Source organism: Equus caballus, chromosome 6 (genome assembly GCF_041296265.1).
Source record: "Equus caballus isolate H_3958 breed thoroughbred chromosome 6, TB-T2T, whole genome shotgun sequence".
Taxonomy (NCBI): Eukaryota; Metazoa; Chordata; class Mammalia; order Perissodactyla; family Equidae; genus Equus; species Equus caballus.
The window spans coordinates 66176256-66248344 of NC_091689.1; the positions used below are offsets into that span (position 1 = coordinate 66176256).

General features: G+C 39.6%; 1 protein-coding gene across 3 annotated transcripts; it reads right to left on the reverse strand.

Moving 5' to 3' along the window:
- Positions 1-16888: 16888 nt before the first annotated feature.
- Positions 16889-30232, reverse strand: PTHLH (parathyroid hormone like hormone). Of its 3 annotated transcripts, none has more exons than NM_001163981.1 (5): positions 30177-30232; positions 28315-28573; positions 27671-27793; positions 21638-22060; positions 16889-17377 (listed from the first exon to the last, which is right to left on the reverse strand). In NM_001163981.1, the coding sequence occupies exons 3-5, from the start codon at positions 27769-27771 to the stop codon at positions 17368-17370; spliced, it is 534 nt and encodes a 177-aa protein (NP_001157453.1). In that variant the 5' UTR covers positions 27772-27793; positions 28315-28573; positions 30177-30232; the 3' UTR covers positions 16889-17367. The 3 variants fall into 3 exon arrangements, with proteins under 3 accessions (NP_001157453.1, XP_014595947.1, XP_005610867.1); XM_014740461.3 differs by lacking the exon at positions 30177-30232 and adding an exon at positions 29435-29725 and having other exon boundaries at positions 16895-17377; XM_005610810.4 differs by lacking the exon at positions 30177-30232 and having other exon boundaries at positions 16895-17377; positions 27967-28586.
- Between the last annotated feature and the right edge of the window lie 41857 nt (positions 30233-72089).

The window sequence follows — 72089 nt, forward strand, 5'->3', positions numbered from 1 at the left end:
TGTCTTTGCCCCTATCTAATTGGGGAGGGTAGTGTTAACAAAATGTGGAAAAATATTCACCCATGCATGTAATCAAAGATGTGTCCTTTAAAATAATAATTACACTTTTCCCTCTACCAAATTAGCAGACATTATAATTCTCAAAGATAGTGTGACGGAAAGGTGAAAGTGATATATTCTCAAACATAGACAATCAATGTAGTGTCATGAGCAGATCACTCCTGGTTTTGGAGTCAGGTAGAATTAACAGCAAATGATAATTCTGTCACTTACAAGCTGTGTGATCTTGGGTGACTTATACAGTGTCTGAATCTATATTACTCACCATAAAATGGTGATAATTCCTACTGTGCAGCATTGATATAAGGACTAATGATATTATGTGCAAAGAATCTAGCTGACTGCTTGGCGCATAGTAACTGTTCAATAAACAGTAACTATTGTAATATTATAGTTGGTCATGTAAATTAATAAGAAGAAATTTAACAAAAAGTATCAAGAACCATAAAATGTTCATATTAATTGATTTAGTAATTTGACTTCCGACAACATAAATTCTAAGAAAATAATTACTCAGCAGAAGGGGGGAAACTATATGCACAAAACTATTTTCATGGCATTATCTAGAATAGGAAATAATGTCCTATATTAAAGGAATGGTTATGTAAATTATGATGCTACCGCTTACTGAGTGGAAAGATGATGTGGCTGTCACAAAGAATGATAATTGTGAAGACTATGTAGCTTACTTTTTAAAAAATTTATACTTCTGTGCATCAAAAGACACAATCAACAGAGTGAAAAGGCAACTTATGGAATGGGAGAAAATATTTGCAAATCATATATCTGATAAAGGATTAATATCCAGAATATATCAAGAACTTTTACAACTCAACAATGACAATAGAAAAACAACTCGATTAAAAAATGGGCAAAGGATTTGAACAGACATTTCTTCAAAGACGATATACACGTGGCCAACAAACATATGAAAGGTTGCTCAGCATCACTAATCATTAGAGAAATGCAAATCAAAGCCACAGTGGGATACTGCCTCACACACATTAGGATAGCTACTATAAAAAAAAGAATCCCCCAAATAGAAAATAACAAGTGTTGGTGAGGATGTAGAGAAATTAGAAGCCTTGTGCACTGTCAGTGGGAAAGTGAAATCGTGCAGTTGCTATGGAAAACAGGATGGAGGTTCTCCAAAAAATTAAAATAGAACTGCCATATGATCCAGCAATCCCACTTCTGGGTATATTTCCAGAGGAATTGAAAGTAGGACCTGGAAGAGATATTTGCCCCCCATCCCCGTATTTGTTGCAGCGTTATTCACAATAGCCAAGACACGGAAACAACTCAAGTGATCATCAGCAGAAGAATGGATAAAGAAAATGTGGTATATATGTATATGCACAATGGACTACTACTGAGCTTTAAAAAGAAAGAAAGTCCTGTCACTTACTACAACATGGGTGACCTGTGGGGATGTTATCTTAAGTGCAATAAGCCAGTCACGAAAAGGCAAATACTGTGTTTCTACTTATATGAGGTCTCTAAAGTAGTCAAATTTACAGAAACAGAAAGTAAATGGTGGTTGCCAGGGGCTGGGGGAAGGGAGAGATGGGAGTTGTTTAATGGGTCTAGTTTCAGTTTTGCAAGATGACAAGGTTCTGAAAATCTGTTGCACAACAATGTGAATATACTTAAAAATGGTTAAGATGGTAAATTTTATGCTATGTGTTTTTTTATCACAATTAAAAAAACTTTTCTGAAAGACTCAATAAATATGAATTGAGTACTTTTCACTGTGCTGGATGCTGCAGCCTGAGGGGAGGTGACTCTGGAGAGAGAAAGGCCAGGTGGACCATCCAGGGCTGTTTGGAAGGAGCAAGTTGAAAATTTTAGAGCAGAGATATAGAAGGATGCCATTTACATTTTGAAAACATCGGTCTGACTACAGTGTGGAAAATGGATTAGATGAATATAAAATTGTGTTCACTACAGCTGTGCAAAAACATGCCTATGAAGGAAAAAACTAAAGAGAATAAGTTTTTGGGTGACTGTTTATCCTTCATTAAAAGTAAATTCTTCTTCTTGTCTTCTCTAACCCATAAAGGGGGTGGCCAGCAAAGCCACACAATTTGAAATTTATAACGGAAGGCGAGGCTTGTTTATTTCCCTTCCATACCTTTCTCTGGGCTGGCTTACCCCTCCAGTTGTGCCAATGAATGTTCTCTTCAAGGGCTGAGTGTCTCCTGTGCTGCCACCTAGTGGTCACTCCCAGGCTGTCCGCAGAATTTAAGATTATGCCAGGAACGTTTTGTTTCATGTCAAACAATCACAAGGCGATCTAGGAATATGGTTGAAATCATTGCAGTAAATAACCTTAAAATATGTCTCTTCAATACTAGTCTTGATTGCAAGTGGTTGGAGGATGAACTTTATGACCTCTTTAAATCTCTTCCAGCTCTCTTTTGTGTGGTTTAAATGAGAAAAAAAAACCACTTTTGAAACTCTGGAAATTTTATACTAATGTGGCATAATTCACAATAAGAAACACTGTTGGTTTGGGTTTTTTAAAATTTCAATATTTAATATTGATGAAAAGACACTAGAGGTTTTATAAGAGAGTGATGGTCTTCAGACAGAGATATGACTAAAATTTTTAAGTTGGAAAATTCAATATTTTCTTTGCCAAATTATTGTTTTGCAATGAGAAACTTCCTAAATTAGATGATCAGGGAGAAAAAGTGGTATATTTTGAGATTCAAAAAAATATAATAATAGAAGAGAATCTGTGGTGCTTGCTAATTAACAACTTTTAAATAAATATGGCATAAAATAAGGATTTTATCCCATAATTTAAAACTATTTTGTAATTAATGGGAAATGTTAATTTTTTTCAGGAGAAAAAATAGACCATATACATCAAGTCAATGTAAGATATTTTAAAATTTTGCCTATGCATCTGGGTTTTTTCCTTTCTTTTTCCTGTTTGTTTATCAATTGTGAAGACTATATAGCAAACTTTTCTACTTTTAAATTCCCAAATGATGTCTCAACTTATGAAGGAATTAGCATTTTATGGAAAACAGAGAGCGGCTTTGGACTCGGATTGCCTGCTTCCACTTCTCACTATGACCTTTCTAGGTGCATGTCCCTTGGACCTTTGAATCTAATGGTCCTCATCTGCAAAATGAGATAAAAATGCTACCAACTCAGAGGCATTTTGAAGGGGGATTAAATGAAATAATGCGTACAAGGCACTTACATAAAAGAAATGCTCAAATAATCTTAGCTAGCATTATTATAAAGAAAGAGAATCTGTGCTAATGAAATAGGTCTATAATTATCAAAGCATCATTACTCAAATATCTCCCACTAGATCAATGGTGTGATTTCTTTAAAACTTTGTGCGCGTGTGTGTGTTGCATGATTGACATCTACCTCCAGTAACTTTTATTTAGGAGTTGTTATTTTGATGATGATGATCATGTATGGATGTCAGAGTCTGTTCTTGCTTAGATATCGATCCTGTACAGAGTATTCAGAACAGAAACAAGAAAATGAGCTTGACCCAGAGTAAGACCTGTAATAAAGTTTTAATTAAAAAAATGAGTAATTCAAATATTGCATAAAGTTTATTCCTACTCCAAAATATTTAAAACCACTTCCTGTACATCAGTGCCTGTTGAGTAAAGCTGTAATACCTCTTGATTTAAGCATTTTTGGTTAAAATTTAAAAATCATTTTAATAAACAAGCCTCCTAAACACCCTATAATGTTTCTGAAAGCATTGATTGTTGCCCACCGTGTTGTTTAGCTGGGGAACAGAACAACAGAAGAATCTTTTATGATATGATGTGTCAGAAGTAAAAATACATATAGAAGTTCTAGATTTTTGGAGAGACTGTCGTGGACTGTCATGTCCTGCATGACACTCTGACCAAGGATCAGGCTGGTCAGAGTAGGTTTGATGGCCAGAAAAGATGGCATCTCTGCTGGACCCTGAGAAATAGGGGAGGGGGGACAAGGTATCGAAGCAGGGGAGATGGAGTGGGAAGAAATGCAGGATCTGAAACGTACGTGGTGTGTTTTGGCTGAAGAAAGAGTGCCCAGATGGCGCCTCTGCTAGACATCAGAATTAAGTCTCAGATCCAAGAGTTCTGACCTGAACTCAATGCTGCTGAAGTCAGGGACCCGCTGCTTATGGAGAGAGCTGCTATGTTTCACTCATCTTGTCAACATGTGTTCATTTATCTTATTATGTAGCAGAAACTATTCCACACGCTAAGGAACAGGACATGGTCCTTGCCTCGAGGAGGTTGGTGGGTCACAGCTCTGTGAACTTGCAGTTACAGAAAAGTATGATATGTGCTAGATAGACAATATAGCAGAATGCTTAGAGCAAGGGTTTTGGATTATCTGAACCCAGGTTCTCGCTGTGTAACCTTGAGAGAGTTGCTTGATCTTTCTAAGCCTCAGCTCTCCCACTCATAAAATGGAGGCACTAAACAGAGCTTTTTTCATTTGGGTTGTTATGGGATTCACGTGATATGGTGCCAGCCAATTTCTTAGCATAATCCTGGCTCTTGGAAAGCACCTAATAAATGTTAGCTACTAGAAGGAAAAGCACAGAGGTATGGGATATGTGGGAAACAGTTAGCCCAATTTTGGGAAAACCAAAGAAGATGTAATGAAGATGCGTCATAAGGCAAGACCCAAAGAAGTTAGCCTGATAAAGGTAGGGACATAAGGAATGGGCGAGAAGGAGTGGTTCCAGAGAAGAATTCTAAAAGTGAGAGTATAAAAGACATGTTGAGGGAACTAAAAATAATGGATAAATGAACATAAAATGGAGTCTGGGTAGATGAACAGGGCTTTGATTATATGGGGTCATATATGTTACATAAGGTTCTTCAGACTCACCAAGCGCACCTGCCTCACGGACCTTGGCTTGGTGTTCCCTCCGGCTAGAATGCTGTTCCTCCAGATACGCACACACCTCTCTCCCTTACCTCCCTCAGGCCTTTGCTTAAATGTCTCCATATCGGAAGTCTTCCTTGGCCACCCTGTATAAAATAGAGTTTACACAGTACAGGGCACTGGGGAAATGTGTAGATTCAGAAGTCAGACTCCTGTGACTGGCATCCCAGCTCTGTCTTTCTCTGCAGCAAGTTACTTAACCTCGTCATACTTCAGTTTCCTTAGGTGTAAAGTGTGAATAATAATAGTACTGAGGCAGAATGGTTATATAAGGATTAAATGAACTAATAGGAGTAAAGCCCTGAAAAGTCAGTGCTCCTTTCACTCTGCTCACTGCTTTGGGGAAGCTGATGGAACCTAGAGTTCCATGAGGGAAATGGGGTTTGTTTGTTTTTGTTTTTGTTTTTTTTGGGAGGAAGACTTGCCCTGAGCTAACATTTGTGCCAATCTCCCTCTGTTTTATGTGGGACACCACCACAGTGTGGCTTGATGAGCAGTGTGAGGTCCATGCCCAGGATGTGAACCTGTGAACCCTGGGTTGCTGAAGCAGAACACGCGAACTTGACTGCTATGCCACCAGGCCGGCCCCTGGAAATGGTTTTTTATTTTTGTTTTTGTAATTAGAAAGTATATCAAGCACATCAAAAAGTATATAGAATTATATAATGAGTAGCTGCACACCTGCCACCCAGCTTAAGAACTAAAACATTACAAATACAATGGAAGCATCTTAAAGTGTTTTGATTCTGATTTCTTTGTTATTGTCTTACGCCAGCCTTTTCCAAGTGAGCCCCTTGGAAGCTACTTCTGTGGGGTGGTAGGTGGGGAAAGGTATTATGTGGGCAAAAGTTTGAGGGATTGGGCTCAGATTCGCTTGGGAAGCGTTGGGTTTTAATGAAATAAAATGAGAGTTATTTTCTGCAGGATTGCTCAAAGCTTCCCAGGCTGAATACAGGACCCCCTTTTTATGCCATGTCTTTTGGGACGATGTTTCATGAAAACATTTCTGGAAACACTAAGTTATACTGCAGCATCAACTCCAAAAAGTACTAGCAACCTGATCATTTTCACATCACTCAGAGAGGATGGATTAATTTTAAATATTAAATTAAAAAACAGGGCTTAACGATTAATAAGCTTAGTGTCGAGATCAGAGCTAAATGGACAAGTCAACTTTAATAACCATGCAGGAGTCTATGGCCTGATTATTTACATTCCAGTTTTCTCCATAACCTTGGTATTTTATTCTATCCACACTTTTCCTGATCTTGATATTTATCTATTTTTAATTGTCATTGTATACCGTGTGTTATTGTAATCTCAATTCCCTTGTGGAACAAGGCAGGGAATAATTCTCTAAACTCAAACGCATTATACCTAATTGTCTTCACCCCAAACTGCTAAATTTTACAATGCTGATTTAATGACTATTGAACATTTCTTTCGGTTCTTTCCAAATTTAACATTGATTAATACTGAGATTAGGCCATTAGTATTGACGTAAGCCAGAAGTTGGACTACAGCCACATCATACTTATAAATTCAGTCATTTCAAGGTTATGTTGTGGTGGAAGTTGGGGTCAGTGATGATCTGATGGATTGGAAGATGAGTGGGAAAAAAAATTTCTTGAAGCAGCTGGTCCTTGAGCTGTGATTTGAAGAGGAGAAACTTGTGGTTTGGTTGTTGTTCCATAGATATGGAAAAAATTGAGAAAAGCCAGGAGAGGAAGAACCAGTGGAAGGAACCACATGACAATAAATTTAGTTGGTCTGGAAGGTGAAAGCTAGGTTAGAGTAGGAGATGAAAACAGTCAGAAAGGGTGGGTCAAACTGGGAGAAGCCTTTGAAAAAAATACTCGGAAATTTGTGTTTGACTCAAAGTGTAGTAGGAAATCAATGTAAGGCCACAGTTCATTAGAGGATATGGTCAAATTGATGAACAAGGGAAACAAAAAGAGAAAAGGAACGACTTTAGAAATTGTAACTCTGGCAATATTTATTATATAATCTATTTGAAAACAAGTACACCTTTTTGTAGAATGGTGAGTAAATGAATGGTTATGCCAAAGGGGGAGGGAAATTCTGTTTACAGAACTTAAGTAATAAGATAAATACCCACAATCAGGAGAGTGGTTTGTCAGAGGCTTCCTGTGAGAGAGCCAAGTGAAATAATAATAATATATACAATATATATACACACACATACATTTCTGTGTGTCAGGCACTGCTCTGACAAATCTACAGTAAAAGAGGTGAGGTAGGTAAGAATCTTGCCTTTAGGAAGCTCAAAATCTGGAGATAAAACAGTCATACTTGTTCAACAAATTCTTACCGAACACCTAATACTGGCCAAGCTATGCCGTGTGCTAGTAATGGAACAAAAGATACAGTTCTCACGGAATTTACAGTCTATCAAGATATAGAGAAGTAGGCAGGCAATTAAAATACAAGGTAAAAAGAATGTCAGAGGGAAAATACAAGAGCCAGAGCTAGAGTGAAGGGATAGACAGCTGTGCAGGGTGTTAAAACATCACTGAACGTGTGCAGAATGTAACAAGTTGTGTTTCTAAGACTTGGGGGAGTATGATTGTTACTGAAGTGCTATTTTGATAAGCATCTTGGAGTCAGGCAGGTGTCACCTCCAAGGGATGTGCTTGAGTAACAATAATGGATCATTAAATTGTGTTCACAGGATGCTGAGGCTGGTTATCTTCAGGGCTTTCCTTTTGCTAAACTGGGAATGCAAATCTTATGCTATGGGGGATCTGTTCATGGGCAACAGAAGAGAAGCTAATTGCTGGCTACCTCAAGAGCTTTTCCCTTTCTACTCTTCCCTCACATAGCATATGGCTTCTCTCTATAAATATTTATTGTTTGAGGAGGTACCCATTGTTGGCTTATTTTTCTTGGTCTTGATCCCATTCTGCAGTGTGAGTGGGGCACTGTGATGGTTAATTTTATGTGTCAATTCGACTGGGCTATGGGATGCCCATATGTTGGTTAAACATTATTTCTGAGTGTGTCTGTCAGAGAGTTTCTGGATGAGATTCACATTTGAATCAGCAGACGGAGTAAAGCAGATTTCCCTCCCCAATGTGGGCGAGCCTCATCCAGTCTGTTGAAGGCCTGAATAGAATGAAAGGCTGAATTAGAAAGAATTCCTTCTCTGCCTGACTGTCTTCAACCTGGGACAGCAGTCTGCTCCTGCCTTGGACTCAAACTGAAACTACAGCATCAGTTTTCTTGGGTTTCTAGCTTGCCAACTGCAGATCTTGGACTTGGCCTCCGTAATCTCTTGAGCCCGTTGCTTATAATCAATCTCTCTCTCTCTCTCTAGAGATAGATATATATATATATATATATGTATGTATATCTCCTATCGGTTCCACGGAGAACCAAGACTAATACATGTACTCCACATTGTTGGGTTAGGGAGAGGAGTGGGCAGTGCTTGAAGATGTAGCAGAGAAGTCTGTCTAGGATGATGAAAAGATCTATGAACTCAGGGGTCAGGTTCCAGAGTAAGTTATTGCAGGCTTGAAAGGGGTGTGGTGACAAGAAAGCCCAGAAGAACTGCCTACTGCTTTGTACCTGTCTTTACATAAGTGAACAGTGTGTTACTCCTTCTTTATCCTGCTTATCTCCGTGGTCTTAAAATGATCTGTTATTGCAGCTTAGCTGCTCACAGACATTCTCTGAAGTAGATATACAGCTGTTGGAGAAGAAGGGAAAATCAGGAAAAGTCAGAAGTCAGGCTCATTTTTCAGAACGCTTTTGATCCAAATAGCATAACCTAACCAAAACTAGTTGAAGAAAAAGGAGATTGCTTCTCCTTCCCCAACACTTTGTCAGGTAACTAAAAACTTTAGGAATGAGTGGATCCAAGATACAAACCATGGTGTTGGGGTTATCTTTTTTTTTTTTTTTAATCTCTTCTCTCTGCTTTTCTTTATAAGTTGGCTTCTTTTCCTCCTACACTAGACAGCTTCTTTCAGGCAGCTGGGGGAGATTACGAACACAAGAAAAATGTAGGCATTTTTCTTACAACCCAAGAATGCAAAGGAAGCAGAACATCATTTCCATAATGCTCAGCAGAAAATTTCAGGGAGCACTCTGGCCATTTTTATCATGTGCCCGTCCTTAAACCAATCACTATGGTCAGGGATAATGGAGTCCTCCGTTTGACCAGATTTGGGTCATTTGCGCTCTCTGTACACTAGAAGCTTGTGTTAACCCTCCTCTCACCCCAAAACACATGGAATGGAGAAAGAGTGGATCCCTCAGGTGGAAGACACTGATGTTACAAGATAATTTCAAAAAAACTATAAGTCTGATATAGTTATATAAATGAACATGTGTTAAAGTTTGATTCCACACACTAATCAATGAAGGGACCAGACCGATGCTATAACAGTTCAAAAACGATTGAAATGAATGCACAAACGGGGGCAAAACGATTTTTTTTTCCAAGTAGGGGGGAGAAGTCATTTGAACCTCTACCAGACAAGACAAAATTATAGACAAGAATTATTTTGCATTGCTGTTTATTACCCACAATTCACAGAATTATAAAATAATTCCCTTGGAATCAGAATCTGATAACCCCGAGGAGTTTCCTCGAGGATCTAGTTGCATAGCTTTCAGCTGGAAGCGCAAATATTTTCCCTACAGTGTACAGACAAACAACATGTGTTCACTAAAGAAAAGAGGCAGTATTTGTTCATTTCTCCTTCTAATTCCAGGCACTACTAGTAAAAAGCTTCCTTAAGTTCAATTACAGTAGGTAACCTATTGGTTCCTTGAACAGGGACTGTGCCTCAGTTGTCTCTGTGTCCTCTGGGCCTAACACATGAGAAATGTTTAAGGGTGTGGAATGAATTTTGAATAGGGCACCTACTGTGTGCACTTCCTCTGGAACAGTGGAAGGCATCCCTACCTTTATGTAACCTAGAACCATTTCTGGAGCTCTTAATTCTGAGCTAGCAGAAAAGCCCTGTGATCTTATTACTTAAAAATCCATTTCATGTACTTAAAACATTAGAAGTTTGAATTTTTATTATAGATTACCCAAGGTTGACTTTGGTTCTATGTACCTATTATTTCCGTGGTGGTTGGCTACAGTAACACCTAACAAGCATGAGGGATTATTTTTATTGTTGCCGTTATAACTTCAGTCAAAGATGATAGAAACTCTCTGGGATTTGCATTAAGCTACAGTCTATGTTGAATACAAGAAACGCAACTCCCAACTCCGATGAATAAGGTGTTTCCAGGGGATCTAGTCACTCCCAGATAACAAGATATGTATTTACTAGCCAGTCGACTGCTGCTAGGCCAACCTCAAAGAAAAACATAAACAGAATAGAAAATAATGCTAAAAACATACAGGGAATGAGAAAAAATCAAATAAGCAATTGTAGATTTAGCACAGCATTCAGAAAGACCAAGTAGTATATGAACGGCAGGCCCAACAACCAAATCAATTTAACATAGTCTGTTATGGCATCTACTTTTCAAGCCAGTTGTCTCTTGATCATGACATCAAAGAAGCAGGTGACGTCAGGACAGTCAGGCAATCAGCATAATAGTTATCCACAAGAGAAGACAGAATTCAATCTGCCTTTAGGTTCACAGGGGAGCCTTCGTTGCTTGAGCATATGCATCTACGTGATCCTTGGAAAATGTGGGACAAGGAGAACTGAAACGAGAGCTATTGCCAATTGGATGGGCATAGTCTAATAGTCTAGCATATGAAGAGGTAAATATATGTTTTTTCCCCCATTCGATGAGTCAATGAAGTATGTGCAGCTATTACCATAAGACTTGTGTGTTCCTTTGGGCAATAAAATACATATTTAGCTGTATATCTCTTTTAAATATTCACTTAGTGTAAAACAGAAAGACAGCTTTGAGCAGGGCGAGCTTCTTCACAATTAGATTGACAGCTATAAAAATGGAAGAATGTGTAATCGACGAAAGAAGGTAGAGAGTTTCAGATCCTCTGAGGGAAACGTGGGGAGACTTCAAGAGGCTTTTGTAGTTGGTGCTCTCAAAGCCAAGTCAAGCCAGCACCCCCAGGAGCTGGTGTGGTGTCTTCACCTTCGGCCCCAGGCTGATTTCCAGAAGGAAAAAAGCTGAAACTAAACTCAGGTCTGGCTTCTTCTCTCTGGTAATGAACGGCATTTTTCTTCCCGAAATCAAGTTGATCCCAATGGAAACCTTTTCCTTCTTCTTTTCCACTTAATTTAAAAACAAACAAATAAGTAACCCAAAGCCAACCCTGAGATGAAACCTGTAGAAAAGCAGCGATGATGGCACGCTCATTGTTCACCCTGTGTGGGCAGTGTGTGGAGGAGCACGCAGAGTGGGCACACACATCTGTTAGCTGGGGAAATAATTAACTGCTGAAATTATTTCTGACTGCTAAATGAAGGAGTCAAACGGCTCTGCAGTGTGCCAAGTGTTCACAGAGAAAATCAGCATTCTCCAGGGAAGTGGGGAAAGGAGAGGGAGAATTGGAAAAACTGAATCTTGGAGTTTTGGAGCAGGTTGAGAGGTAACAGGAGGGGAAAGATTTCATCTCTGAGGTGGTCCCATTTTAAATATGTTTTAGCCTTCTTACAGAAAGTGGCTCTCTGTATACGTTTACACACCCGCCTGCCAGCCAGCGCTCCCTCGCCCTCCACCGCCGCCCTCCTTTTAAAGGAACAGCTGCTTATTCATGGGACTGTGCAAACACCTGGGCTTCTCCACCGTGTGTGTATGTTTGTGTGCGCGCACGCACGTGCGTGTCAGTCTGAAAGAGAGAGGGCACACTTTAATGAGCTTTGTGGAGTATAAAGCTGTACTCAGCCTTAGAAGATGCTACGAAGGACAGAAGCTGGCAAAATAAGGCCCTCAGAGGAGAGGAGAGAGTAGAGCAAAATAGGATTGTCTCAGACCTATGATTTCACTGAATTCGCTGAAAGCGAGACAAAAATAGTGTTGTCTAAAAGATGTTTATTCTGAACCAAGCTTTACTGCCGCCGTTGTAGCTATGGCACACCGAGTACAGACTCGGGAGGCAGAGGAGGACCGCTTTGAGTCATGTCTCGGCTATGTGAGCAGCTGTGTGATCTGGGGCAAGCTGTCTAATCTGCCCAAGCCAAAGCTGCATCATCTCTAAAATGGAGACAAATAATATCTACCCCATGGGATGCTTGGAAGGATGAAATGAGATAGATTGTAAATTAGGTTAGTGCAGTGTGCATAATAAGCTCATAGAAAACAATAAAAGCTCTAGTATACGTTGGCTTGGTGTTATGCTAACTTATTCTTTCTGACATACTAGTTGCTATGATGTTATAAAATGTTATTATGGAATAAAATTTCCAATTCTTGAGGAAGAAGGCAATTAAGAATCTCTCGCTGAGGGCCCGGCCCCGTGGCCTAGTGGTTAAGTTGAGTATGTTACTCTACTTTGCGAGCTCCGCTTCGCCAGCTGAGGGTTTTGCCAGTTTGGATCCTGGGTGTGGACCTAGTATCGCTCATCAGGCCATGCTGAGGCGGCGTCCCACATAGCAGAGCCAGAAGGACCCAAAACTAGAATATACAACTATGTGCTAGGGGGCTTTGGGGAGAAGAGGAAGGAGAAGGAGAAAAAGCAGATTGACGACAGATGCTAGCTCAGGTGCCAATCTTTAAAAAAAAGAAAAAGAATCTCTTGCTGTGTCATCTGAAGAGAAAAAAACTCTCCTAAGAAAACATACCTGCTTGCTAGCTACTTTCACCTATAGATAGCCATGACAGAACTCTTGAATATACTGTTTTGTATGCTACATTGACTCAAGGGTTCTGCTAAAACTCACGATGAATGAAAGAGTAATGTGAACATGGGGTTACTATATCCAAAGTGGCACGATTTGTTATTGTTCTGCGTTTATTTTGTAGAACATGGAATTCAACAGAGCCACTTCCCAGCAGCTTTTCTACAACAACCCAGTGAGCAGTGACCATCAATTACCTGCCTCAAACGGGAGATTGATGAATGATTTTGCTTTTCAGACCCCAAAGCAATGTAGATTTGGCAAGAAAAAGGAGTCTTCATTAAAAGAAGCCATTTTTCAGGGGTGACACATTTCATATTTATTCCAATTTGTAAATGTCTTCCAGTTTCGAGAAAAATGTGAGGAAATTCTCTGGAAGATGTTTAGAAGTTTAATTAAAATGCAGTTTGAAAACATTGCACTTGTGAACACAAGCATGTTGGAAACTTACATAGAGATGTGAATGTTCTCATCCTGATGTTCGGTCGCTCTGGTTGGGAACTGTGTACATTAATCTTCTGACAAAATAGCAGTGTGCCTCTTTTGCACAACTGGGCCCTGTGGGTAACTTCTGTGCAGTGTATTCATAGGAAGAAAACCTGATATTTTAAATTCTCCCTTCCTCTGGGAGGTTGCTGTATACTCAACACAAACCCTTGCTTCTTATACCTATGGGGTTGGAAAAGTTCCTCTGAAACCAGAGGCTGAGAAACAAAGGATGCTGGTGAACAGGTGATACCTTGGGACAGTTCCTCTTTAAGTTTCTTGTTATTGGAAGGAGATAATAGCATGACACGGGAGTCTGCAGTACTCAAAACTCAGACCGGATCCATCTCCTACTTCCAGCAGACTTTTTGCTTAAGTCTGCTTTTCGGTTGATTTACCCAGAAACTGAAAGAACTTTTCAGTTCTGTTCAATGCATGTTTATCAAGCACCTGCTATGTACTAATGCTATCTAGTGTTGGATGGTACCTATTGAATAAGACAAAGTTCCTGCCCCTAAGAAGTTCACAAAATAATTAGGGAAGTAATGTTGGCAACTTGGAAGGAACAGTACTTCTCTTAAGGAGTTAACTCCAGGACCCACGATAATATGATCTGTTGATGTAATACCTTTAGTCTTTGGAATCTTAATAGGTACTAATGTTTAATCTCCTCTGAAGTGTTTAATGGAGTCCAAAAGAGTAACTTACCATATGGAAGTGTTTTGCTCACTATATAATAGAATCTTTGATAATAGTCTTGTTCTTAGCACCTTCTAGGTTATTAAATAAAGGGAAAAGACAAACATTTGTATTTGGAATGTCCTCTAACTGTTATTTGAAGAAGGAATGATGGCTCTGCTGGGAGCTCTTAGAACTCTCAATGAAAGCTCACACTGTTTACAGAAGATGAACCCTCTCAACTTCAGCATATTATTCAGTCCACAGCTGGTTCTATTTTTCCATGGACTTTGTGACCAAAGGAAAAGATAGCAGTTAAACTATGAGATACTCTAGAATTAAACTCTAGATCACTCTAAATTTAATACCCTGTGATGGTGTAAGCATTTCAGAATTTCTTGCAGAAGGCATTAACCTGTATTCTTTAAGCACTTGTGGGCATCTGTTAAACAATATTTTAGTATTTATCTAATAAATTGACTATAAGTATGACTGAAGTAATTCTTGACTTTGTTCTTCTTGTTGGGTTTATTACATAGTGTATTAGAAAGAGCTTGTTGAATTTTAAAAAGATTGACTTTTGTCCTTGGATGGTACATACAGAAAGTTAAATAGCTGCTTTGCTCAACTAGCTCTCAGAATAGGTAATGGAAAATTAAAACTGAATTCTTAACCATCAAAGTGTATAATTATGCTTTATCCCAAGAAAAGCTTCAGTTTCTCCATATTTCTCTGTTGTTGCCTGCATTCCAAACTAATTTTGTAACAAGGAAGGGAGATACCAATATTGACTTTAAATATTTTCAAGACCAATAATGTCAACACTGATCTTGGTTCATAACTTAACGTAGCTCTGACTATGTTAGTTGCGTTATGAGCACAATGCGTTACAACGGTGGCTACAGAGGAAAGGAATAGGGTCTTCACACTTAAAGAGCACTACTTGTCCTGGAGTGGGACTCGGCAATGCCCATAAATATATGTTATGTGTCTAATTAAATATCAAATTTCTGTCTGAAGAAAATCTGAGAAAGGTAATGGCAAGTTAGCAAATTAGGTTTTATTTTCTTAATTCCAGAATTCTTAGTCCAAGTTGCCTTTATTTAAATTGTTATTGCTTTATAAATATTAAGTCAAAGATGAACTATATTCATTTAGACTGAAATTTGCTAAGAGTGTGTTTACATTTAAACACATCTTAAATTATGTATTTCAGCTTTTGTTTCATAGAAAATGACTATGTCATAAAAGATCATATTTTCTGAAGGTTTTTTGTTTCCTTCATTTTCGCACTCCATCCTTTGTCCTATGATTTGACTTCCGATAACCCAGACCAGGAAGACGCAAGGCATGCCACATGCAATAATTGCATTAATAATGCTCGGGTATGAATAGATAACTATAAATCCTCTCCTCCTATTCTTTTCAGGAACGAAGTACTCGTGAAAAAAAAACTTAAAGATGACTTGAATCTGATGCTTCCTTGCCCTGATGTTCAAGTATTTACCAAGTTAGTGTTTAAGAAACATATTTTCCATCTGAATAACTTTTCAAGATTGGGTGCAATCTTAAGGCAAAGAGTTTTAGATGCAATTTTGCAAAATGTGGCTGTATCTGTTTTTAAGACACTCAAATCACTTGCTTTATACAGGTTTAGTGCATTGGTCCTAAATTTTTGAATGTTTCTTAGGTGTAAAAATCATCTCTTACAAATTCATAAGTGAAGCTAAGCATAAATTCTCATATTTGCTTACTAACATAGGTTCAAAATTCTTAACAAAAAATAGTAAGATGGATCCTGTTTTCAAGGCTTTGGGACGCAAGTGAAAATACGAATAAGTTCAATCTTAGAATGTTCCTCCTAGAAACATTATTCTACTCACATGCAGCTCAGACTAATCTCTCCCTATGTGTTTTTCCCCCCTCTTTTTAGATGTTCATAGAATTTTGGATCATTTCATAGTTTCCTGAATAGAGCATTTAGTCGTTTCACGTATATGTATGTATAAACTGGAACAAGAGAGTTCTGAGGGCAGTTATCACATTTTACTTCTTGTGCATCCTCCAAACATCTAACAATTATGTAACGGGGTATTGGGCATAAAGAGAATACTTCCCAAATGTGTGCTTACTTGATTCATAGACTTTTTGTTTCATTGTGTTGTGTTTTTACTGATGTGTTCTAAGCTGCAGAGAGTTAAACACAAAAATTCTGTAGAAGGAAAGATGTTTTTGTTTTCATTTGAACACAGAGGTAGAAATAACTAGGATGATACTCAAAATGGAAAGAGAACGTTCCATTTTGGAATTCCATATGGCATTACACCCAGGCTGTTTGCAACCATAGTCCCTGGAACTGTGGAACTGTGATATCACAGAAAAGCACTCTTCACCTGTGAAGTCTTTTTGAGTTGTCACATATCTCCCAAACCTGAATCTTTCTCCTTTCTCTGGTAGGAAACGTTAACAGCTGGAATTCTCAAGTAGCTCTTTTATGTTTATTATTGTTGCAAGTAAGAGAAAGCTCTCTCCAATTAAACTTTGCATTGGTTAAAATTACCCCTGGCCTTAAAGTTCCTGATCGACCTCTCTCCCTTTTTTCCAGCTCTGATTGACTCTCTGGACAAAGTTTCTTTACTCTTTTCTCTTGACTTCCATCTGCTTTTTTCCTGCTTTCTCCCATCTTCACCTCAAATTGGACATACTTGATAAAGTGATATCTAGGTAGTTCTGCCATTCTATTAAACTTTAATATTAGACAAAATACATTTTAAGTGGTTTTAAACTAAAAGCTAATGTGAAAATGTTGAAATATGTACCAATATAAACATATTAAACTTACGACCATATTCAAATATAGTTTAAAAAATTACATCATGTTCCTTCTACCAGAAATCTTACAGGATATATATAATTCACCATCTGAGTCCTGATGTAATTTAGATTATATTTTATTAGACATTCTTTACAAATTTAAAATACTGCTATTTTTACATGCACAGAGGAAAATCAGTTTGGATAATTATATTTAGGCATTCATTAAAATCAACCACAAAATAGAGACACTTTATTGTGTCATTTATCAACATACTTGATATGTATATCTAAAGTGCATTATGTTACAAAAAATATAGAAATTCAGCAGCACCAAGATACATTTACAAAATAAATACATCAGTTGACAAAATAAATTATGGTAAATGTGATAATAATAATTGGATTAGCCTTTAGCAAAAAAAAAAACTATTCACAATGACCAATGTGCAGTTTCATAGCGCAATGGGGGAGACAGTTTTATTTCAATGCATTTACAGTATTTACAGATAATAAATATTTCTAATAATTTCCATATGTTCAGTATTACAGAATTCTGCAATATGTCCTCAGAAGGTCTCTGCTGAAAATTTCAATGCCTCCTGCAAAGAGAAGAGAAGGAAAGAAGAAGAGAAAATACGTTAATTACAAATGAATACGTCCTTACAAATGAAGAGACATAAAGGATATAAATTAAGGAACATCGAATCACAGTGGAAAGAGATTCAGAGGACTTCTTGTAAATATATCCTATGGGAGGTGCCTGTGGGAATCCACCTGACTTTCCAGAACTTCTGCTAGAGGCAGAGTCTTTAATCTGATTAAATGATCAGTGAGGTGCAGAGAGAGAAAGGGCCTACATTTCTAATTATATTCTGTCAGAAAAAGAAGACCCCGTGAGAACTTTCCGAAGCTGCCAATTGGCAAGTTTGAGAAGAGAAGGAACAAATTGGAGAATTTGGAAGTAAGGCTGGGTTGTGCAATCCATCATCAAGGACACTTTACTTAGGAGTTTATTCCCCAGTGATGCCCGACATAGGTGATCCAGTTTGCTTATTCTCTTCAGGTTCTCATTTGGCCAATCTCTAAGATAATGGCCTGTTGTGAGGGAAAAGTGTGTGATTTTGGGTAAATGTTGGAAGGATGCATAATTAAACAAAGTATGTTTGGTTGATGAATTGATATCTGTCATTTCTTTAGCTGTCTTTAAACACTAACGAATGAAACTCTTATTAGATTGTAGTCTTTGAGGCCAAAACTAAGATCGAATTGGTTTTTTTCTCACTGCTGGTTTTTTGAATGATCTTGCATTAGAAATTGGGAAAGCCTATCTTAAATTGGAGAATAAGAGTCAACTGATTTAAATGTATAAAATAGCAGTGTTTCATATCAACGTGTTCGTTTTATTGCTCAGAATAAGTTACCACTTGGGATCGACACTTTTTCTAACCCGTCTAAACACTGTAACGACAGTATTTTAAGACGGGCTAGGAACATTTACTCTGCTTCTCTTTCTTTTTCTTTTCTCTTTGTACAGTCTATTTCAGTGAATATGTATTGGTTTCTAAGGAAACAACTATAGGATGGAATTCGATTGGCTGTGTCATTGCATTAACAGTCAGAGTTGTGGGCAGAGTTTTACACGGCAACCTGTATGGGTGTGAGACCTACAAAAGAACAAACTCTAGGCAATTTAGGAACTTTATGTGCAGCTTGAAGAAAGAAAAGCAAGTTGAGCATTTAGGATGTTTTAATGTCTTAAAGAATTGACCACTCCACCAATAGTTTTGGTTGGAATGGTAAAATAGTTTCTAATTGCAGAGAACAGAAGAATTTAAGATGAAAATTTTAAATGGTGAGCGGATATGGATGGATGTGAGAATAAAACCCAAAAGATAATTGTAAAACTCAGTAATATGTGTACTCCACCGATTTTAAAATAAGTCTGTACTAAATGGTATTTAGTGAATTGAATTTAAGAATAACACAAGAAGGAGGGAGTGAATAGTCTTTTGAACAATTATTTCCTCAGAAGGAAAGAGAAAAAAGGACTAAATTAAAGGACCAAGGAAAAGATCTATTAATTATATTTCACCCTGCCCAGCCAGTTTGCTTTTTATCGTTCCTTCTGATTTCCCTTTAACAAAGGCATGTATTGGAATAGCCAAGTAAAACATATAACAACCTAAAAGTATGTGTATGTTTATTATACATGTGTGGATGACAATGCTGTAGCGTCCTAGCTGTTTTGAATACCAAAAAGCTTTTATATTAGTTCTAAATCAATATTTACCAAGGCAAAATATATGGTCTCAATTAAATGAATCCTACTATATCTGGACATCTCATTTGCAACATCAAAAATTCCAAAATGTAATTTCCAAAATTTAAAGCTGTATATTTCCCACTGAATAGTTCATGTGAGAGAAGCCAGATAGTTTTAGCTCAGTAGTTTCTTTTAGGAAATAATCAAGTTCATGCTTGCTATATCATCAGACCTCTCTGATCATCATATAATAACGCAAAGGGACTAAAAAGAGGACGTTAATAAGAGGCTGGTTACTTATAAAACTTTAAAATAGTTATTCTGAAAAGATTCTATTTGGACTACAAAATTTGCATGGCCCCATATGTTCTCATCAACACACCCCTGAATTTCCCCACTCCTGCATGCACCTCTGTTGGGTTGTATTGGGAGAGTGCCAACATCTGGCTGCCGAACAAACAGTGCTTTCCATGAACGTCCCTCACAACGAGGGAACAGAAAGGAGAAGCAGAAACGTTCTCTTTCTTTCAGTCCTAAGTCTGGATTTGATTAGGCCACTGCTTAATTTCACTAGATCTATTTTAACTCAGGGATAGCTTTGGGATAAGAATTGACAAGTACTGATTTTCATCAATTCTTCAGACACTTAAGAGCAGTGCAAATTTTCAATGAGTAAAATTCATAAAAATGTATTTATACTTCTGTTTTTATAACTTATATATATATAACTTTATAACTTGTATATATCATTATAACATATAAATATACATACAGTAAGATAGATTAAAAATAGGTTCTGGCATTAGTTATAAATATGTACAGTTAGAACCTTATGTGAAAATACACTGAATATGTGCATTGAGCCAAGATTTATAGAGTTTGTTACCTATTATAGATCCATTAGATATTTGCAGAATAGGTCATTCACTGTGTTAAAGATTCCTCTAGTGCCACCGTTCATTGATTTTTGAAGCTGCATTACTTATCCAATACAATTATCATCTTATATGCTATTTAAGGATGGGTTTTGTCAACTTAACTCAAAGAGAAGTGATGGCAAATAGGTTCAAACTCCCCTTTGAAACATCACTCTGTAATCCTATCTCTACTAGTCAGGAGAAAGGACTAGAGAAGTAACAGGAGACTCTTTAACTAATGAGATCCTTAGCTGCATATGACACATTCTTGTGTTGTTTTCCTCCTTTTTTCAAACCCCAGAAGGGCTGTACTGAAAAGTCAAAAACAAAAAAGATCCTATCAGTGGAAACGCATGGATCAGGAGGCAGCACTAACATAGCGCTGGCCTAAGTGTCAGGAAATGAGAAAATAAATCGAGTTCTGAGGACTGCCTATCCCAGGTCCCAGGTCTGCTCAGGCCCTTTAACTGTGGAAGGCCTTGGTTTTCGATTTTATAAAATGAGATTAATATTTGCCCCTTTTTTTTTGCCTCACAGAAACACACACACCCAGACAGACAGATAGATAAATAGATAGATAGATAGGTAGGTGGTACAACCAGAATGAGATCTAAAAGCGCTAAAATGACAAGCTGCAATTTACTGTTTACCATGTGACAGGCATTTAACCCATGTAATCTCATTTAGTCTTCACCCAATCCAGTGAGGTTGGTACAATTCTTATCTTCATTTCACAGAATTGGAAAATGAGTCTAAGAAAGACCAAGTAATTTGTCCAAGGTTGTGACCTTTCAGAAGTTCAGACTCAAGAAGGGAACCTAAGGTATTAGCCACCAAAGTCTGTGAGTGTCATTATTACCTGCATCAGTGAGGTAAGGATAACCAAGCCACACAGATGTGAAGTTTTACTATCCCCACGGCAATACCCGAGAAAAATTATTTCAACTTGCCAGTGGACAAATAGATACGTGAGAAAAACTTACATTCTTCCCAAGGCAGTAGTTAAAAATTTTCAGAAACCATGATTTTTTTTTTTGCACGAGCTGGTAGAAACCACAGTTAAATTTAATCAAATAAATTTAAAATGTGTGTTTAAAAAAATTTATTTCATTTAAATGAAAATAACTTTAAAATTTAATTAAATAAATTTAATTAAATAAAAAATGCGAATGGCTCAGAGTTGTTTATGTTAAGATATTGTTCTGTAGTGTTTGTAGAGCATATCAAAGACTTCTGTGTTCTCCCAAGAAGTGAAAGAAAAGCAAGGAATGAAAAACAAGCAAGAAAGTTTGCCAAGGTGTGTCTGTGGGGGAATAAATGCACTTCTCTAGCAAATGTTGAAGGTGGTCACTAGCGTCTGAAACTCGAATAAGAAATGAAATTATTTCGTAGAGTACTAGAGGATTGGTGTTGGGGGGTGTGATAGTGGAGAAAGAGAAATGGCTTACAAAACCTGTGTGTGTCTGTGTGTCTGTGTGTTGGGGGTAGAGGGTAGGACACTGCTTTAAGGCAGACAATATTCTGGGTTCTCCTGGTTTTGTAAGCTTTTAAATTGTGGAGCGACTCATAGAGGTACAGAAAGGGAGAACACGCTGGGTTTCTCCAAGCCAAGGAGAAGGGAGGCCACACACCCCAGCCGAGCACCAACCAAGGGCTCTCGGGCCAGAGAAGCCAGTTACCGTAAATAGAGCTCCGGCGACGTCGTGGAGAAGTCAGACAGGTGGTCCCCATCCAGCCCACTCTCAGCCACTTCGGAGTTCAGCCAGGCCGACCGAGTTCGCCGTTTCTTCTTCTCCTGCTCCTTGCGCTTCCCAGGCTTGCCTTTCTTCTTCTTGCCCGGCGTCTTCAGGGGCTGCTCTTTGTACGGCTCCAGCTTGTTGGTTTCCTGAGTGAGGTATCTGCCCTCATCGTCAGACCCAAATCGGACGGGGTGGTTCTTGGTGTTGGGAGCAGGCTTGGAGTTGGGGGAGACCTCCGAGGTAGCTCTGATTTCCGCTGTGTGGATTTCGGCGATCAGGTGGTGAAGGAAGAACCGTCTTCGTAAATCTTGGATGGACTTTCCCTTGTCATGGAGCAGCTGATGTTCAGACACAGCCCTTTTGCTTTAAGGGAAAAACAGCAGGAAGGGGAAGAAAACAATGAAATTTTAGTTGTTGGTGGAAACCACAAAGACATGCGTAAAGCTCTTCAGTTTTCTAGTTGGTCCGGTACAGGGCACAAGCTGGAGGAGCAGCAAGCTCACTGAGCAGGGAAGGGGCCAGAGTAGGAAGGGAAGAGCGGGCCGTTAGGAGGCTCCACCCTGAGTCCCAGTCCTCTCTCTCACCAGGCCCGTGACCTTGGTGAGAATACAAATATTCTTGTGCCTTGTGGGCCTCATCTGTTTAAAAGGAAAGGGTCAGATTCAGAGATTTCTGTGCTCCCTTCTCAGTTTAAAATATTATGATTCAGTTATTCTCAGAAATGGACAGAAACCACTGAGCTTCTTTTCATGTTGTTCAGAGTTGTGTTGGGGAAATAAGTCCAGAAGTCCTAGCCTGGGAAATAAAAAAGGAGGCTGATTTTACCCGAGTCCTCGCCCCAGGAGCCACACACACACCCCCTCCCACCCACACACTGTTCCCCTTTAGGAAAATAATAATACTGAATCTCAAAGAACAGCGTACAAACAGAGGCTGAAGGCTGAAGTGAGCAGGGAAGTTCGTCTATGAACCGTGAGACTAACAGACTGAATTTTAACATTTAGACTACTCGCTACCAAGAACCTACATCTGAATGCCAACTGTCAGAGAGAGAGAAAGAGCATGTATTTTTCTGTAAAGTAGTGGGTGGTCTCTTGAAAATGGGTTTCTTTGTGTGTTTAAGTGAGATCACTCTATTTCTTCTATGCGTCATTTTTTTTTTAAATTTAGAATTTCAGAGGGTATTCACCTTAGTACTTAATTGACAAATTAACTTTTCTACTTGTTCTCTTTGTCTTAAAAATCTCTAGGAACAAATATGAGGTGATTTTTCTATTTAAACAACACTCTACTGAAAATATAATGAAAAAGAATAATTCTCTATCAGTCCTTTTAGATGGCACCCTGACTCTTGCTTAAATATCCACCTGTGTATTGTTTCATTATTCTGTGGTTATATTATCAACCATATTTAAGGATCACATGCATTAATCAGACATATCATGCCTGCTTCAACTCTGCCTCACCTAACTCCAATTTGTACCATTGAAAAAACTGTCCAAAGTGGTTCATTTTCAAAAGTATCTGACGGTACTTCACATGTATTCTTACCTTCCTGACACAACAGTATCTGGGGCCCTTAATGTCTTCGTTAGTACAACTTCTTTAACTCCTCAGAGAAATATGGCAATAATAAATAGCAGTATCCTCATTTTACAGATGGGGAAGGTGAAGTTCAGAGAGATTAAATGACTCGCCCTTGCCCATGTGTTCAGAACAGGCAGAGCCAGGGCTCCAAGAACCAGGTCTTCTGATTCCAAAACCAAGATAGCTTTTCAGCTTCCTCAACCCTTTGTCCTGCCAAAGCAGAAGGGTATGTTGAAGAAACAAGAAGGGCACAGAGTGAAAAGCCTGTAGTGGGAACCATGACAATGGGCAAATAGACAGCAATTTATCAATTTCCTTGAAGATCAAACATATTGACCCAAGAAGATCATTTTCATCACCAAAATCAGGAACTAGGATTTCCAGAGTTTGGATTATCACTGGGGGAATGAGAGATTGTCTAATTATACTGTGAGTCAAAGAAGAGTAAGACATGAACAGACAGTCCTTATGTCTGGGGACCTTATAGCCAGAATGCCAGCTTCCTATAGTATTTTAGTGTGTGGACTGACTTTAAGCCATGTAGCTGGTTCAAAAAAGACATGACTTAATGCAAAGGAATTTAAAAGGAGCCTGGTTTAAATGAGGCACGAAAGAGTCTGTCTTCCTTTTTAAAGGTGCCACATGTAACTAGATAAAATTCACTTACTTTGTGGCAATAGTTAGTATTCTGGAAACTTTTAAGAATCTACAAATTTGAGGCTTTGATACACTATATTTATATCCTCTAATAACATTTTTAAAGAATAGGACTGATATAATTGCATATTTCATAAGTATTGCAGTTTAATCAGTATCTTTTAGCAAAATGTCACATTCAAAAGAAGTTCGTAACCAGTGATCATTTATAGTATTTGGGGCTTTTATTTCTTTCTCAATTCCTGGCAGATGTCCACCCCATCTGTACTGCTCTCCAAATGTATAATACAGCCCATTCGAGCTTAACTCGAAGCCAAAAATTAATGGTTGGTCTGTTCTAATCAAGTCGCCATTGCTCATGCCCCCTCTGACTGGCATATACGCCTGTCCTCTTGGTCAGCCTGTCCCCTGTGAACCACAGGTCTTTCTTAACTCAAACCCTGCACTTTTCCAGGATGGGAAATGGAGTGATCTTTCGGTCCTTCTATTTTATACAAAGCCTATAATATGGCACAACTCTGTCCAGTTCAAAATAGGACATTTCTTGTGAGGTACAAAGCTTCTTTTTGCCTTTTAGGGGTAACTGTTAATATATTAGAAAACAAAGATTTTCTTAAATGCTCAATCTAAAATGCTGTTATATAATTTATTTAATAGTTCAAAGACTTCTGCATTTAAAATATTGTGAAGAATGAATTTCTGTTTGGGCAACTGGATTAGAGGATCAGGAATACATCTATATGGTCGATAAGGAATAAGGTCCCTGGAGTTCTACTGATTTTCAATATAAGACATGAACTGATCCAAGGATAAATGACTAGCATGGATAAACTAGATATACATAGGTGATGAGTAATAAATTCAAACCAAGGAGGCTTTCAATTTAGATAATTCTGAAATACTTAAGTTATAAATACGGCCTCGATAATAGTCTGTTACTCTATATGTCTGTAAACATTAATAGGACAGTGGTTCACGTGGCATTTATTACATACCCAAGCTCCAACATGGAAAAGTAAGTATGTTATGCTCATGGTCAAGTTGATTACTGTAAAAAAAAAAACCCCTGCAAAAACGTGGGGGAAATGCTTAACACAGATAACTCTAAATTCAGTCAAAATATAGCTCATCTGCTTTGCAGAATAATCACTATCAAGGGAGTTTTCAGGGGAGAAGACTAAATTTCTAAGGAGCTATCAAGGAACACAGGGCACAAACGGGTGAGGGAAATTCCTCTTCCAGCACAGGAAGAAGCAGCACGCTTGTGCTGATGCTAGGCTCCTAAGGAAGGAGTCTGGGTTTGAGAAGAAAGGTTCTGTGGTACATGGAAGAGTCAGGATTAGGGTGTTAGAGTTAAGATGACTCACCAGGAGTCCCTTCCAACCCAAATGACTCAGTCAAAAGTTATGCTTTTCATTAAGTGGAACAGACCCAGTCTGGCTCCCAAGCAAATCATCCAATGATGTCTTAGGTTTCTGAATCTGCTGGGGTTCCCTCTCTAACTTAAACCCAAAGGTTGCCACCTGCCGAAAGCCATGTTCATCTGGACAAGACTGTCCATAGACCTCACTTTCCAACCTCCAATTTACTCAAGCTCTAGTCTCGTTAAAGTCTTTTGGAATCACAGGTCCAAAAGATTCACAATCCATATTGCCTCTTCTGCATGCCTCAGGAAATTTTACTCTTATGGTAGTTTCCTCTCCCTTAAGAGTTAGCCCCTAGTTAGAAAAACATTTAAAGCAGTTTCTCTAATACTTGGTGTGATAAGTAATTGGGGAGTAATATGGTTTGATTGTATATTAAAATCCCTTTCAAGAAACTAGGCTGATTTAGTGTAACAGTAGACTAATGTTTTGTCTAACACACAAAATTCACTGTTACTTGGCAGCAATGCAAAAATAATGACTTGTTTTTTTAAACTCCATTTGGCTGTAATAATTTGATGAAACATCTTCATTTACTGATGATTTCAGCTTCCACGAAAAACCATGGCAGTAATGTGATGATCTATTAGCCATTAACTATGAGAATGTTTTGTGGTAGTTTTATAACTGTCTGCTGAGTGTAAGTGTTTAACTATAATAATATATTTCACCCACAAACAAAACTATAACAGGGTCTCTGGCTGCTAAATGGTTTCTGATGTGTATTTTGCAAGGTGCAACAAAGAAAGAGTTCAAAATAGCCTTTAGGACAACTTAACACTATTTTTATGCCATAACTGTGGATTGAATCATGATCCATTTACTGTTTCTCAAAAGAGAAAACAGGTATTTCTTAAGCAACTTTGAAGAAAAAATTGGCTCTGTTCCAAGACAGTATTTCCTGGCCAGTATTTAAGTGTGCTTTAAAAAATTCAGTCTTCATCTATATTTATATATGGATTTTAAATAATTGAATTTAATACAAGTCTGAAAGTGAGCAAAAAGTCTGAAGACAATTTTGAGAAATACATCAGCAAAACATTGATTTGAAGAATACAATGCAGCTTTATCTTCAGCACAATGTTCTACACAATTTGCCTTAGGAGGTTCATAATAGATTTTCATTTTGGTGCCAAGGTTCAGACATGTCTAAAGTAATTTCATTTAAGGATTTTCTGCTCTAATAATAATAGACCAAGGGCACATATAAAACAGTTGCCTTTTTGTATACCCTTGAGAATTTACAAGGAAGCACCATGAACTTGATTGTAAATATTAGATATCGCTACTTTTGTTGTTAGTATAAAAGTTCTCTTTAATTCCTCCTCAGAGGCAAATCCTTTTCGCTTCTCCAACTTCATGGTTTTCCCATCCTGAACACTGAGTCTGCAGCTTAAAGATCACCCAAAGATGGTGCACACATTAATGAACTACCAGGTCTAACAGATTATTAAGACAGAGTTAGTCTACCACTCTTCCAACTTGTCAGTCATACAACATAGGGATATTTCTCTAGTGTGCGTGGACGTATGATGATTTTAAAGTCAGTCATCCTTAAAAGAATGACCAAATGAGAATGCCAAAATACAAGTTTTCAGTCTACAATGCAAATATTTGACTCCAGATGAAAGAACTGTTAGCAATAATTCCAAGGAAAAAAAAGTTTCCACACCTAATATTCATTTTGGAATCAGGCATTCTAGCGTTCCTGAATTGTATCAATACTAAGGTTGGAGTCGAGCCATTGCAAAGTTGTTACTACTTTATTATATAATATGCCTTCATTATGTAATGTGGTCCATTTTATATGCTTAAAATTATGTCATTCATAATAAAATTAGATGTAAGGTTTTTGCTTCTCACACGCAAACTGCCACCCACATTCAGTACCATACTAGCTCACACAGACATAGGTCCCCTAGATCCGTGAGCTTCCTCTGAGTTACTTGAGTCTCTTGTAATCCTCAGAGTTTCAAAACCTGCCCAGGTCCTGAAAATAACCTTTTCTTTTTCATTAGACGCAGAGGATCTTTGCCTAGAGGTGATTCTGTAAAACGCTCCCTCTTACGGAAACTCACGTAAAATTTGTCTCCTGCCTATCTCCCCTTGAGGTTTAACCGGTTCTCCCGCCTGGTTTGAGGACTCGGGCTCAGCCCCCCGCAGGTAGCCGGATCTCTCCGCTCTCTAACCCGGGCGACAAGCATCAGTAACCGCTGCGAGCCCTCGGCAGCGCCCCAGCCTGGCGGCCTCTCCCACTAGCCTCCCCAGCCCTCGCCCGGCGCCCCGGGGAGGACCGGGCACTTACAGCCGGCGGCCGAGCTCCTCCACCGAGCGCCCGCAGGAGGGCACCGAGTAGCTCAGCAGGAACACCGCGACGCTCCACTGCTGAACCAGCCTCCGCAGCATCGTATCCTCTCGCTCTCGGGACCTGCAACAGAGGGGAAAGGGGCCCGAAGTGTCAGTCCGGAATCTCCATCTCCCCGCACTACCCTGCTCCCCCTTTTCGCCTGCTTTTCAGATAGCCTCTTCAACATCAAGGGCATCTCCCAAGTTGCAAAGAAAATAAAAAAAAAACTTTTCCCGGAGCCTCTCAGCACTTACTTATTTAAGAACCAGCTACTCCAACTGTGCTTTTCCCGAACCACACAAGCAAAAAGGGACCAAAAAGGGGGAAAAACTCAGAGGCGCTTCCTCTGAAATAATAACCAAAAATGAAATGGTTTTATAGATGCATCAATGATGAGCAGCGTATTTACACGTCTCCCATAGCAATGTCTAATTAATCTAGCCGGCAGGCAGTTCTCCGGGGTTCGTGGAGCAAGGCTAACTCCCTCCTTAAAAAAGAAGAAAGTTTCCCCCTCTGAAGTCAGCTGCTTTGGGAACTAGGCCGTCTTGTTCCACAGCCACTTGTAGCGAGGCCCACATATATATACATAGCTGTCTGTCTACCTCCTCTGGTGGGCTGGTTGCTTCCGGAAAGTTGATTCCACACACCCTGAGAACAAGTTTCAAGTGCGTGTGTCGTCGATCAGGAGGGCCAGGTGGCGGCGAGGGCGGGTTAATAGCGGCGCGGAGGGGCGGCGGCGGCCGGAGCGGCAGGGCAGCGGCTGCCCCGCTTCACGGGCGGGGAGGCATGCTGTCCGAACGGCGCAGGTTGGAGGCGAGTTGAAAGTCGAGCAGAGGAATGTTCACACGCTCCCAGGCAAACCTGCCGGAGAAGTGAGCGAGTCGCAAAGAGGTGGCGCCCTAGGAACGCGCGCGGGGCGAGCGAGGGCGCGGGCGCGCGGGGGGCGGGGGCGGCGACGGGCGGCTGGAGCGGGCCCCGCGCGGCCGGAGCAGCGAGCGGAGGGGAGCCCCGGCCTGGGAAGGCACCGCGAGCGGCGGAACGGCCCCCTCCCGCCGCCCCCGGCGCTGCCCCGAGCTCCGCCGAGCCCCACCCCGGGGCCTCGGCTGCGCCGCGCCGTCCCCGGGCTGGGGGCGTGGGCGGATCCGGTCGTTCCCGCCGGGTCCCGGCGCTGCGGATCTGCGAGCCTAGGTCCCCGAGGGCGTGCGGGCCGCCCCGGCAGCCACGGCCCCGGGCGAGCTGCAGCCGCCGCGCCCGGCCGGACGCGTGGGCGCGGAGACCCAGGCCAAGGAGCCGGGGCCGAGAGCGCGGGCGCCCGGGATCGTCGGCGGCGAGGTCGCGGGCCTTTGGCCCTTGGCTTTAGGGAGCCCTAAGCCCGCCTGGGAGTCAGGGAGAGAGATGGGAACCCCCCCTCTCTGGTCTTTTCCTGGGCCGAGCAGGGTGGGGAGCATCGCCTAGGGAGGGGGAGATCCTTCGCTTAGAAGAGTAAAAACGGTTTCAGACCTCAGTTCGAGATTGCATTTTTTGCTGTCTCAGAACAGCTGAGGACATCTGGAGCCCGTCCAAGAAACCCGCGCACATGTTGGAGACCCCCTTTTGAACTGCCGAGGGGGACCGACACTCCTGGGGAGCGCACACGGCCCTTTCGCCCACCGACAGGGGTCTAACCCACCCGGTTTTCCCCATAACCTACTCTGCCCCCCCACCCCCCAAGACCCCTGTTACATTTTCTAGGTGACTCTATCCGTGTCGCTTCAGCCCGCAGAGGCAGCGGAACTATCGCTGGACGCTGCTCTGCCTCGGAGAAGCGAAGGGAAAGCAGGGGGTTCCTCCCGGACTTCTTGGGCGGGGAAGAAAGACTGCTCTGAATTACTGGGCAGTATCATCGAGGAAAGGATTGCAGCGGATGTGAGCGCCCGCCCAGCCGGCTCCTCTATCTTTCTGAAATGAACGCGGGTGGCTGGGGAAGCGAGCGTTCAAGGGATGTTTGCCTTCTAGATACACAATCCTACTGGTAGGTTTCAAAACTCTCTAGGCTAGTGTGATTTAGAGATTTGAGATGGTTAAGGGAGCCTGACCTTTATCAAGCCTGGCTTTCGGGCTGCTGCTCCACGGGTTTTAACCAAGGGTGGGTGAAAGAGCGCCCTCTCCCCGACCCTCGCTCGTCTCGGCTCGGCTCCCTTTCCCCCTCGTTAACTACAGCTAGTCAGCTAGCAGTTTACGTCTGTTGTTTAGTTTGGGTGGGCGTCGCCCCTTCTCAGAAGCTCCTATCTCCCTCATTTGATTACTTTAAACTCCATGCTTAAAACAAACAAACAAACAAAAAAAAACCCTTGGCTTCCTCCTATTAAAAAAAAAAAATCTGGGAATTTCCACAACTTCCCTTGAACGTTTAAGAATTTCTAACATTTAGAAACCTGTTTGCATGGCCTGAAAAGACCAAGTATCAGCACTCAGAAATGTCAACCTTTGAACCTGTAACACTTTCTGATTAACAACAAATTCTTTCCAAAAAGACCGCAGGAGCCTTAATGTAATCGTTAGATTTGAAGGGGGATGTCTGTAAAAAAAGCAAATCACAAATGAGCCATTTAATACTTGCAGGTTGTTTAACACTAAAATGATAATATTTGCTTCCACAATAAAAAACCCAAAGGTACTTAGCCAAGTTTCAAACTACCCAGACTTTAAAAGTCAACACACTCCTAATAAAAGGTTAAAACAAAAATCAGATTGAAAATATTAAATCACTTATGCTGTAAATAAATTCATTATGCTCTCAGAATATTATAAAGACTGGCATCGGCAGATTGCTGTGATTTATGTTGCTTTTTCTACTAATTAAACAAAATTGACCCCCCTCCCTCCCTCCTTTCTTTTTCCCCTACACACTTTTCTGGTGTTAATGGCAAAACATCTATCAAATATTTTTAGAATTTCCTCTCCTCCACAAAAAGAGAAAATATAGACACAGGAAAAATAAATAGTCTTTATATGCTTGGAATACCGAAGTTTCCTCATAATTTATTACTTCACCTTTTCCTTGATTTACAGTCTTCTCTGCTCTTCTGGCCAAAGAAGGGAGGTCTTCTCTACAGTCCCTTCCAGAAATAATTATTTTTTTGTTCTTCAGAGAAGTAAAATTAAGTCTTAAATGAATTAAAAACTTCCTGTAGAGAGCCTTTCTGTTCCCACCAACGGCAATTATTAGAAAGCAAGTACTTCTTCTAAGTGCTCTGTTTATTGAAGTGGACATTCTCCTCAATATATACCCGGGACCCTGAGTTTTTGCCTTGCTGAAAAGGATATTTTCTGATATCATAATCTAGTTCCCAATATAATTGAATAACCTCTGTGATAATGCTGAGGACACAGGACTAGCAAATGACGTGACTCCACACCAGCAGGCTATTTTTTGGCTTATGACTAGAACAAGTGCCCAGAGGCTGAAGGTTTGCTTAGGCCTTGCGATCACATAAACGCACCTTAGCAAATAGGAAGTTTTGAAGGCCTGTCTTCAATCTGAAGTATTTCCATGTGAAGACAGCTTTGCAGGGTGAGCTCTACACCTACACAAATACCTAGCCTGTGAGCAAGCCTCAGACTTCCATCTTCCCATCCCCAATGGCAGCATTAAATCCTAGTTTAAAAGGAGGTTTCTAAATTTTTAAGTACACTTTTACTGTTAAACTCATGTTTAAATAGCCAGTGGATGTATAACTCCAGGGATCTTTCCTCTTGCAATTTAGGGGGAACCAACCCCCCTCCCCCCAGCATTGATGTTTAACTTCTTTCTCCCTTTTTTCCCCCTCGGCCCAAACAACAAGTAAACAAATGAACATACAAGCCAAAAAAGTACCTACAGCTCTTTAAACAGTGCACCTGGGCTCAGAAATTCCCTTATCTTATTACCAGTAAGCAGTCAGAATTAACATTTGCCAATCTGTAGCTCCAAGCTATATCTCTAAAATCCTATGAAACCAAACAACTAAACTCATCTCTTCTCTGAACTGTTTCTTTGTTTACATAGAGAAGTTTGCATAATTAGCTCAAGGAAAGTTATCATTTTATGCTATCAGAACGTCATTCAAATCACTTGCCTAGACTGAGACTTGAGAGGAGAATGTTGCCAGCTGACCTCAAAGTGGCAAAAAAGATGTAATGCCTTTAAATCCCTAGCAGGGGTAGGAAAGGGTGTGATTCCTTATTAAGTCTCTTTGTAGTTAAATGAGGATAAAACTCAAACAGCGGTTGTCTTCTCCAGGAAGAAGACTGGCTGCTGACATCTGGAGGAAGAGCCTCAGGGAGAGGCGCCTAGACATGCATCAGGCTGATGGCATTCTCTCATTGGAAAAAGGGGTCTCACCATCCTCATCCTTCCCTACTTCCTGGGCAATGTTCGGCTTTCCCCAAACAGGACCAGAAATCCCAGCATCCAGGCAGTTTTCCCCTGAGGGCTCAAGCCAATGTGAGATGAGGTCTTTAGGAGATGTGGTCTCCAGGGACCAGTTCTCCAAGGTCAAGTACTTGTGTACCTCTCAAACCCATGGCCATCAAAACACCTCTGAGGAGGAGTCTCCTGGCTAGTGATGGAATGTGTGTGTGTGTGAGAGAGAGACAGAGAGACAGAGAGACAGAGAGAGAGAGAAAGAGAATGGATGTGTAGCTCTCAAGTCCTGATCTCCTGGACTGATGGTGGCGGGATACCCTTGGCTGGGCCGAGTTCTTGGCTCCCTGAAGTAGGCAGCTCTGGACTTGTGCGAGGCCACAAGGACAGTTCCAAGTCCCACCTGGCTCAGACGACAACCCCTCAATCTGAAACTGAGATCTCGGGCGGTGCCACACAGCCTTTCTGGCTGGGACTCAGCTCTTCTGTGAGGAGAATCATCCGTTCTTTAAGGCTTGAGCCCCAATGTGTGGAAGGCATTGCCCCTGGGACCTCGGAAGCAGTTTACCTTCCTAACACCATTCTCCACCCCTGCCAAAAACGAAGTCTCTCCCCAAGGCAGCCCCCAGACTAGGGTGTCCATCCTCAGGCAGAAAGGCATCTAGACCTCCACACGTCGTCGCGACGTCGTGTCTTTTTTCTCTTTGAGCATGGGATTACGGTGTCTCAGGGCCCTGCCTGCCCTTCCTGGGATTCTTGTCGGAAATACGGCAGCGGGAAAGCAAACGTGAAAGCTGTGCGCGCTCTCTCTGGGGTCTCCTGCCCTGCGCCCGACGCGGGAAGGGGAGACATGCGTTTCTTAGGGCGGGAGTCCAGGGTCTTGCAAGAGGCATGAGGACCACTGGACGATCCTTATCAGCCCCCCACCTCCCATCACAGACTTGGGTCGCCCCTTGTGGATACGAGCCCCGAGGAAGATACGGGCTGGCTCCAGGGGATCTCAGGCTTGACGGAAAGTTCAGAGGCCTGAGAGCCCCTTGGCGGGTCTAGCTACGTTCCCTAGGTTCTTGGGCTTCCCTTTCTGAGAATCTGGACTCGGGATTGCTGCACAGAATCCGTTTTGTTGGAGAGGTAGAATTGAGGCGTTCGCGGTCCCCCCACATCCCTCTGGGTTTCGTGCGTGATTTCACAACCAGTACTGTCAGGATCGTCGGCCCAGCCCGCTCCCTCCTCCCAGGAGGGCCCCGCTTCTGGCTGCAGGCGAAAGGGAGCTTCTGGAACAATGTGACCTCAGGACCAGGTCGGAGGGTGCAGGGGAACTTCGTTTGAGCAGGGCTCTTCCCTCCCTTCTCCCTCCTGGTCAATCTGTGACTCAAAGTTGGCATGAGCCCCTGGCAGACGGTGACCATAAATTCCCAGTGAGGATGGGGGAGAGACGGATAGGGCAGACGTACCGTCCCCTCACCCCTGCCTCTCCCGGTGTAGGTCCGGGTCTTCATGCGGGTGTGCAGGGCCGTCGCCCTCCTCCCAGATCCCCGGGACTCGCCCTCCCCGAGTCCGCCTCCCGCGCTGGGGTTCAGCTCCGCGCTGCTGGAGCCCCGGGGCCTGTCTGTTTTATTTCATTTAACACGATTGGCAAAGCCAAGGCGGGGTGAGGGGCGGCGCGGGCGAGGAGAGGAAATGAAGGGACGTGGAACAAAGTTCTCTCCGCCAAATCTCTCCGTCTGATTCTTAGAATCCGGTGGCACCTTAAAGGACCGATGTGAGGGCAAGGAGACAGTTATTAATTCTTGAAGCCCGCTCTGTCTATATATAGCTGCCCAGTCCTTGCAGTTGGCGATCGCGGGGGGTGTAGACCGTGGAACACAGGGCATCTCTCCAGGGCATAAAAATCAACCTCGCTGGTGGCTCCTGTGGAGTCTGTGAACAGCGTGGAGCTGGCTCTGGGAAGCCAGTGAGCTGTCCATGGTGGTTAAGACTCCTTGACGTGCGTGCTCGGGCCGCCCTGGCGAGGCGCGGACCCCCCCAAGCCGGGGGCCCAGACACCCTCGAGCCCGCGCCTGCCGGCGACCGAGCCGGGGTGCGCCGCGCACGAGGCTGGACGTGTTGGTTTGCACAACTCCGGGACGCGCTCTCGCAGAGGCAGAATTCCAGAGATAGACGGAAAAAAACTCTGCAGTCCAAATTGTGGGTTTCCTTTTAGCTCCTTCCCGAAGGTGTCTTTCCCCCTCAGGCAACATTTCACGTGTTTTAAGAAACGTCGGTCCATCCAGCAGCCTCCCTTCCTTCCCTGTTGTAAGGTTCTTTTCTCAAACGAGCGAGAAGCAAGCTGCTGCTCTTGTTGCGCTCCTCATATTTGTTAAAAGCATCTACGAACTGACGTTGCTTTTGTACCGTGTGGTATCGCTATGGTAGTGTTCACACACCCGCTTTTACCGAGCAGGGAAACTGCTCCCAGAAGACTGCCAGGTGTCTCAGGGATGGCGGCCAGTTCCTTTCCTAGGGGTGGTTGGGGTCCTTCGTGGAATATTACTGCTCAGAAGAGCAACTTCACTATTCACCAGGGCCCTGAGCAGTGTCTGATCGTCACTCTTAGCAAAGCAGAAAACAAATTGCCACGTCGTGTTGCCATATTGTAGGTCTATTCTCTGTGAAGTACAATTCTGCCCAGTTCTTGTGACATATTCTTAGGAAAAAATGTTAACGAACTTAATTAAGCTCTTATACATGTTTAAGGCCAAGAATGTTTTGCCTTTTAAGTTATCACCACCTTTTACCTTTTTGTCTTAATAATTTCCCCCCTACTTATCTCTGTTAGAGATCTCATCTCCATCTGAGTAACAAATTCCCTTAATATTATCAAAAAACTACAGAATCTTATAAACTCTTATTTGAGTTTTGTCCCTTTATTTATGGGGACTTGTCTGATTAACACCCAGTACATAATAGAGCCCTTTCTGTATTTCTGTATGAGACATCAGATTGGAGCGCACCGCTGAGCGCTGCCTTTAGCCTCCTTCCTTATCATGGGGTGGCAGTTTTTTTTAAAAAAAGAGAGAGTGTGTGTGTGCTTATAAACGACTTTGAGAATGTCTGATGTAAAATAGAAAGTATTATGATTCCTAACTTTTTATAGCTTTTCTCTCTCAGTTTCTGAATTTATAAAATAAAAATAATTAATGGGAAAAATGGCATATTTCTGTATATTCTTCTAAATGTCTTGTCAAGTCAATAAAATTGATTTAAAACATTTTACTTTCCTTTTCTCTATTTATAAAAATTATTGAAATAAAGGTTGAATCTGTAGCCAGTTCCTTGAAATAAACAGCCGTAATAATATTTTATTATTACTATTTGCAATTTAGAAGCTGAGTTTTTGTTCTATGAATTTTTTGGTAGCTGGTCTTCCCGTGTACATCTTTCTACTCTCCTTTCTATGGAAGGAGAAAAAAATACAATAACATAAACAGATTTCATTCTTTTATCCTTTATCTGCTCGTATAACCTAGGGAGCTTCTTTTTCCCCCCCTCCTTTGTTGGTAGTTTAGCATTTTCCTCTGTCCCATGGCAATACCAATAGCGACTTTTCCCTTTAAAGTTCATCTAATTTTCTTCAGTTTCTTTATCTTTAAAAAATTAGGTTTCCCCAACAGCTTGCTTATTAGATTTTTAAGATCTCATTTCTTTTATCCATTGTGTGATAAATTTATTAGAAAGAGTATTAATATTAATTCTTCCCACCAGCAACTCTAGTAAAGCTGCTAGATTGTTTTTTCTGCTTTCAAGAGAAAAGCATTCAATTGGCATAATTGTGTAGGAGCTAAAAAAAGAAATAAAATTCATCAGTCTCTTGTTTGTGTTCTGCTTACCTTCCCAGTGTGCCCAACATTGCTGTGAGCCCAGAGCAGGTCTTCTGAAGATATCTGTGGAATCAAACAGAGTTGCAGTTCTTTCTACTTGCACTTTTGAGAAATGAAAGCATATTTTAAATTATTTTAGATCTGTTTTCCAAAATTTGTATATGAAGCTCTTTGATCTGCTACTGGGAACCTTTCATAAAGCATATTCTTTTAAAATTCATGGTGGATTTGGGGACGTTCTGTATCTCACTCAGTTTCAAAAGTCTCTCTTAATGCCTAGTGCATGGTATTACATGCTTTCCTGAAGATATTTCCCCCTGCATTTCATTTGTGCTCCATTTCCCAGAGGCTGGTAAATGAGGGGCAGAATGTGGACTCTTGATGCATCATAATATATTGAGATCAATTATTATGTGAGGGTACTTACATTAAGAAAATGTAAACGGACCTTAGCAGAATTTTGTTGCACTTTGCTCCCTTACTTCTCATCCTGCTAAGCTGTTAATTATACATAGAACTGCCAAGGCTCTTTTAATGGTTTTATAAAAAGGAAGCCGCTTTTTGTGGAAAGGATAAATTTTTTTTTTTATCCGGTAAACACAGGTCACATTCTTTATAAAGCTGTTCTTAATAGGCAAAAATGTACATGTCTATAGCAGTTAAATGGTTCTTTAAAAGACCTGTGATGGCCTTTAATGGAGCAACAACTCAAGTGTGGTTGATATGGTTCCAAAAAACCCTCGTTTTAAAAGAGTTTCATTGTCGAGGTGCACCAGGATGTACTTTTAGGTCTATAATACACAGTCTGGGCATCATAACCACATATTTCCCTCATCTCATTCCAACCCCGGTGTGGTAAAACCAAAGAGACACAGGATCAAGGAGAGTCTGAGGATTTGCAGGGAAAGGACTGTGTAAGTACAGTGAGTCCAGATCTTTAAGATCTTCCCCAGACTTCTAAACAGTTGAGAAGGTAGCTTGTTTGCTAAGTAGTGCAAAGTGTCTCCAGGTCTATCGCTGCAGCTGCTGACATAATTAATGATTTCATTTGGAGCTGAAAGAAGGTACTTGTATTCCCTCTGGCGTGGGCAGGCCAAGTTCATGTCCAAACTCTAATACCTTGGGTTGATTTTAGCTAACAAGACTGTTGGTCCTCCTGTTGCACACCCAAAACTTGAAAGCCAAATATTATATTAGGCTATGATACTTCCCAGCCTTGAGGAGGTTGACACATCCTAAATATATAAACAGCCACTATTATCTAACGATGGATTTTATTCTGGCGAGAGATTCATTACTCCTAGGTCAAACTTGGAAAGCTAAAAACCATAGAATACCCCCAACCACCATGAAACATACAGCAAACTACTTTAAAAAATCAATAATCTGCTCTAAACCTTATATGCAAAAATTTTCTTGTCCCATTTTACACTATGAGGTTAACGGCAATCCTTGAAAATTAATTATGGTACTGAAAAGACTTTAATAACATTTCTGCTAAAAATAAACTGGAGGCAGAGTAATGCCCTGGATTCATGATTGCTTACATCTGGTTTCTATTTCTGTGAGTTTCATTTGGTTCTCAGAGAGTTCATTCACAGTCATCACAGGTTTAGTTTCCTGTTCTCCAATGGGAGAACTTGTCTTGATGACCCATATAATTTTCATCTAAATGCTGCACTTTTCTACATTTTAGAAGATGTGGAAAGGGAGAATGAAAAATACATCAGGTCTAATCCAAGCAAACTGAAACCTGAACAGCATCTTTCAGCACCTGACTTATCCAGAATCCAGTTGCAAATAACAGTGAGGAGATCACTCCATCTTAGACCCTTGTGGAATGAGGTAGGAAAGAAAAGAAAAAACAGAAGGAAGGAAGAGGAAAGGAAGATGGAAGAAAAGGAAGGGAAGGAAAAAATGGAAGGAAGAAAGAATTAAAGGAAGGGCTTCATTATCAATGAGAACCCCCATGCCCACACCATCATACTTCCAATCACCCGTAAGGCATGGAAAGGTATTTTTCTTTCTTACCATGTTAGCTTTCAGACATTTTTCAAAGAAAGGGATGAGTGTACTGGCTGCTGGTTGAAAACAATCTTTTGAATTCCTTCACATACTTAGGGAGGCGGGGACAGGATGTCATAGGAGCCTTAGTCCCTGCAGATCTGGACTGGGGTAGACCAATTTGACTAGTTTATAAGCCATCCTATCTAATATCTTTTTTCACCACCTAAAACTTTTCAACTTTTCTCTTCTGTGTGAGAAAACCTACCTCCCTTTTGAGATGACTATTTTATCTTAACATCCTATCTAGTTCATACTCCAAAGTCTCATGAAGACTATTCTTTTCACCTTATTTTATGATTTTATTAAATTTCCTTCCTCTTGATATCCCAACATTCAAGTCTCCAAAATATCCTAGATGCTATCCACATCCAATAACAATAATTACAAATATTGAATTCCTGTATCTAGGACGGTGATGACTTCATACAGTAGAATTTTCATTCACAACAGATTACTGCATTACTTTTCCCAGCTAGGGTAAATATTTACGAGAACTGGGATTTGAATTCAGTTTTGTCTGACACTACATTGCCTCTCTAGTATGATGCAGGCTCTGGCTGCCACATCTCATATCCATTCATCCGGTAGGGCTGATTTGGCTGAATGACTGGCTGGGCAACTGTCGTCTTCTCTCACCCATCCATGTGGGTTCCTGAAAGCTATGCACGTAGTTGAAGGGGTTGAGAAGAAGCATTCTTTCATCAAGGGTTATTGAGATGCTGGGCATCTTCTCTGGAAAGTAACCTATAGGTTTCTCTAATTCTACAGACCGAAATAAAAAGACCATCCTTTTTTTTTTTGCTGATTGCATGATCTCATTACTGTGCTACAGAAATAGTCCAAGAATCAACTTTATCTACTGGTCTTGTGTCAACAGTATTGAGATTGTACTTTATGTGAAGTTCTATTTTCTTGGGTCTTAAAGAAGTCTAATATACACTGGATTATTGCTCTGATGCCATAGAAGTGCCTTATCAAGACAATTTTTTCCCCTTTTCTTTTACAGTCATATTTGGAGCTGCCCATCTCAGCTTTTGTTAGGGGATACAGTATCTTTTTGGAAAAGTCATGTGAAAAATATGTCTGTATCTTTGGGGAAATTGCTATCGAATATACTTTCATTTAAGCTGTGGATCACCCACTATGTCCAACTCCCATATTAAAAAAAAAAAGCCACACACCCTGACTATATTTCTTCCTTTATTGCTTGGGCTACATTCTTTACCTTTTTGTTGTAAGTTACCTCAAATCTTCTTTGGAAGTAAGCAGGTGAGAAAAAGAAAATCTAGTGATAGGTTGAGATATAGTGTCAGGGCTATTTTTAGGGAAGATAGAGTCTGTTTATTTGCTTATTCAGTCACTCAACAAATATTTCCTGAAGGCCTACTAACCAGGCACTGTTCTAGGTGATGGGGTTACACTGGTAACATAGAATTTGCAGTCTCTTCAGAACTGTGAATCTTTTAACTTGTTTACTAAATATTTGACTAGTATTTTTATTATAAATCTTTAAATTTTTACATACTAAATATTTTACTCACATCGTTTATTGTCTGTCTCCTCCCACTGAAATAAATGCAAATTCTGTGAAGGCCAAGATTTTTGTTTTGTTTGTACCAGAACCTAGAGCAGTACTTGGTTGGCACTTGGTAGGAAGTCAATAAATATTTTAAAGAATGAAAGAACGAATGAAGATTAAAAGGTGCAAATACTTTTCCTCTCCACACACTTTCTGGTACATATACAGACATGCATATTTCTTTAAGAAGACAGATTTCTACCCTAGGTTGGCAATTTTCTTTATGATTGCTACGTACTTGTTATTATCTTATATCAATAAACTAAAGGATTACTGATAAATGAAAATAATATCAGGTTAAATGTGATAATCTTTTCAAATATCGTATGTAATAATGAGTTAGACTCGTCTAGAAGTGAATTATTTTTACCATCAAAGATAGGTCCTATTTTCATTCCTGTGTGCATTCATTGTACCTCTCAAACTATAACAGAATTAGAATAGTCTATTATCAGATCATGCAACCAAAGTGGAGAATGTGATTTTACCACACCCCATTAAGGATTCCTGCTGATGGGAAAGGCTAGTTATTGTCCTTTAGGTGGTTCCATCATAACTGAATCTTTAATCAATCAAAGCCTTATGTATGTTGAATTCGTCTTTTTTTTCCTGCAGTCAGTAAATATATTTTATTGTCATGGCAGATGCATTGGACAGAATAGTATTATACCTGAATCAGTTCCCCACTTCTTTCCCTGGCTGCCACATTCAATTGTATAATAATGCCTATGAATGCATTTTTCGGTTATTTCTTAAAACCACATTTTCCCCTCAAATGACCTGTTGTAGCTGTGGTTTGAGTGCTGCGTTTTCCTTACAATAGCTCTGAGCAATAGCCTTCCACTTCACCATGGAGTTATGAGCTTAATATATTTGCTACGTTGATTCAGAAGAATGCAGAACTATATTAAAAAACCTAAAATAAATCTGATCTACAAATCCTAGCTCTTCTAATCCTACATATTACTTTTCATTGAAGTTTCAGACATCTGTGAAAACATGAAACCCGATTATTGAGTTCTTTTTCAATCCTGTCAAGAAAGACTATTGCATAGATTAAAACCTAAAATGCAAGCAACGCTACATGGCCTGTTAAAAACACACCATTGGATAGGTCTTGAAAGTCATAGTTGCTGTCTTGTTCAGTCATCAGAGAGCTTGGCAAGAAGAGCATTTGAATGGGGCCTATCTCAAGCTCTCATAGAAGGTGTTGGAAGAATAAAAGTTGGCAACGCTTTTTACAGAAGGCCAAGGGCAGTGGGAACTACTTTGATATTATAAACTGGAGATAATAAAGGAGCATGACCTTAAGTGTTGCTTTTAAAAGGAACATCAGATCACCCTATGTTTAACAAAGGTCATACCCTTGATTTAAAGAATGAAGCTCAAATAGTTAGAGCATCAGTGAAAGTATAAATAATGAAAATCAGGGGAAAAGTTGAGTGCTTTAGCAATTTCAATGGGAGGATAGTCCCTGCTATCACTCAGCCAGCTTTCAGCACGTTGTGCCTTCCAAGTCTCCTTGGGAGTATTGCTCATTCCTTAGGTTCTCCCAAATGCTCCTCAAAGAAACATCATTATCATTTTACACTAAACTAAAGAGAAGCAGACAAGAAGGCAAACCACCAGCTCTGTGTAAAGGAAGGAGGACATGAACTACAACCTTTTGGTTTCCAATTTTTGCTACATTTGTTTAGGCAATGAGGACTATATCTCTATTTTGTCATGAATGTGTATTGGCAACGTGGCAGTGGAAAGAGTGAGTTAAAAACCTGAATTTTAGTGCTGGTTCTTCCTTTTACCAGCTAGTTTTATAAACTTAAAAAAGGCACAGAACCTCTCAGTCAGAGTTTATTCACCTATGAAATGAGTATAGTATCGTGCATACTTCACAGGGCTGTCATAACGATCAAATGAGGTAACACAGGTAAAGTTCCTTTATAAGCTGTAAAGCCTTATTGAGATATTTAGTTAAATGTATATATTGCATTTGCCTGTTATGCTATATAGAAACACATAGATCTTAATCTAAATTATTCCCTCCTTATGCATTCAGATGAGCATTTGATGACACACTGGGACAATTAGAAAGTGCAAATGACCTTAAGATTGAGAATTTTCATTTGGCTTTTCACTCTTTCAATATTTGCCTTCCTTCACCTGATAAATATTAGCATTGTGTAAATCAGGTCAGGAAATACCAGCCTCCCTGATTCCCAGCATGACTACCATAGTGAATATCTTTTAAATAAGGGGTAGCTAATTGATTTGTAACAGGAGTTGGTCTTTTTCAATTGCTGCTATTATCTAAGCATCTTTGTTTGGATAGCTATTTGAGCTGTGGCTATTACAATCCCTGTGGCATCCCATGAATCAGCAACATTCAGTTTTGGGGAAAGTCAGTTTGCCTCTTTTGGTAACCATGGTGTCTAAGGACCTCTCAGACACAACAATAAACTTCGAGGCTGGGATCAGAAGAAAGAGATAAGAATTGGGAGTCAAGGAATAAGAACCAAAGGGCATGAGTCAGTGTAGTCAGCAAATACGCTGTGCCACCAGGAAAGGGAAAAAACCCAAATCTTTTAACAGGGGAGATTAAATAAGGGAACAGGATAGTAAAGAGAAAAAGGGGAAAATCCCAAATCATATAGGGAATTTCATTTAAAGTCACTATTTGTGTGTACATCTGTCTGAACATATTGAAGTTTTGATATTCCTTCCGAGGGGATTTTCAACCCAGTAATTCTTGGGAATGAGGATCCATCTGATGGACGAAGCTGAAAGGAAATAGATTGGTAAGGTCTCATCCAAGTCTGAATTTCTCCAGCTAGTGCTTGTCTGATTTAGGGACTGTAATTTTTTTCCCACCTAAGCCCGTATCATGACGATAAAGAGTGTTAGAACTCCAGCTTGAAAGTCTCTACTTCTGGGTGATATTTGTGGTCGGAGTCATGGAGAGGAAAGTATCCGATAGCCAAAGGATTGTTCCTGATGCACACAGGTCGGATGTGGACCGCACCTAGCTTGGAGTCTTAACTCTAGCTGTCATAAAGGTTTATGTTAGTTATGGAAGAAATTAATGAGATTAACAATTCAATTCATCATTTATTTATTAGGTTGAGTTCCCACTGTATGAGGCTAGCTCCATAGAATATACAAATATGAAAAAGACACCATCTATTCCTTGAGGGGTTTACAGACTCGTGTATATGGGGATTAGGCCTATATAAAATAAGTAAGCCCTCTCTTTCTCCTCCTCCAACAGAGAAATAACTTGAATAAAAATTATTCAATCATGTGCAGTATCATTTCTCCAATAAGAAAAAACGGACGTATAAAAGCCTCTACCTCTTTTTGATGGCACCAGACTTCTGATGGCGCAGAAAGGAGCCAATGTGCCACAGCACAATAATGCTTCTGCATAAAAAGGAGTGCGGAATCCTGCCACTCTTAATATTCTTTCATCAATAAGGATTGGAGTGCACCATCTTTAAGAAAAATTAATATTTTAGAGAGATTACTTCCCTAGTAGATAGCATTGGATACCTAATGTCTTGTCTCACAATCCTTCCTCCTTCCTAATAGGACCTTGACTTTGTTCAGGCACCTATCCCTCTCTGTTTGATTACATTCTTTGGGGTGGGCAGGCCCCAGCTCTGACCCTCAGCCCTAGGGGTGGGTCTATGCTGATCTAAATCAATCCTAGTGGTCCTATTCCTTTGCCAGTGATTGGTTAGTTATAGGCATGTGATCCAAGTCTGTTCAAAAAAGTCTTGAGTGGAGTAACACTGGGAAATTCTGGGAAGAGTTTTTTTGCTTCTAAGAGAAACAGGGAGAGTTATCTATACCTTCTGGATACGGTGCCTAGATCTGTGGCAACCATCTTGCTCTTAGTCTGAGGATGAAGCAAACCTGTAGAAGAAGGCAGACTCAAGAGGGTCATGGAGAAGCAGAGTCAAAATTACTTATGTGATTTTGGAGATTGACCTACCTGTGAAATTTGTGTTAGGAGAGATAATAAAGGTTATAGATGTTAAGCCACTTTGAGTTTTCTGTTATTTGCAGCTGAGAAATTTCTAACATACGTAGTTACTGTGTGAGGGAACCAGAGGATGCATAGCTCTCACTGGTGTTCTGTAGTCTGGAGAACTCACCTTCACCCTTACCCATGCCTGCAGCCCATCTTTCTGCCAGACACCATGAGACTGAGCAGAGGTGAATGTCAGTGTTGATCTAATTGAAGCCCAGGATATATCTTGACATGGAGAACTCAGAGAGCAACCAAATATCAGACTTTATCCTGTGGAAGTAGTGAAGTTTCCCTGAAAGGGGAGTTGGAGGTGGTTGCTCTGGGAGACTTGAGAGGCATGACATATGTAGGAATTTAAGTTTTAAAGTATCTTTCCTAGTGTGATACAGTGAAAGTCCAAATTACCTAAAATTACATCTTTTGTTCCTCCTTTCTGAGATTACTTATTATAACCTCTCAGTAAATTACTGTGAATATTTATCATAGTCTTATGTATTAGGCTGGTGGAAATTGTAGAACAGGTGGCCAGAGGTAGAGGTATTGGCTTCATTTCATGGTCTTTTAGGCACCACTAACCAGTTTGTCACTGGATGGACTATAAGATATCATAGCAATGGAGAGTGACCCATAACCCTGGAATCGCCAGTGGAGATAGAACAGATTTTATTTTTTCTACAACACCTTTTTTTTCCTAACATATTTACCTCCCTAAAATTGGAATGCATTTCACAATTGCTGTTGGCCAAGTGGCAGTCAAAACTTCCTAACTCCATTATGAAGTTGTCATTGCCTGTTCACATGCATCAACACTCATAGAATTGGCTTTAGTGGCTGAGAAGAGATTCCTAGAGGCAATAGTTGAGCACTCTTTTCAGAAATGTTGCATCATTAACAGTCTCAGTGGCACAAAGAATGTTGTGTGCCAAAACATGCACATGGCTGATTCTGAGTCTGAAAGTCATTCAGAAAAGTCAGACTCTACATGCGAATATCTTAACCAATATATTTTATGATAAGACCTATGTCTATGTGTCTAACATGTTTTCCAATAAATGTAAAATAAAAATTCTGAGTTGTAAGAACACATCATATCTTTATTGACAGCATTAAAAATTATTCTAGAGATATGTAAATAATGGTGCATCTTTAGTTGATAACATCTTAGATTCAATGAAAGACGGTAACTAATAGCTCAGATCCCATTGTTGCTGAAGAACCAGATGCTTCTACTACACCTGGCAGAAGGTCGCTTTCTCTTAGCACAATCGCCTCTTATGTTGCTCTTTTTTGAATCAATACATCAAGTGGGTACTCCTGATTGGCTAGACGCAGTCACATGACTTCTTCCTAACTATAGAGGAATCTGGGGATATGATTTCTAATTTCTGAGGTGGAGAGGTGAGACTCAGGACATGAGAATATCCCAAATTGTAGAACAGTAGCCATGCTTCAATAAAGAAATGACATTTGAGATGGACTTCAAAGGTTAGGTGCTGTTTTTTAACAAGTAGAGATGAGTGGAGAAGATCTTCTTAGCAGAAAAAATAGTATGGAGGCAGGAAAGCATTGGCAATGTTTGGGGAAAAGGGAGGAGTATGGCACATTTATGGAGATTATAGGAAAGGTACACTGGAGCTAGTAGTAGAAGGTCTTGGGTTTCAGGCTTAGGAGTCTGAGTCTATTTCAGGGGCCATATGAGACTATTAACCTGGGGAAATGGACGATATTGTGATTGCTCTAGTCTTAAATAATCCGTGGACTCCTCATTCTCTCAAAGGGACAGGATTGGTTCAAGGACACTTTTGGGAATTTAGAAGTGCACTGCATTAAAACTTAATTTCCCTTTGCAAATAGATTTTCTAAGGAACTAAAAAATACATGCTTAATTAGATGCCTCCGCTCCTGGGCAACTTTCTTTACGAAATGCTCACATTGTATGATTATTTTCTAAAACAGTCATTGTGGGATTTGATATGGATATGAGTTCTATCCTTTATGCATTCCCCTATCTTTCTTCCACCCTCTAGCAAGAAAATTTGAGGTGGTTTGAGGTTTGGAAGAAAGGTTGGAAGACACATGCTCAAGCATGCCAGTCTTCAACATTGAGTGAGTGCTGGCATGACAATTTCTTCCTTTTCTCCTCTTTACCTTTAAACCACAATTCTTATTTCATGCTGTAAAAACTGTGGTGAAGTTCCATTGTGATTGGAAATGGATACAGGTGAAGGATTATATCCAAGCTTGAAACAGCTGAATCCAGTCATTTCAAGAAGAGTTGCTTCACGTATTCTCACTAACAGTTTATCTCTCAATGAAGGATGCTGTGGGAGAAGTAGTGAACACAAGGTTTTTGTTATCAATAAATCAAGTAGTTGACACCTATGCAACCACATATGAAATTTGTGATTTTCCTGCTGGTACTTTCAAAAGGAGCCATTGTACACAAAATGTATTATGTATATTTTCTTCTTTTAAAAATATACCACTAATGGCAACCACTAACTCTGAGACTATGACATAAAAAGCTGATGTGATTAGCAATCTCTATGCCATGCAATGTCTTTTTGTTCTTTAGTTTTTGTGCTACTAGCAGTGGCTATTGCTATTTGCAAGTGGCATCTTAGCTTTATGATCTGTCTGATTCTTTTGCTTCCAGGGTCGCTCATTGTATCAGGTAGCTTTTGCTATAGACAAACCACCTAAAACATAATGGCTTAAAACAACAACCAATTATAATTGCTCATGAGCTATGAGTCAGTTGGGTGCTTCTGTTGATCTGAGGCAGACGTGAGTAGCTAGGCTCACTCATGTGTGTGGTTAGCTGATGACTTATCTGAGAACTGTGGATGAGTGAAGATGGCCTCACTTGTGTGTCTGGTGGTTGTGTCACTGTTGGTGAGAAAGATGGGGATGACCGGGCAACATACCTATCACTGTCCAACAGTCTGAAAGCTGTTAGGCCTGTGGAGGCCCAGGGGCAGAACTCTCATGTTGTAACTTCCCCCACTTTCTATCGATTGTGGTAAGTTGCTAGGCCAGCCCAAATTCAAGATGTAGGGGAATAGATTTCACCTCTTGATGGAGGAGCTACAAAGTATTGTGGCCATTTATGCAATCTATCGCAATCACTTTCTCTCAATGTAGAGTGACTGGCTGGTATGTCTTCCCCTGTAGTTTTCCAATTATAAAATCTGTGCTATGCAAAGTTGTTTTCCCCCTATTAACCTTGCTTATGGTTGATTCTCTTTGGTTACAGATTGGAAATTTTGCTCTCTTGCCTTCTCCCTAAACACTCAAACAAGTATAGCCTGGCCCAGATAGTGTGGGGAGTGGAGAGAGCTCTAAGGCTTTGGTTTTATTTTGAAGTGTCAAGAGGCAATGGGAGAGTTCTTGCAAGTAAGTCTTTACTACAATTTTAGAAGTTATGCTCTGCTCAAGGTCACCTCGTTAAGGTGGAGTGGGCACTTCACTCACCAGATTGGCATCCTGGCTGCTTCCCTCCAAAGAGTCATCTTTTTCTAACTCATACATAGACACGATATAGGCCAGTGACATCCTGATTAGAAGCTCTCTGAGCCCCAATTTCATCAACTGCAAATTGAGGTGGGAAAAAACTTTTAATTCAACATCCTTTCATGATAAAAACTTTCAACAAACTAGATATAGAAGGATTTACCTCAATATAATAAAGGTCACATATGAAAAGCCCACAGTTAACATCATACTCAGTGGTAAAACCTGAAAGCCTTTCCCCTAAGATCAGGAACAAGGCAATGATGCCCACCCTCAACATCCTACTTCTATTCAACATACTACTGGAAGTCCTAGCCAGAGCAATTAGGCAAGAAAAAGGCACCATGGCCAGCCCCAGTGGTCTAGTGGTTAAGTTTGGCATGCTCTGCTTTGGCGGCCCGGGTTCAGTTCCTGGGTGCAGATCTACACCACTTGCCTGTCAGTGGCCATGCTATGGTGGTGGCCCACATATGAAAAGAGGAAGATTGGCAAAACATGTAAGCTCAGGGCGAGTCTTCCTCAGCTAAGGAAAGAAAAAGGCATCCAAATTGGAAGTAAGAAGTAAAATAATCTCTGCTTACAGATTATATGATCCTATAGGTAGAAAACCCTAAAGACTCCACAAACAAAACTGTTAGACTAATAAATGAATTCAGTAATGTTGCAGGATGCAAAATAAACATGCAAAAAAATCATTTCTATATACTAACAACAAACTCTCTGAAAAGGAAATTAAGAAAATAATCCAATAGATTCAAAACGAATAAAATAGTTAGTTAGGAATAAATAAACTTAACCAAGGAAATGAAAGACTTGTATACTGAAAACTACAAAACATCCATGAAATAAATGAAAGAGGTCACAAATAAATGGAAAAACATTATGTGTTCATGGATTGGAAGACTTCATATTATTAAAATGTTCATACTACCCAAAGTTATCTATGGATTCAATGCAATCTCTATCAAAATCCCAATGACATTTTTCATGGAAATAGAAAAAACAATCCTAAAATTTATATAGAAACACAAAAGACCCTGAATAGCCAAAGTAATCTTGAGAGAGAAGAACAAAGCTGGAGGTATCACACTTCTTTATTTCAAAATATATTACAAAACTATAGTAATTAAGACAGGATGGTACTGGCATAAAGATAGACATATAGACCAATGGAACGGAACAGAGATTCCAGAAATAAACCTATGCATATACAGCCAACTGATCTTTGACAAGGATACAAAGAATACACAATGGAGAAAGGATAATCTTTTTAACAAATGGTGTTGGGAAAACTGGATATCTACAGGCAAAAAATGAGATGAGACTCCTATCTTATACTACATACAAAACTCAATTAAAAATGGATTAAAGATTTAAACATAAGACCTGAATCTATAAAACTCCTAGAAGAAAACATAGGTGAAAATCTTCATGACATTGGTCTTGGCAATGATTTTTTGGATATGACACCAAAAGTACAGGCAACGAAAACAAAACTAGATAAATGTGATTACAGCAAACTAAAAATTTCTGCACAGCAAGGAAACAATCAATGGAATGAAAAGACAACATATCGAATGGGAGAAAATATTTGCTAACCACGTATCTGATAAGGGGTTAATACCCAAAATATACAAGGAATTCCTAAACTCAATAGATAAATAAATAACCTGATTGAAAAATGGGCAAAGCACTTGACTAGCCATTTCTCCAAAGAACACATACAAATAACCAAGAGATACAGGAAAAAATGCTCAACATTACTAACCATCAGAGAAATGCAAATCAAAACCACAATGAGCTATCACCTCACACCTGCTGGGATGGTTATTACCAAAAGAACAAAACGTAAGTGTTGATGAGGATGTGGAGAAATTGAAACTCTTGTACACTGTTGGTGGGAATGTAAAATGGAATGCAGCCAGTATGGAAAACAGTATAGAGGTTCCTTAAAAAATTAAAAATAGAATTACTATATAATCCAGCATTCCCACTTCTGGATATGTATCCAAATAATTGAAATCAGTATCTTGAATAGATATCTGCACTTTCATGTGCATTGCAGCATTATTCACAACAGCCAAGATATAGAAATAATCTGAATTTCCATCTATAGATGAACAAATAAAGAAAATGTGCTATATAAATACAATGGAATATTATTCAGCCTTAAGAAAGAAGGAGATCCTGCCATATGTGACATCATGGATGAGCCTAGAGGACATTACGCAAAGTGAAATAAGCCAGTCACAGAAGGATAAATACTGCATGATTGCACTTACACAAGGTATATAAAATAGCCAAACTCATAGAAACAGAAAGAGGAATGGTGGTTGCCAGGGGCTGGGAGTTGGGAGAAATGGGGAGATGCTGTTCAACAGGTATATAGTTTCAGTTATGCAAGATGAATAAGTTCTAGCTATCTGTTGTACAACTTGGTGCCTATAGTTAACAATACAGCATTGTGTGCTTAAAGCTTTGTCAAGAGGGTGGGTCTCATTTTAATTGTTCTTACCACAATAGTGAAAAAACAAAAATTCTTTCCAACCTTTGTCATAAGGTTGTCATGTGGATCCAACGACATGATTTCCATGAAATCGTTAAAAAACTATAAATTGCAATAAAACCACTTGGTTGCTATTCTTACTGCTATTTTAATACTGTTTAATACTGATGTATAGCTTATAGTTTAGAATCTCCCAAGAATGACTGTGCTTTTGCCATTTTGAGGATCACTCATCATGACCAATGAAACTAGTCAGGAAGACAGTGTGAAGTATTTATTGCCATTATTCAACCAAACAACAATTTGCTAAGCTTCTGTTGTGTATTCAGCAATGTTCTGGGCACTGTGGGAAATAAAAATATCAGATGGACATCATCCTTGTCTTTAAGCAATTTAACAATGTAGTTAGGAAAATAAAGTTATCAGATATAAGGCAATTAGCAAGGAATGAAATAGCAATGAATCAGGTAATAAGCAGTTTCAGAGTTCAGCTGAAGCTTGGACAAGAGAAAGAGCCTAGAAGTGTGCGTGTTCCATAAAATCTTCTTGGAAAAGGTGGGATTTTGGAGAGTTAAGAAGAGTTTGGTAATCAGAGAGGAGAAAGGCAATTGCAACTGCTATGGCCACTCTATTGGTTACAGAATGTTTTATAGAATCTTTACAGCCAGCACAATTTCTGAGGGGAGAATATCTCTAATCTTGATGATAATCATCAGAAATCTACATTAGTTTATTATGCTTTCAGAAGATGTGCAGTTACTAAGTAGATTCACCACGAGATATACATCAATCAGCAAATAAATTAATTGGCATCCTCATTTCATAATGTTTCTTTCTTTTTCTTTCAACGGTTTCTTAATGTGGTGTTTCTCAAAGTGTGGTCTGTGGGCCACCCACATCATAATTCACTGGGGGGTGCTGGTTAAAAATGTAGGTTCCTAAAACCCACCTCCTGAATCAGAATCTTTGGGGAGAACTCAAGAAGCTACATTTGTATGAGCTTCCCAGACGATCTTTTGCACATCAATGTTTAATAGTCATGCCTTAATGCTTGCTGAGTTGATTAACATCCTAACGTCCCCTCTATTTGCAACTTCCTCCCTCCAATCAATTCAGATCTCTGATGTTGGGACCCAGGCATCAGTGATTTTAAACCTCCAAGGTGATTCCAATGTGCAGCCAGGTTGATGACCTTTGGCTTACAGCAGTACTTTTCAAGCTTTAACATCCATGTGAACCACCTGGGGATCTTAGTAAAATGTGATTTTGATTTAGGAAGCTTGGCATAAGGCCTTAAATTCTGCATTTTTAGTAAATTTCCAGATGATTCAGACACTGCTGGTCCATGCACCACAATTTAAATAGCAAGAGCTTAAAGAAAAATACACTTAGTTGTTCAGTTGCCCCATTCTTCATTGGCGCAATGTTCTGCATGACTTATATATGATTGAAACCAATTCCTAGTAACTAAGTTACGGCATAGCAAAAACTCTATGCCAAAAGATTCTTTTGCTAGTATGAGGGATGAGAATTGGCCCCAAAATGTGTCTCTTTGGCTTGATCTTTTTTTTGGGGGGGGGGGGGTTGATCATTTTTAAGAGCAAAAGACTCAAAAGAAACTTTGACCTTCCCCCTAACTGCCTAAAAGAATTTAAGATAGAAGGAAGGAGCTAATACCATAAGATAACTATAGTATGATATAAAGTAGGTGTGATAGACAGAAAGGCACCAACAAGCCCATTTTATCAAAATTCTGTCTCTTGGGTCACATTGTCTATTTGTATTTGAATCTCCGTGTAAATTGTCTTCCTCCCCCTTGAAGACTCAAACCACTACCCCCAATATCTTCCTTTGTCTTTAGCTGAAGATGTATTTAAGATGGTGGCTTTGGCTACTCTGGTGAGTTACTCACTTTTCCTGGGTTTCTCCCCTGTATACGTGTTACTAAACTTTTTTAAATTTTCCCTTGTTATTCTGTATCATGTCAATTTAATTCTTAGGTCAGCCAGAAGGACCTAGAGAGTAGAAGAATTGTCTTCTTCCCCTAGACTAGCATCCCATTAGAATAGTATTTCTTCCAAACTTCTGACAGTGGCCAACAAACCCCTGTATCTCTACTCTGACCTCTTCTCTTACGTCTCCCTCTAAACTGGCCTTCTTTCTCTTCCTCACATATGCTGGCTCATTCCTGCTCAAGGCCTTTGCATTGTGGTTTCCTGGTAGACTCTTTTCCTAGTTCATTGCAAGATTGGTCCTCTCTGTTCTTTCAGAAGTAGGCTTCAATGTTGTCTCTTCAGTGGGGCCTTCCCTGACTGCCTGCCTCCATCCCATCCCAAACATACATTCTCTATTACGTCATCATGTTTTGTTTTCTTTATAGAAGTTACTATCTGAAATTCCTGTTGATTTTTTCCTTTTCTTTCTAATCTCCCCACTCTACCCCCACCACCATGTAGGCCACACAAGGGTAAAGGCCTGTTCAAGCTTGTTCATAGCTTGAATCCCAGTGCCTGGAAGTACCTGATACATGGTGATTGATCAATAAATATTGTTGGGGGAATGGATGGTAGTCTGTGAAATCATGTGGAGGAGAGGAATCAGAATCTGTTGGATGCTTGTTTAAAGCGCCAATTCTTGAGACCCAATCTCAGAATATCTGTTTCAGTAGTTTTAGGATGCACACAAAAGATCCCAGATTGAAAAACCAGTCTTAAAGTGTATGTTCCATTCTTGATTGATTGAATTTTCCTGGAAAATAGCTGTGGCTTATCCTTAGCTATTAAAATTCCTTAATTCTTTTAGAAAGGGACTATTTCACAAAAATAGAATATATTTCACTTGGCTTATGAGCTAGGGTGGATCTTGATGTGGCTCCTAAACCATGAGCAGCACGTCAGATTGCACCTCTGATCTACTGAAGCAATATTTCTGGGTATCAGTTCCAGTAATCTTTGTTTCTTAAAAGATCTCCAGGTGAGTCTGGTAAGTAGCCCATTTTGTGCAGCACTGGAGTGTGAGGAACTCATTATGAGAACCGATGGGACACAAAGCAAGCATTGACGTTAATTCTCCACATGCGTATACACAAAAGCCTCTGAATGACATGCTGTGTCAGATAGAAATGCTTTCGGGACAAGCAACAAAAAAAATCTGATTAACAGCAGATTGAGCAATAAGTGCTTTTTTCCTCTCTCATAACAAGAAATCTGAATTTAAGTGTTTGCTGGCATTGGTTCAGTAGCTCTGCAGTACCATCAAGGATTCAGATTACTTCCACCTTTATCTTCCACCATCCTCATATGCTTGCTTTCTTCCTCATGCTTGTAACTTTGTTTGCATAAAGCCAACACACCTTCAGGCATCACGTTCTTGTTCAAGGCAAGATGAAGAGTGAAGGGCTCATCTTTTTATCTAAAAAGAAAAATCTCTTCCAGGAGCTCGCTCAGAAGACTTCTTGTTTTTCCTTGGCCAGAACTTGGCATTCTACTTTAGCTGCAAGGAAGTCTGGGGATGTGAGTAGATAGACTATAGGGAGAGGTAGCCAGTGAAAAGGGGATTGGAAGTGGTTTCTAAATAGCCAAGGAACAGCATCTGCCACACATGCCTATTGTGGGAACACCGTTCAGCTCAAGATAATACCCAAGAGGGAGACATCTTGCTCCATTCAGTCTATGCTTTTCTTGGATTATTTTTCTCCTTGCCAAGAGAATTTCTCCCAAGTAACTGATTCTCATTTCCAAACTCTTTTTTTTTTTTAATTGAGATATGATTGACTTCTTATATTAGTTTCAGGTATACAATATAATGATTTGATACGATTTATATATTATGATGATATATATGATGAAATAATGATTTATATATTATGAAAGGATCACCACTGTAATGGAAGTCTTGTTTACATCCATCACCTCACATAGTTACAAATTTTTTTTCTTGTGATGAGAACTTTTAAGATCTACTCTCTTAGTAACTTTCAAATATATAGTATAGTATTATTAACTATAGTCGCCATGCTACAAATTACACCTCTAGGACTTACCTATTTTATAACTGTAAGTTTGTACCTTTGGACCCCTTTCACCCATTTTACCCATCCTCCTACCCTCTGCCTCTGGGCAACCACCAATCTGTTCTCTGTATTTATGAGTTCTCTTTTTTGTTTATTTATTTCTTTTTTTTCAGATTCCACATATAAGTGAGATCATACTGTATTTGTCACTCTCTGTGTGACTTATTTCACTTAGCTTAATGCCCTCAAGTTTTGTCCACTTTGTTGCAAGTGGCAAGATTTCCTTCTTTTTTATGGCTGGATAATGTTCCATTATATTTTTTTACCACATTTTCCTTATCCATTCATCTATCTTCATCTATTCACTCATTCATGGACACTTATGTTACTTCGATGTCCTGGTTGTGAGTAATGCTGCAATGAATATGGGGGGAGGGTATATATCTTTTCGAGTTAGTGTTTTGTTTCCTTTGTATAAATACCCATACTGTTTTCCATAGTGGCTGCACTGGTTTACATCCTCACCAACAGTGCACAGGGTTCCCTTTTCTCCACCTCCCTGTCAACACTTCTTATTTCTTATCTTTTTGATAATAGCCATTCTAACAGGTGTGAGGTGATAGTTCATTGTGGTTTTGATTTGCCTTTTCCTGATGATTACCAAATGCTTGATTTACCCATGATGATAGCAGCAACAACTTATGATGTGCCAGGCATTATTTATAAGCACTTTACATATTAACTCATTTAATCTTCATGACAAACTTATGTAGTAGATCCAATTATTATCCCCAGTTAACAGGTGAGAAAACTGAGGTACAAAAATGTTAGGTAAATTTTGGTAACTAAGGTCTCTTGGCTAGTGAGTAGTAGAGTGGGATTCAAATCTAGGCAACTCGGTTCTAGAGTCCATGCTCTTAGCCATAATACTGAAGTACATTCCCTTCCATGTTCACTTAGGGTAAAGTCCACTGACTAAAGGAACAAACCTTAGTCAAACAAAGTTAGGCTTCATTAGTTGCTGCAGGAAAGGACATGCACATCAAGGGAATAGTGAGGTACCTCAAAAGGGGAAATCAAGGAAGCATACTTAAAAGGTTTAAGGGGCAAAAGTTGGTCATACAAAGGTCTTAGGTGGGATAGCTCAAGAATTTGTAAACTAAATAGTTACTAGAACACCCAGTGGTCTTATCTTTAGAACACACAAATCTATGTGGAATTACTATTAGAGCAATTGGGTCTGAAAGAGCTGGAGTTAAGAGGTTAGTTAGTTTGTCTTCATATTTTGGTACAACTTATCTCTTGTGTGAGTTTTGTGAGTTGTGATTTATGTTTTAATTCTTAGTACCCTCCTCACCAGCTAGCTGCCAGCAAGGCCAATTTCATCTCTCAGTCTCCCCGTCTGGTCATTCTTCAGACTAAGTGGAAGGATAGGCCATTATCTTTTGGGGAAATTGTGAATCCAGATCCGTACCTCTGTTCGGTTGGTCGTGATTGTGTATTGAGTGTTTACTGTCTCAAGTGACAGGACTTCTGATTCTTTCTGTTGATAATTATTTGTGGAATCTTCTGGGGTGAAAGTGGCTTTGGAGTTATTCACACTTAGTGATTGCAACACAGAATATTGAAACAAGAGATCACTTAAGTGAAACATGATCCATATGTTCCTTAAGCTACTTACATCTTTCAATAACCAAGTGGATTTTTCATTCAACCTGACATAAGTAGTTCAACTTTGCCCATGTCTGGAGGATGGATCCTATTTCTTGTAATTGTTGGGAGTGAAGATATCGAGAGTACCATCATTAAAGGACAAGAATGTCTACTAATAATTTAGATTCTTGAACGAGCAGAGAAAGAAGAAAATAACCAAGAAGATAAAGAACAAAGAAGCATGTGGCAGCCGGTGACTTTGGGCACCTGAGGTCTTGGGCATAAGCCATCTGCCCACTCACATTGTCTTCTTCTTCTGCATCACAATGGCCCTGCAAATCTTGACTCAGTCATAGGTGAATGTCCAAAGTGGTGAGGGCAATGGTATCCATGAATTTATTCTCTTTAGTATCAATGGTCTTTACTGAGATTCTTTAGACGTTCTTTTCCAAAAACTCATTTCCTCAATACTTCAGTCAGTCCTCTTAAAGATACATGTTTTGGCCAAGAGAGTGGGAAACTCCATCACAAGTACCAAGAAAAGGCTCCGAGTTCATGTTCTGTGTACTTAAGGTCAGAACTACATCAGTGCAAACACATAACCGCCTATTTGAGTAAACAACATAAAAGGGCAATTCGTCATTAATTTCCCCTAAAACATACTTGCACCTGCAGACTTCCTGGAGGTTCTTTTTTTTTTTTTTCTTTGGGGGGTGTGTCTTGAAGTACAGGGACTCTCAAGCACCTGGAGGCCAACAACTGCAGATGTCTGCCTGAAGGCAAAGATTTGATCGGGTTGATGAAACCAGCATGGTATGTCCTAACAAAACAATGATCTACAGAGATTATAAAGCTTGAAGTGGTTTTAATTCTGAAGATATGCAAACCCTATGCCTGCAAAAAAGGTTGGGAGATTCCACAACAAAAGTATGAAATAATTTCCAAATGTGTACCATCAAGAACTAGAATTTTGGTTTGACATTCAGGGTTTGTTTTATATACATTAATTCTATGTTGTTTGAATATAGTAAGAGGATCTTTGACGGTCTCAAATGTGTCTTAAGTAGAGAAGAAAAGAAGATTCTTTATTGCTGTGCATTCAGGATCTGTGTTATTGTTGAAAGTCCGATGTGGGACTCTCTGAACTTTTCCCAGAATTTAAACTAAGTATGAGTTTTTAGAATAAAAAAGGCCTCAATATTTATTTTTTAAAAGTCTCTAAATTTTTTTGGCTACCTAAAATATATCAAAGAACGATATTTTGAGTAAGTCAGAACAGTTAATTTGATTAATAAATTATCTTCCACTTAAAAGAGGAAAGCAAAATTGTTTCCTTAGAGTTAAATCAGCCAAGATGCTTTTTTGAAAAGCTGTTGGATTTGCCCATCCCTGATTGTTCTTTTCTGATTCACCTAGAGGCCTACGCTATTGCTAACAAAGCTGACCTTTTTGCTAAATTACTACAGTTGCACTGCTCCAAGTTAGATTCCTTATGGTACTGGGTAAAAATTAAGCATTTAGCAGGCTTAGTCACACTGTATAATTGCAAAATTTCTTAAGTCTAGGTCAACTTGAGCAAGTTTGTTCTTGAGTTATGCGCTACCTCCAAAAATATGTCAAGGTATTTATTTGTTTTCAGAATAGCTTACCTCTCCCTTTGTGTAGGAAAAGCGAAGCAAATATAGGTTGTTAATGACGATTGCGCACCCACCTGGAACTGTAGGATGTGCTTCTTGGATTTGGGTCACACCAATTTAAAACATTTAACTCTTCTGATCACTTGTTGTTTACTGACATCATCTTCTCAGCTGCGTTCTAAATTATTTTCTTTCTTTTTTGAGCCTAAGAGCCAGGAGGCCAAACCCTTCCACTCCTCTGACCAGCTAAATGCAGGTAATTAGGTGGAAATGCTCCTATAAACACGGGTTTGAGCATACCAAGTGTAATTCTCAGACTTTTCTGGATCCAAGAGTTATCCTCAAGAATCTCCTGACTCACACTATAAAATTTTTAGAAATATTTACTGGAAAAAAAATTCAAACTCTGAGCCAGTTATCACCTAATCTCTCCCATCATTTAAATTGTACTCTTAGGAGCCATGATTCTCTTCATAGTAGTAGGGTGATACAATACAGGACCGATGGGTGATTATTGATGTTATTTAGCTTCCGGAAACCTAAGAGGAATCTCACATTGGAAGAGTCAAAAATTTTTTTTGCTGATTTCTAAATATTATTTCAGACAGATTTATTCTACTCCTCTTAATAGTGCTTTTAGTTTACTCCAGAGAATGAGTACACATCTATCCAACCAAGAAGTCGTCATATTTAGTAGGGCCCTATTTCTTTAAACTTAGTCTATCCTCCTAGATTCACCTAGAAACTGATAAAATGATCCATCGACAAAAGCAAAGATGCAAATTAAGATTTTTAAGAAATCATTCCAGGCTCTCTTTTCTCCTCTAGCTGTATTGATCAGCTATTGTTTCTCTATGGGGTGGAGTGGGACTGACATTTGTCCCTTTGTTAGGCCTTGTATAGAGAAGAAGTCAGTTTTGGGGGGGAGAATGAGCTGATTGGATCACTTTTAGACCAGTTAAGAGAGCACACGCCCTGCTCACCTCCCCAGAGTACGTAGAGGAGTCAGTTTCATACACGACTCACCCTTACCCATAGCTCTTTTCATATCAACCCTGAAAAGGGAACTTAGAAAATTCAAGTTAACTGCATGTAATCAATGGAAGCCATAAGTGGACTGAGTGCTCTCTAGGAATAGACAAAGTTTTTATCCTGAACATTTGATTACTGAGGAACCAGAAATAGAATGTTGTGAAGCCAGTGTTGAATAGAAGTCTAGAGAAGTTTTGTTTTAACTAGGATTTTGGATAAAGTGTCTTTTTAGCTTTATTTTAAGTATGAGCAATGATTAGACCAAATGGATCTGCTGTGGATTCAGTCTCTCCCAGAGTGACAGGAAATCTAGTCATAGTCACAGCAGCCTAACCCCCGACCCACCTGCCAGCCTCTTGTCTCTCCCATTTTAGTTTATCCTCCACTTTTCTGCCAGAGATATCTTTCTAAAATTCCGATTTAACCACTCTATTTTTCTGCTTAAAAGTCTTTGATGGGTTCCCATTCCCTTAGGAGATAAAATCTAATCCCCTCAGCTAGGCACTCAAGGTCTTTCATAATTCTGATCCCAATCAAAGTTTCCAGATTCTTCTCTTCTGACCCCCCTTGTCCTCAACCACACTAAGCTTTTCACTTCCCGGACACATTGACTCTTCTGTGTGGTTCTCTTTACCTGGAATGCCCTCTCCCCACCAAGGTCTGCACATCCCAGATAGTATCTCCTCTGAGGAGTCTGTCTCTTGTCTTACGTCTTCCCATTCTGCTCAGAAAGAAGAAACACTGCCCTCACTCTGAACGTGTCAAATGCCATTTTTGGTAGTTAGTTATGATACTTACTAGTCTGTCCTACTAAGTCGTGAATTCCTTGATGGGAAGGATAATATATTACTTATTTTTATTCCCCCAGTTTCTTGTGCAAATGTGGTACATAACACATATTCAATAATTGTTGAATTTCAACGGGTTTGTTGAACAGCAAATTTGGATGGATATGCTGCAGATGTGTGATAATAGTTTTAAAATATTGACTTATTTATTTTTGGTTCCCATTACTTATTCTGCTAGAGCAACACTCTCCAATACAAATATAATGTAAGCCACAAATGCAAGCCACATATATAATTTAAAAATTTCTAGTTGCCACATTAAAAAAGTAAAAACAAACAGGTAAAATTAATTTTAATAGTATTTTTTATTTAACCAAATATACCCAAAATATTATCATTTCAACATGGTATTAACACAAAAAATGATTAATGAGATATGTTACATTCTTTTTTTTTTTTTTTTAAGTCTTTGAAATCCAGTCTGTGCTTTTCACATATTGATTTGGACTAGCCACATTCCAAGGGCTCACTAGCCTCATGTGGCTTGTAGCTACCATATTGGACAGCACAACTCTAGAGATTTCCACTTTCATTCAAGAAGTTGTTAGATGTTCTATAATTTCTGCTTCAAGAGAGGGATGACAAACCAGAAAGAGAGAAGCAAGAACTTCTTTTCGTGGCTTTTGAATCTCAAAAGTCTAGGTCCTTGGGGGGAAAGGAGAGCGTATGCAAAGGGAATGAAATAGATTTGGAAGAAAGCTTGTGATGCAAAAGGAGTCTTCCTGCAACATTCTTTCAAAAGTACAAACACGAGCAGAGTCCCTAGACCAGAGTGTGGGGGAAATTTAGAGGAAAGCAGAAAGTGAACAGACAGTTGGTTTTGGAGATTTGAGAGCAGGGGAGGTCTGGATTCCCTTTCCCAGGAAGAGCTTGGAGAAGTGGAAAGCAGGAAGGCTGTCATGTGTGTCTAGGCTGATGGACTTGAGATGGCCTCACAGAATTTTCACATGCTCTGGAGCTTTATAATTACTCCTACGCACCAAAGAGTAGCTCAGACACGGTGATGGCCTATTGATAGTCTCATTGAGTTTCCTGTAGCCCATCCTTTTGTAAAAGAAGCAGAGGGATCCTGTGCCCCAGAAAGAGAGAAGCATGAATATTAGCAGAGAAAGTCACAAATAGACAGATATAAACAGATACAGACAGACAGATGGACAGATTAAACACATAGACTTGGAGGAGCCTTGTGGATAGGAAGGGAGAACAACTAAGCAGTGACCTATGTGGACATGGAGTCAAAGGCCAGATAGAAACAGGACCGTTGGAGGTTAGAGGGCTGGGGAGAAATGCAGGTAAATTAAGTCTAGATTAAGGATAGAACATGTTTAAGAACCAAGATTTGATGAGATGAGACATAAACTCCAAAGTTACTTCAGTGCTAGCCCCCAAAAGACTTATGTCACATATGTTTGACATCCTCTTCTCTTCCAAAACTAAGAGAGAAAAATAATGAAAAGCTCAACTAGTTGTAGAGTGAAGATCTTGAACTTGCCACTTCTGGAAAAACCTTGATTCTAATCATCTTGGAAATCTGCCTAACCCAATTGGTCAAGAAGGAATAGAGATTCAGACCTTTCCAACAAGCTCAGAAAAGTACAAGAGAATTAGCAGGGGAGTGACAAATTCAGAACATATCAAGAAAACCTACTTCAAATGACATGAGTCCCCCGGGAGTTAAATATATTGGACATTTTTCGAAGAGCTAGAAAAAGACACTAAATCACCAAGAAAAGAGTAGTCCCTAAATAATGGGGGTGCATGTTGCCTCACAGGCCCTGTTTGTTGTTTCTACCATCTTCCTAGGGAAGCCACATTCTCCCTGCCCTTTCTCCTACACCACCAGGGGCTGGTTAAAGACTGTTTTTGCCTTTTTCCTTAAATGAGATAAGGAGAAGAGGATGTAAATGTTCACTTGTGGCATGGGACAGAGGAATGCGGAAGAGTAAATAGGCATTCCCCTTCCTTTCTTGTCAAAAATCTTTCAAGAGATCTAGTTGAATGATTACTGTTTGTGGTGGGAATGGCAAATGCTCTTTGCTGTCTCTTGTTTCTTAAAAGGTGAAATATTAATTTCAATTCTGTCAAAGATTTCTGAGAAGCTTAGAGAGGAAAGTTTGGGAGCTAGAACCCATGCAAGCACAGAACATTCCTGAAGATGTTTATTCTGTGCCCATGTCAATATTCTCTCCTTGGGATCCAATTGATTTCTAGTTAGTTGGAGCAGTAGCCATATTAGTAGTGGTAGCAGTGGTTGTAAGTAGAGATGTGACTATTTATTGAGATGTTATTATGTTTCAGGTGCTGTAGCAAGCACTTAACCTGGAGTATCTAATTTAATTTTCATTGTAACTATTATTATTATTCCAATTTGAGAGATGAAGAGACTGAGGTTTAGAGAGGTTAAATAACTTTGCCAAGGTCACATAGATAGTAAGTGGCAGAGCCAGGAGTCAGGCCTTGAACCTGTGCTGTCTTTTATCTTAACATGCAATACTGAGTGCCTGCTACAACCAAGACTGGATACATAAATTGCAGAGCTTGCTGCAAAGTAAAAATGTGCTAGATTTTAGGGGAGATTGGCCCTAGTTCAAAAATTATTAAGAAAGTCAAGATGGCAACGTAGAGCATTAAACCAAACTAGGGGCCTGTGATACAGCACAGATCACAGGCCCATGAAGCTGGTCCTGACTACATCCTAATTTCTGGGGATACAAATATGAATGATATCCAGTTTTGTCCTTAAGGACTGCAGTCTAGTCAGGAAAACAGACATATAACCAGGAAATTTCTATTACTTATCAGGTAAGATAAGGCCACAGACATCAGAGATAGGCAACCACCACCCAGCCTAGGGGCTTCAGGAAATTAATGTTTGTAGAGAACGCAGTAATGGAATGATCTCTCTTGGTTGATCTCCTTCTCTGGTTCAGAAATATGACACAGGAGACTGAGAGATAAAGATAAAATGTGGCCTTACTACTGATAAACTGATAGGAGAAGTGGCTTCAGCTATGTGGCTAAATGGGCCTGCTCCCACACCTCTCTTGATGGAAGCATCCAGCTACCTGGTCCCAGGCACTGTGGGACAGTTGGAAGCCTTGTAGGCTGCCCCGGTAGGGGGAACTGCCCCCCTCAGCCCATTGCACTTGGAGAGTGGAACAGACCCTCTCTGTAAGTGACAGATGCAACAGAAATATTCAGGGTCTTCTCCAAAAGAGCTGAAGCATGAGACAGCCAGGGAATAATGTCAGGAGTGCTGTCCAGTGAGGTCCCACTATATGGAATCACAAGGAGGACAAAATGAGTGTCTCTATCTTATGATTTTTGTTTTAGGGTAGATTGGCCCACATTTTAATCTGAGTACCAAACCTCTATAGTCTGGCATTTTGTGGCCCCATCAAGCAGGATGAAAATGGTCTTTTGCTAAAGCTCATGATCTTTCTTGAGGAATGGGAAGAGAGACAGTAATCAGAATATCATTATCCCAAGTTTTCAATCCTCAGAGAGTAGGGAAAAGCTTTCTTTTCTCTATATAGTGAGATGATTCAGGTTTATCCTTCTACAGGCAAAAGGTTCCATTTTAATGTTCTGGGTTAGATTAGTGAATAACAGTGTGAATGAATAGAGATTGACCTGAGTGGCGTAAGTGGATGAAGACGTTAAAGCCTTCTTAGTTACTGATGTTTACTATACGAATAATTAGGAAATTAGGAAACAAATGTTTTAAAATATTGAACTCCATAGTAGGCTTTCTTTTTCTCCTCTTTTTAAGTGGATGTTATGAAAATGTTTCATTTTTGTTTGTTTACTAATGGTGTGAGAAAATTCCAAGGACAGTTTCCCTGGGGTATGTACGTGTGTATCTAGGCAGTGTCTCTCAAAGTGTGATTTTTGGACCAACTGCACCAGAATTACCAGGGAAACTAATTTAAAATGTACATTCCTAGATTCCACCATACTAGATCTGTAGAAATCTACATTTCTACTATACTCCTTAGGTGAATCTTTTGCAAACTGAACTTTCAGAGGCCCAGAAATCCATTTAAAATGACCAGCCTCTGACAATATTCAGTAATTTATGTCAGATGTGAAGTGGGTATAGAGGTGATCATCACGTGAGGGTTCGGAGGAGGGAGCATTCGCCCTGGGCTAGGTAGTTGATGAGGCTTTGAACAGAAGAAGGAAAATAGACTCGAGCAGAGGGAAGGAAGGATAGTTCAAATGGGGCAAGAGAAAAGGCCCTGGGTAAAGTTACCGTGAGTCCTCTTCGGGAGGCAGGAGATCAAGATTTCATTTGTGATTGGGGTGCGAGCTGGAGGTGGGGAGCATAGGAATCACTGATCCTTTCTGTCATTTTCTCATTCCTAACTTAGAGCGGAAAACAGTCCGGCTCTCAGGGGCCTACATAATAGTGACTCTCTTGGTCCTACGTAGATGGTATACTGAGAAAGAAATGATGGATGTAGATGCTATCAGGAAGGCATTACAATGAAGATGTTGACTGATTCCATGGGAGAGAGAGGCCAGGCTTCATAATATCTAAGACATGTTGACCATAAAGTCTCCTGTATCTGCAAGACCAAAGGAAATGAATGAACATATTTATCAGCCTTCTTTGAAGCCAGAATTTGGGGCTTTCAATCGTTTCTAATTTGGGAATCTGCTTTTACTGTCAATCTGCACCTAATGTTGACTCCCCTAATGTATCTTTCCTCGCATCCCCTTTCACCCCCCACCACTGTGCACCCGCACCTGGAGCTCCCTCCCCTGGGAAAGAGAGCCAAGTTTGAGGCCTGTTCTGGGGTTTGCTCAAAGCTAATCTGAAAATCAGCAAGCTGAAGGTTGGTAAAATAAACCCATAAACCAGGAACCTGTTTTAGAAACACATTTTAAAATGTATTTACAGGATTCTCTGACTCCCCCCACTTCATATTTTGCAACGAGAATACAACACTTTTTCTATTTAAGTTTATAGCATCATTAAAAAGAGAAGGGGTGAACCCACAACGAGGACTGTGTTTTTATTTTAATATTATCTTTAAACATAACACATTATTAAATGTCTACAGACTAAGGTGTTGTTTTATTTATTTTCACACTACATTACGAGCCCAGGACTGAGCACCAGCCACAAAAACTTATAAGCAGTCTTAGAGAGCTGCCTTGACTGGCCTGGCTGCAGGAACAGTGAGGTGGCCATTGACGTTGTGAGGCGGCCATTGACGTTTGAGCTGGGGTGGGGAGCACCTGCGCCACTGCCCCGGGGTCATCTTACTGACTCTACGTCTCCACCTGTTCCAAGCAACTTTCTTTCTTCCCTTTTCCCTTCTTTTTTTTGCTATGAAACTCATTTGCTCTGTACTCTCAGGTTTATAAGAAAAGAGTAGGTCGAGACCACCTCCTCTGATCCTGGGGTGACTCAGGAAACCCTAAAAGAAATCTAATATTTGGATCTATTCAAGACTTTCCTATCAATTGGTTCTGTCCCGGGTCCTTTGAGACCAACTAAACATTAAGTTGTTTCTTCTAAGTCCTGCCTTCCCAGAATTCGAGTCCCCCTTCTACTTCTGGAAGTGTGTATACTTGGAGTAGTGGAAGGTAAGAAAAAGATCGGAAGTCAGCGAGACTTGGGCAGCACAGCTTTCAATAAACAGAAACCTGTATGTTGAGATTCGACCCTCCCAGGTGAATCATTCTGACTGTTGGGCTGCTGTGGTCAGTGGCAGTTCTAGCCTTAGGCAGAATTGTAGTGCAAGAGACATTTGTTTGAGTGTCTCCCACATTGCTTTACTCTCCCTTCAGTTTCCATAGTTCTCTGTATTCTATGGTGCCTTTTCTTTTCTGACAGACATATTAAGAGATCATACAGACCAACACAATGACATTTGCCTTGGACCGTAGTCTGCATTTTCCCAGCTTGAATGTTTCTCCTTGATGGCAGCAAGCCTCTCTTAGATTCTCCTATGATTCGCAGGCCATATACCACACACCTAAGCATATAACTTAGTAAGTGCTCAGTAAATATTTGTTCACTGAGAACAAAGTTTTTTTAACCAAAGGAAAAAATCTCTCATGGTGACATTTCAGTTACTGTGACGTGAAGATGCAACATATTTTTTTGGAAAAAGAAACTTCTTTACACTTCCAGTCACATGGGTAGTGTTCTTACAGGGTGTGGAGAGCTAGAAAGCTTCTCAGAACCATAAAGCTGTCTGTTGGGGCTGTGATGGTCCAAGCCTTCTTCTTGCAATGGAAGTACAAACAGCATGCCTAAAGATTGAACGGAAACTGTGGAGGGCGGAGCTTCACATCTTCTGAAAGTATCTCAATTTCTTCTTAAATCTTTTAAAAAAATCTCTTCCCACCATTAAAAAATAAACAGCTTGCTTGAGATTAGAAGATTTATGAATATTTTTGTCTTTATCCATCTGGGCCTCTGAAAAGGAGCAAATACACAAGACCTACTTAACAACAGTGCACACTCCATTATTTAATTACTTAATTAAGACTTCTTGGAAAAAAATGTGACCTTTTATAATGATTTTTTATATCAGATTCTACAATGTTTGTTGAAGTCTCACAGTTTCTTAATCCTAATTAGTATAATTAATTATTAGCCAGTTTTTCCATTATTCAAGTATAATTTTTATTGCCAGCTAAAGTTACTATTTTCATTTGCATCACAAAACTCTTAAGTGGTTTGGTAAAATATAAAAACATCACAAAACATCCCTTGAGGGGCACTGGATACATATTGGAATAATTTTTATTCCTCTGAGTAAAAGATGGAGAATTTGGCTCTTCTATTAATTCTTACCTCACTAGATTTTTTTGGACAAGGATAATTGCCATGACAAATTATTTTTCTCATTCTATAAGGGGCAGTTTTTAATTCAGAGTTCATCTCAGTGTTATTTCTGCTTCACAAAATGCATAGGAAATAAAGCTAGAGATCTTTGGAAATTCCAATATGATATAGTAGCTAAAGAAAATATTGATAATTATTTTCCCAACAATTTGTGCAGTCTTACTTGTCACTGTAAGAGGAAATGCTAATTAAAAAGCCAGAATGGTTGAATATATGATGTCCTTGTAAGTGTGTCATGTTAATTAAAAATTGAAGGAGAACTTTAATTTTTAATTATTTTTCATGGCTTCTAGGTTTAATTTCAAATTACAAGAAGTTCCTCATTTTGATTTGCATCACTTCATGGAACTGGAACATATTTCAATTAGAAAGAAAAAAGTAGGTCAAGTTAGTTAAATCAGAATCAAAAATGCCTAATTCAAAGCCTTGAGGCCCATTTATTGCACTGTGCCTCTCATCCCATCATCCTTGGCCAAGACTCAAAGGCAGAACTTTTGATCATCCATCCCCTAAATGCACAGCATGATACTGCATCGTGCTTCCTCCTCCTCATCTATTCTCTTTCCACTGTGCCTTCTGGAAACCCATTTCAGTATGTACTAAGATGAACAAATCTTAGTTTTTTCTCTCAGCAGTGTTTTGCTAACTGTTTTGTGGGGTGAAAGCCCTGACGAGCCTACTCAGATGCTGGGCCTCCTGGGCCTATGAGTAAACTGTTGCCCTGAGAGAACAGGGTCAGAGCTAAATTGCTCTGGGTAAGAAAAGAGGTGTGGTAGATGTAAGGTTCATGCAAGGGAAGTGTCCAGGAAGAGAGGGTGAGACTCAACAGCTGGTGACCCGATGAGTGATTGGGAAAGACTTATCTAATGAGGATCTTTGGAAAGAAATGCTATGTACTGAATGATGTAATTACCCATGCTCAATCTCAAATTCCTTTTTAGTAAATTTTATGTGTTTAGCTGTGCTCTGTGTAGTAGTTTTTCTTTTGGGAGAAGAAGGTAAAATTGTGCAGAATCATACTTCAAGTCTGACATGAGACAAAAAATAAAGTTGCCCTTGATTTAATGTCTCCCACTATATCTCTCCCTTTATTTATCTATTTATATTTTTTGGTGACGAAGACTGGCCCTGAGCTAAGATCTGTTGCCAATCCTCCTCTTTTTGCTTGAGGAAGATCGTGGCTGAGCTAACTAACATCTGTGCCAATCTTCTATTTTGTATGTGGGATGCTGCCGCAGCATGGCTTGATGAGTGGTGTGTAGGTCTGTGCCAGGGATCCGAATCCGCAAACCCTGGGCTGCCAAGGCAGAACGTGCAAACTTAACCACTACACCACTGGGCTGGTCCCTATGTTTCTCCCTTTCAACCCCAGAAAATTTCTTGAAAGGAAGTCCACTGACTGTCTCCACTTCCTCACCTCTAGCTTACTCTAGCACTCTCCCTGGTCAACTCAACCCCTGCCTGTGGCTTAAACCACTATTAATAGCTGTAGATGATGCTTAAGGTTGCTCTTTAACCCAATCTGCTCTCCAGAACTTCAGGTTTACATAGCCATTTCTACATGAATGCTATATAGGCCTGAACTTCATCTTGAAACTTCTAGGTTCTTCATCAAAGTCAACATGTCTTCAACAAAGTCAACTCCCTATTTCCTCCCCATTTTCCTAAACCTACACCTGCTCAGGCTTCCTGCAAGCTAATGTTACCAGAATTGACAAAGAATGCTAAGCTAGACATCATCCTAGGCTCCTTCTTCAACCATCCTATTCAGGCATCACACTCTATTCGGTTTACCTTCAATATCTTGAATTAGCCCCTTATAATTCCTCACTTAAGAAACTTACGTGAAACTTACGACTCTAGTTCTTAAAGGATGGTTTTTGGTTTGTATTCATCACCAGTCTGTGAGTTCCTTGATGGCAAAGACTGTCTTACTCATCTCTTTCTTTGGCTATCTCTTTCTCTAGAATCTGGCAGTTAACGTAGTATATCAGTTATCTATTGCTACATAACAAAACACCCCAAAACTTGAAAACCACAAGCACCACCTCTTTATTTCCTCATGATTTTGTGGGTCAACAACATGTGCAGGGCTGATCTGTGATGTCTGGTCTCTGCACTATGGGGTATTGGCCGAGCTCATTCATACATTTGCTGTCAGTTGGCACATCGACTGGGGACTGGCTGATCTTACTTGGCTTTATGTACATGTCTGGCAGTTGACTGGGGCTGTTGGCTGGGGTATCTTGGTTCTCTGCCATACGGCCTCTCATCTTTAAGATGGCTCACCCTGGCTTCCTTGTACAGCTGTCTCAGAACAGCAAGAGGTGGAGGGAAGAAGCTGCAAAACCTCTTGAGGTCTAGACTCTGAAGTTGTATGTCACTTCTGCCACATTTTTATAAAGTCAAAGCAAGTTGCAAGGACAGTTCAGATTCAATGAGTGGGGAAATAAACTGTATGGCCTGATGGGAGGGACAGCAAAATCATACTGCGTGTACATGGGGAGGAACAAGTCATGGGGGCCACACATTGCTTCCGGCACATAGTTTTGCTTCACAAATACCTGCAGAATAAATTGAACGGATGGCTGAGCGTATGGACAGATGGGAGGATGGATGAAAGACAATATGACATGGGAGCTAGAACACTCGTTTAGGAATCCTAGTCCTGATGCTGCTTATTACTAATTATTTGACCCTGGGCAAGACAGTTTACTTGTCTTACCCATGTTTTCTCACCTATAAAATAAAGATAGGAGACTAAGTGTAGGCTAAGGCCTTCATTGAGCTAACATTTATGATTCTATGGCTATTAATCATATTATTACACCCACAGGTAGCAACAATTGCTTGCTACTTGCTTTCTCAACATGACTTGATTCATCCAGGGGTGCACATTGCTAAGGAAAAATCACATTGGTGCTCATCTCATGGGAACATCTCAAATGGTGTTTCTATTGTTAGTCAGCCAGCTAGAAGTAAGAACATGTCCATTAATAGACATTCTCTCAGCTCTATTTTTTTTTTTTTGTGGTTCCTCTGAAATGACTGTCAAGACTTTTTATTTAACACTATTAAAAATGTAATCCCTGTCCTGAAATACAATGTGGAATGTATGGGCTTCCTCTTCATTCATCCCTCTTAATGGAGGCAGTTGGGAAAATATTGTTGGATACTTAGAAAAGATTAGACTTGCTTAGGACTGTACTTACTTTGCAGAATATATTCTTTCAACTCTTTTCAGCTTTGACGTTTCTTGGTACACATCAAATAAAACATGTCAACCTGTGAGTTTGCAAAGGCTTAATTGCCAGGTATCAAGTAAGTTATTTCCTTTGCACACTGAAAATAATATTTAATCTTTAAATCCCTGAAAGATCTTCAAATTACACAGTAGGACAGAGTTGAATTATATAAATATATTTTGGGTTTTACTTTTCCAATTCCTTCTTTGATATGAAGCATACTATTGTTTTTTTTCAACTTTCTGTTCAATATCAATTCATACCAATGGTGGTAGGAGGAATGGGGAAAGTGGAAAGCAGGGTTGATAACAGTCCTAGGGGCTGAAGGTCATAGTATCTGCCTTAGTCCATTCAGATAATTAGTTTTTTGATATTTTACTTGAACTAAGTAAGATAGTTCAACTGTCTCCTCTAATACATTTTCAGGCTGGTTTTATTTAGAGGGCTTTTCTTGTAATGAACCTACATGGAAAGAAGTGTTGATAAACCTTGAAAGAGAATCAGATGCGACAAATTCAAACGTACTCTTATTACTAGGTAAGTCAAAGAGCTGTGTTAAAATGAGCAATTTGGTTCTGTGAGTGGAATTGCTTACGAAATGAACAACTGAGTTATGTGAGTCTTACTTTTAGCAAATGACAAAATAGCTAAAAATATAAAGCATTAAAATGGAGCAAGAAGGATTAAAGTACAGGTCACATCCTGAGAGAAGAGTGCTGTGGAGGAGGCAGGCGGTGGTGGCATGGAAGGGAATGGGGGGCAACGTTCAGCTGGAAGCAAATGATGCCATGTATTTCAGCTGCCCATTAACAATTACAGTACATCCTGTGCTGGGGTAGTTACCACTGTTACAAGTTTAAAATAAAAAGACCTCATGGGTAAGAAATGCAGTAGAGTTCAGTGTAAAGGTGTTAGTTTTTTCGAGGGGAAGGAGGAGGGGTGAGGGTTGAAAGAGTAGAGGAATTAGCTTTAACTGGCATTCAGATGACTTTTCTAGACAGCTAATGGCATCCGCCTAATACCTTGAATAATGTCTTAATATTATGCATGGCTTACCTATTATATGGTAATTTTTATTGTTATTTATTTATAATCCTACTTCCAAAAAGGATTTGAAGCAGCTTACAATAAAAGGTATAGATATAAAATGCCTCAAACCGCTAACAGAAGAAGAAAAGATAAAAACTAAGTATTAATAGTAGTAGCAGTGGGGGAAATAATTATATTAGAAACTTGGCTGAGGAAGCTCCTATAGTTCTGAACTTTTAACGGTCAAGACAGGAAGTTTTGGTAACTTGAAAAAATTTCTCTTGTCCTCCAAATAATTTTATGAGCAATTTAGGTCATTTTTTGAGATGAATCTAAGTAATTTAATAACCACATTAAAGAAAATTGTGAGAAACGATTAAAGAAATCTCCTCCCATGACTCTCACAGAACCATTAACTCTTACTTTTTAAACATGTTCACTTCTAGTTTTTGTCCTCAGCAAACGTATTTTCACATTAGGGCAATTACACTGTAATTTGTATTCAGTTATTTTTCTATAATGGCTAAATATTCTTCAGGCTTCACCAATGACAGCGTATTATTGGTTTTAGACAGCGAAAAAGTCAATCATGTTGTTATGATGTTAACCATTTCAGTTTTGTTGACTTTATTTTAATATTTTACTATTGTAAAGACTGCCTCCCTGTATATAACTTTTCTTCTCTTCTACTGAATTATTTCTTCATTTAGTCAATAAGCATCTATTGATAATTTTTTGTGCATGTCAGTCACTTGCTATGTATTGGGGACACAGAGATAAATATTTTGAGAGTACAGAGGAAAAGCTCATAACTCTGTCTGGGCAAGGAGACAACAGGAAATTCTTCACAGCAGATGTGATATTCCTAGAGTCCCTAAGAATTAAAAAAAAAAAATAAGCTGGCCAAATTTCTTTCCAGATAGGTTTTATCAAATCATAATGTTGATGTTGTAAAATGTTTCCTTCTTTTGTACAATTTCAAAACTATACTGGTATTTATGTTATCATTAAATTAAAAACATATGTAGAATGCTCAAAAGTTGCCTCAATTTGCTTTAGTTTACTTCGATTATAATTGTGGATAATATAGTGGCTATGGAGAGCCTGCTTATGGTCTTCATGCTTTCACTTACATAGCAGGATAAGGCAGAAGAAAAACAAGACTTTGGCGTTCCAATTATAAGATGGCTTTGCCATTTATTAGTAATGCAAGCTTGGGTAAATTACTTAATCTTGCTAAACTACAGTTTTCCCAACAGCAAACTGAGAATAGTAATACTTAACCTTGCATGATTATTGAAAAGATTAAATGAGAGAATGAATAAAGCATCGGGAATATAATAGGTGTTTTTCCGAGTAACTATTATCACTTTTCAGAATATTGATGTTCTTCTTATAGGATTCAGGAGTTCTTTATACATGCTAACCCTATATTTATTTCCCTATAAATAAATAACCCTATAGTTATTTCCTATTTGGTGGAAATAACTCCCTCAAAACATTGCTCTTCTATTTTCAATTTACAGTATACGAATTTCATATTTTAAAAGCTCTCTACTTTTGCTGGTTTTTTCTCTGTTTTAAAGTTGGGTAAGTTATTGTTTTATTAAATACTAGAGTTTCTGATAGTTTTTCTATTGTAAGATTATATGTAATTCTCTAAACCATCTGAGATCTATTTGAGCATATAGAAATTTCATGTTTGACACATCAAATAACAGTTGAATTTTCATACAAATTTTTCTACAATTAAAACTACTGTCTCAAGAATGAGAGTTCGGCATCACTAGTGTTTTCTTTTCAATACATAAAATCACAGATTCCCCAACTTGGGGAAGCTTGTTGAGATAGGTTTTTAAGATGAAACTGCGTACTTGATGTGAGCTCAATGAAATCGTAAAGGCTGAGATAATATGTACAGAATTATTCACGTCGATAAACACTTAGCTCTGTTCATTTTGTATTTACTTGTCATAGAGCATTATAGAAAAAGGTAAATATTTCTTGGAACTGTCTCTATTATAGTCTGAGTCTAAAATCTTAAGCAAAAATTCTGGGCAGTTGCAAAGTCTAACTTCCACAGTCTGTAAATTTAAATTCTATTTTTTTGGCAT

Coding starts and splice junctions, on each gene's coding strand:
- PTHLH (NM_001163981.1), bottom strand. CDS start 27,771: ATGCTGCGGAGGCTGGTTCAGCAGTGGAGCGTCGCGGTGTTCCTGCTG. Junction 22,061..27,670: donor GAGGAGCTCGGCCGCCGGCT/GTAAGTGCCCGG, acceptor TTTCCCTTAAAG/CAAAAGGGCTGTGTCTGAAC.